The 72,089-nt window shown below is 39.0% G+C and overlaps 2 protein-coding genes across 2 annotated transcripts; both read left to right on the top strand.

Annotated features, from left to right (window-relative positions):
• Positions 1-6,440: 6,440 nt before the first annotated feature.
• Positions 6,441-8,876, top strand: LOC109190182. Its single transcript, XM_019340633.1, has 6 exons — positions 6,441-6,725; positions 6,810-7,137; positions 7,220-7,363; positions 7,521-7,969; positions 8,031-8,097; positions 8,248-8,876. The coding sequence occupies exons 1-6, from the start codon at positions 6,441-6,443 to the stop codon at positions 8,874-8,876; spliced, it is 1,902 nt and encodes a 633-aa protein (XP_019196178.1).
• A 39,614-nt stretch (positions 8,877-48,490) lies between these two features.
• On the top strand, positions 48,491-53,384 carry LOC109190175 (zinc finger protein VAR3, chloroplastic). Its single transcript, XM_019340626.1, has 7 exons — positions 48,491-48,955; positions 49,611-49,728; positions 49,891-50,237; positions 50,723-50,791; positions 51,388-51,504; positions 52,946-53,044; positions 53,136-53,384. The coding sequence occupies exons 1-7, from the start codon at positions 48,579-48,581 to the stop codon at positions 53,251-53,253; spliced, it is 1,245 nt and encodes a 414-aa protein (XP_019196171.1). The 5' UTR covers positions 48,491-48,578; the 3' UTR covers positions 53,254-53,384.
• The last annotated feature ends 18,705 nt before the right edge of the window (positions 53,385-72,089 follow it).

Raw genomic sequence — 72,089 nt, 5'->3', positions numbered from 1 at the left:
AGGAAAAAGAAAAGGAAAAGAGATGGAAAAAAGAAAAGAAAAGGCTGAGGGATAGAAAAGAATCGAGTGGAAAAAATGAGTGAAAGAAAAGAATAGAGTGAAAAGAATTGGAGTGAGAAAAAGGAGAGTTGGGAGGAAAAGAAAGAGTGGATGGGAGTAAAAAAACAGTGAGTGTGTGAGGTTCTCTAGGGACCGGGAAGCCCTGCTTCGCAGTGCTGAGTCTCAATGTAAGGTGCTGGCGGTACAACAGGGCACCCTAGTCCGGGCTGAACGGTGTGCCGGGCAGGATTATCAAATCCGTTGACCTGGTCAGGCTTGCTGCTGGCCAATAGTAGCTGAGTTCCTTCTGGACTCCGGGGGGACGGGCTATTATTTGGGGGGTTGCTTTTGTTCGCGTCAGCCTGGTATAAACTTAAACACTCACCCGAGATAGATGTGATAGTTGGGTTATGGGAACACGATGCGAGCTTGTTCTATCTTGTTTCTATTTTTTCAGGTGCTGCTTCTTTGACCTCGGAGGCATGAACTGGTCTTGGGCTCGTTTTGGTTTCGCCTTTGCAGGCATCTTTGGAAAAGACCAGGTCTCAACGCCGATGCAAGCGGTAAAAAATTACATCGTAGCCCGGGCTGAACGGTGGCCGGGTAGGTGTTTTTCAAATCCGTTGGCGGTAGTCCAGGCTTGCTGCTGGCCCATAGTAGCTAATCCCGTTAGGGTTGGTTCTGGTTCGTGCTGGTGCTGATCGGGAGTTCTGCTATTGGTTGCCTTGTGCCGTGTTGATGATTTATTGGCTCGGGATCTACCGTCTCAGGACTGCGTGCCATTACTGGACTTAAGCCTGCGTGCCATTGTTAGCCGTACATCTTTGTCGTGTGTGCTATTGCTATCTTTTTACAGGGCAGTCGATAGCTGTCCTTCAGATTACATGGTGGGCGGAGATGCAGTTTACTGGTTGACATACTCCTGCCTACGATTAGTTAGTGATAGCTAGCATAGGGCTTGGGGCATGCATGTTAGAGCCCCGGGGGCCACTTTATGTTATCTTGTCTTATCTTACTTTTCCTTACTTAGCTTATTAGTAGGATTTAGGCCATGTGGGGCCTAAGTCCATCCGGACCTTGTACTGGCCTTGGCCTTCCTTTTTTAATAAACTTCTTTAAAAAAAAAAAAAAAAAAAAAACCCTAGAGAAGGTGGTTCTGTGCATGGAAGGAGGCCTGGGAAAGAGCCTGCTATGCCTGGAAGGAGGCCTCCTTAGGAAGGATGGTTCTGTGCCTAGAAGGAGGCCTGGGAAATAGCCTGCCCAGCCCATAGTTCTGTGCCTGGAAGGAGGCCTGGGAAAGAGTCTGCTATGCCTGGAAGGAGGTCTCTTTGGGGATGCCTGGAAGGAGGCTTCTTGGGGAGTGTGCCTGGACGGAGGCCTGGGAAAGAACCTGCCCAGCCCACCTTCCCAGCCCTGTGGAGGGTGGTTCTGTGCCTGGAAGCCTGCCCAGCCCAACCCATGGGGTGTGGTTCTGTGCTTGGAAGGAGGCATGGGAAAGAGCATGCTGTGCTTGGAAGGAGGCATGGGAAAGAGCATGCTGTGCTTGGAAGGAGGTGGTTCTGTACCTGGAAGGAGGCCTGAGAAAGAGCTATGCCTGGAAGGATTGGGAAAGAGCCTGCTATGCTTGAGATATTGGCTCCAGGAGGCCTGAGAAATAGCTATGCCTGGAAGGACTGGGAAAGACTGTAACACCCCATTTTCTAACACTAGAGCCTAGATAAATTACAAGCTTACATAGCGAAATAAGAACTAAATGGGGAATGTTACCGCCGTAGCCACCCATTCTCGGATGACTACCAGGCTAAATGACTAAGATAAAAACTTAATCAATATCAAACAATAGGGTTAGGCAGGCCCAAACATGTATTCATCATGCAACCCACAACATAACAACGGACTACCTCAGGAATTTGCAATCATTCTTCCAAGGCTGAACCCCAACCCTAAGGAATTTGCAATCATTATACTATATTAAGCAATCTAAAAGGTTAACTTCAATAATATCTATTCAAGTCTACAACCACAAGATTAAAAGAGTCACATCATTATCAACATAACACTGGTCTCAAAGGGTTACTAACTAAAGTCAAAGTAAAACAATAAAGCCTCTAAACGTGATCTCGTCATGCATCAATCCAAACCTGAAAGAGGTTATCGAAAAAACATGGAAAAGTAACCCGTTAGCATAAAATGCTAAGTATAACTCACTCAACCCTGTAAAATAATATAGGTTTGGAAAATAGTAGTTTTGATATTTATACATATCAACACACGTAGGATTAAATAGGATCACGCAAGTATAGGTATATATAAGCCACAATTACATAACTAAGTATATAAAATAACGATAGAATTCAACTCGCACTCATGCTTCGACAGATCATAAGTATCCACTGAACACCACTGATGCCAAGATGCAATCATAAGAGGATGAGTAAATAAGGGTAGGTATACTTAAAAAGCAATAAGAGTGGAAATAGATGCAATACTGTTTTTAAATCTTCAACGTGTGTAAAACTGAAGGGTTAGATAATAATAGTGTTTCAATGCTAATCATGAGTAAAGGAGTTATCAAGATAATATAGCCTTTAAAGATATAAGTAGAAATCATTTCATATAGATAATCTCACACTCAAGAAAATAACACTTTCATTAATAATACTACGTGAGGTAACTAAATCAATCACATGGATCATAACGGTATCAACAATCATATCAGAATCATCAACATAATGGTGGGGAGGTAGGACTTCACCATACGTGAACGAACCTATCCTGGCACGGTTATGCATAACCGACCTAACCTCAATCTCACCCACAAAATATATACATAATGGAATCAGGATCATATCTTAAGTGTGCACACCCCTTAACTGGGATTCTAAGCCCAACGAGTAGTATCTAAGCCCTAGCAGCCCAGGATTTTTCGACCAAGCTACTTCACACTGTCCGGGATTTTTCGGTCGGACCAACTTCTAATTTCTTCCGAGGGAGCAAGGCTCCAACGGGACCTCCAAAATATATAATTCCTCACACATTTGAAAATACAAGTAGTGTAGCACTTTAAAACGTTATTTCTAAAAATGGGTTCTATACTTGATGCTTAATCGTAAATAGGATATAGATATATCTTTTGAAAATAGGGAAAGGGATAGACAATGAAAATATAAGTTGCATTTTGCAAAAGATGGCAATCATGCATGTATGCAATACCATAGCTAAATAGGCATATATATATATATATATATATATATATATATATATATATATATATATATATATTTGAAAAGAGAATACTTATATAAGGGTAGGTTTTCAAACAATAGATATTTATTGGTATGAAAATCATAGGTTTGGAAATAGAGAAATCATTTACCATTTATTGTCATTCTTTTGTGGATTCTACAAAGATAAGTAAAACAATATAACCCGACCCGACCCGCCGGAGAAAAACCGCCGCCGATCACTATTCCGGCGACTGATCGTCGATCCATGACCGGTGTTGGAAAGTTAAGACCAAGGCGAAGGTCCTGAGGGACCTCCGCCAGTGTAAATGTCACTGGAGGTTCCTTCGATGGGACTAAATCCATCAGAGACAAAAATCGCAACTGCGATTCTGGATAGAGACCGAGAGGCGATCTCGACTGTAGGTGCATCTACGGACTTAGAGGTAGCAAGGTTGATGGAAGATAGTCACAAGGAGGATATTCGCTATGTTAGAACATCTCACCAAGCAACAATGGCTGGGATTAAATCGGAGAGGGCTTCGGAGAGAATCGTGAACCCGAGATTTCTCGCAGAGGAGAAATTGGATGCTGGAACAAATGAGAAGCCTATAGAATTGGAAAATGAAGACAAGGGAGTCCTAATCCCACCTGAAACAATGATAACTAGCAAGGAAGGAGCCTCGACATCAACATTGAAGAAGATAGAGGAGGTTGAACCCCAGACTATCAAACAGAGAACAGGTAACACTTCAAACCCACCACTTGTTCGAGAAAATGCCCCAATGGGCAAGGCTAATGCTAGAACGGAGAATAGACCCACAGTGCCTCCAAAAGGGGGGAATGCTTGGCCTGGGAATGTAAAGGGGGCAGGGCCATCTAATTTGGGAAAACCAGTATCAGGTCCCATGAATTTTGCCACAGCAGTGACTGGGGAAAAAAGGGGGTGAATCTGGGAATGTTTTGAGTACTAAGGCACAAGTTGAGATAGCAGATAAGTTGTTGGGATCTCATAGGGGATTCCCATCTATTAGATTTGGTAAATCAGAGGTAAAGCAATTGAATGTAATTGAGAAATATTTGTTGGTTGGCAAATTCTCATGGGGAAAACCAACTATGGAGGATTTAAGGAAATTCTTTGATAAAAAATTTCTGTTGAAAGGAACAATGAGTCTAGGTTGGTTGGATCCTAGGCATGTCACTTTGTCATTCTCACATGAATGTGACTGCCTGAATATGCTTTTGAAAGAACAGATAACAGTTGAGGGAGGTTTTCCAATGAGATTATTTAGGTGGAGACTTGGATTTAGCACTGAGAAGGAGTCAAGCTTAGCCCCAGTTTGGATTAGATTTCCAATGTTGAGTGCAAACCTGTTTAATATTGCTGCCCTGAAACAAATATGTAAGTCAGTTGGAACATACCTGACTGCTGACTATGGAACTTTGCACTACACAAGGCTAAGTTATGCAAGATTGAAGGTATAGATGGATTTATTGAAGCCACTGGTCCATGAGATGTTTATAGGCTTCTCAGAAGACCCTGAGGAGGAAGATGAAGGATACTTTCAAAAAATTGTATATGAATGAATCCCACAATATTGTACAAGGTGTTTTAAGTAAGGGCATTCTGTAGAAGTTTGTAGATTGGCTAAGTATGACAAGATCTTTGAAGCAGAAAAGTCTCAAGGGAGGGGGGAAGGGGGGAACATTAAGGCTAGGAATGCAGCTAAGGAAAATACAAATATGGGGAGGGAGAAAAACACATGGCAGCAGCTGAGATCTGAGTGGAAAAATGGGAAGCAACCTGGGAAGGGGCCTAAACAGAATAAGGAGCAGAACTTAAATAAAGGGAAAGAGAGCTTACAAAATAGAAAGGAAGTGGGAAGAAAGGGGAAGGAGATTTTAGTAGAAGGGTAAGAAAAAGGGAGTCAGGGGCAGACTGAGCTTAGACAGACCAGATTTCAGGATCCTCTGGAGAATTGGGAAAAGGATCCCTGGGCTGCTAAAACACCCTTGAACTTTAGTTTTGAGAGGGGAGGTAGAGGGGGGAGAGGGGGAGCATATGGACATAGAGGAGGGAGAAGGGGACCTGGTATTCAGATCTATGAGAGGGGGGAAAGGAGCTATGAAAGTGAGGGAGGTGGTAATGGGAATGAGGGAGGAAAACAGACAGTAGAAAGGGGATCATTAGTTGACAAAGGAAATGAGCATCAGAGTCTAGGGGGGGGGGGGGGGGGAGATGGAAAAGGTTATGAAGGGGAGACAGAAATAATGTATGAGAATGATAAAGGGACAGAGGGGAGGGCTGATGATAAGATGACAGAGGCTGAAATGGAGGAGAGGGCAAGAAAGCCAGAAGCAGAAATGGATTTTGATAAGAGCATGAAGGAGGCACACAACTCCCCATTAAAGAAACCAGTGAGGGAGACTATTAATGCAAAAACCAGGGCCCAAAAATCAAAAGCTGCAAGAACCAGGGGGTGGGGCCTCCATGTCTGACTTTTAATGAAGGTAATTTGTTGGAATGTGAGGGGAGTGGTTTCCCAAGGCTCCCTTCACAGAATTAGAAACTTGGTGAGACAGTTTAAGCCTAAGATTCTGTGTCTACTTGAACCATTCAAGGACTTGTCTAAATTGGAACAGTTTGCTGTAACAATTGGCTTTGAGAATAGGTGTTGTGGCACAGAAAAAATCTGGATATTCTGGGATAGAGATGTCCTAGTTGATCCATGGGATAAAGGGCAACAAATGGTGAGTGTGAGGGTGATTCTGCCTGTTCTAGGTAGCATGAACTTATCCTTTATTTATGCTAGTTGTAACAAGGCAACAAGGCAGGAGCTATGGGACCTAATAGACGCTATAGCTGAGGGAGAAATAGGGGATGGAATGTGGTCTGTCCTTGGTGACTTTAACTGCATCCTTATGTGTGAGGAAAAAAAGGGAGGCCAGCCTTATAGGATGGCAAAAAGTAGAGAGTTTCGAAATTGCATAGATAATGCAGCTCTGAGATAGGTGGCCTTTTATGGGAATGAGTTTACTTGGTGGAATGGTAGGAGAGGGAGCAATGCAGTGTGGGAAAGATTAGATAGAGTGCTTGTGAATGACTGTTGGGAGGAAAAAATAAAATCCTATGTACACCATTTGTCCAAGGCCACATCAGACCATTCCCCCTTAGTCATGGATCTACAGTCCCAGGTGAAACTGGGAAAAAGGCCTTTCATATTCTTGAATGCATGGGGGGATCATGAGCAGCTTAAGGGAGTTGTACAGAGAGTCTGGGAGGAGAGAGTGGAGGGAAATGAGATGTATTCTTTTATAACAAAACACAAAAAAGTGAAAAGAGTTCTAAAAAACTGGAATTGGGAAGTGTTTGGTAATATTTTTGAAAAACTGAGTGAGCTGGAGGAAAAAGTGAGTAATTCAGAGAGTGCTATGCAGACTGATCCTTCTGAGGAGAAGCTAGTAGAGTACAAGCTGAGCCAAGCCAATCTCCAGAAGTAAATTAGAATAGAAGAGAAGTTTTGGCAACAAAAGTCCCACTCACAGTGGGTGGTGGAAGGGGAGAGAAACTCAAAGTATTTCCATGGGCTAGTTAAGGAGAGAAGGGCAAAACAAGTAATTCATAAGATCAAGAACAATGAGGGGGAGTGGGTTGAGGAGCAAAGTCAGATAGCTGACTTGGCTGTTGAATTTTTCCAAAAACTTTACACTGCTGAGCCCCTAAATAGGGACAACTCAGTTTTTGAATGTTTGCAAGTTAGTGTCACTGAGGAGGAGAACCAGAAGCTGATTGCTGAACCTACATTGGAGGAGATCAGGGCCACAGTTTATAGCATGAACCCTAACAGTGCTTGTGGTCCTGATGGCTTTGGAGGTAGGTGGCTTCTATCAAATCTGTTGGGAAATCATAAAACATGATCTACACAATCTGGTAAGTTCTTTCTTTTATGGGAAAGGCCTGACAAGGGCCATAACTAGCACCTCTATTGTTCTTATTCCCAAAGTTACAAATCCTGCCAGTTTTAATGAGTTCAGACCAATAAGTCTGAGTAATTTCTGTAGCAAAGTGATAACCAAAATCATGGTTCAGAGGCTGGCAGGTGTTCTAGCAAGAATAATATCCCCAACCCAATCTTGTTTTGTTAAAGAAAGGAGTATAATAGATTATATACTGTTAGCACAAGAAATCTGTCATGGAATGACAACCTCAAATGAGGATGTTGTTTTGAAACTTGACATGAATAAAGCTTATGACAGAATGGATTGGGGGGTGTATTCAGCTAGTTCTGGAAAAACTGGGCTTTTGCAAAAAATGGATTGATTTGGTGAATGGTTCTATAAATAATATTTGGTACTCTGCGATTGTGAATGGGGAGGCAAAGGGGTTCTTTCATTCCTCTAGAGGGCTGAGACAAGGAGACCATTTGTCTCCCAGTCTTTTCATTTTGGCTTCTGAGTTGTTGTCCAGGTTAATAAACCAAAAGCAAGCTAAGATCACACAACCAGTGCAGAGACCCCAAGTTACACATTTGGCATTTGCAGATGACATGGTGGTGTTTACTTTAGGGAAGAATGGAGGGATTAAAGGAGTGATGGAAGCCTTGGAAAAATATGAAGGCCAGTCTGGGCAGTTGATCAACAAAAATAAAAGTGCATTTTATATGCACAGAAGAGTCTCCCAGGAGGCTGTTGAGAAAATGAAGGAGGTGACAGGGTGCCAACATAAGGAATTCCCATTCACTTATTTGGGATGTCCTGTCTACCAAGGGAGAAAAAAGTGAGACTGTTTACTGGTTTGGTGGAGAAAGTGGCTACCAGATGCAAGGGGTGGCAGGTCAGGTTGCTATCACAGGGAGGGAAAGCTGTTCTAATTAAGTTAGTGTTACAAGCAATGCCAACACATATGTTCTATGCAATCAACCCCCAAAGGCAGTTGTGAAACAAATTGAAAGTGTGATTGCTGACTTCTTTTGGGGGAAAATAGAGGGGAAAAAGAAGCATTATTGGAGTTCTTGGAAGACTTTAGCTAGGCCAGCAGCTGAAGGGGGAGTAGGGTTCACTGGATTTAAGGAGATGATTGATGCAGCTGGAGCAAAGTTGTGGTGGAATCTTAGGAAAGGGGAATCAATTTGGAGTCAGTTCATGCTAGCAAAGTATTGTAATGGAATACACCCAGTGGTTAGGGGATGGAATTATAGGGACTCACACATTTGGAGAAGGATGGTGGATGTAAGAGAGAGAGTAGAACCTAGGATTGAATGGGAGATAAGAAGAGGAAATTTAAATGTTTGGTGGGATAATTGGTCAGGGAAGGGGGCACTGGCAATATGGTTAAATAGAAGGGGAAAAGGGGGATCTAGGGAGATGTTGAAGGATGGCAATGTAAATGGGGCTGTGGATCTAAGGAAGTTTGGTATTCAGGATCAAACTCTGGCTCAGAACATTAGAACCAGGGAGGGACCAGACATGCCAATATGGCAGCCAACTAGAGCTAACTTTAACTTCAAGATAGCAAAGGCATTGATGAGAGAGCATGGAGGTGAGAATGCTGGCCTATGGTGCAAGAAGATTTGGGCTAAGGGAATATCATGGAAGATGTCTTTTTTGGCCTAGAGGGGTTTTAAAAAGAAATTGCCGGTGGATGATGTGTTAAGAAAAATGGGTTATCAAACTGTTTCCAAGTGTCCATGCTGTGTTCAGTCTGGTTGTGATGACATGCAACAAATATTTGGGAAAGGGGAAACAGCACAGCAAGTGTGGAACTATTTCTCAAGGGCCATGGGTACAAGAATTGTGGTAAGAAGTGAGAGGCATGTATGCTATGAATGGTGGCTATTAGGTTTCAAGAATAGGATGTTCAAATTTATGGCAGAAAGGCTACCTGTTCTGATCTTATGGGAGCTTTGGGTGAACTATACACACTGTAAGTATGGCCAGGGGAGGCCTTCTATGGCAAGAGTGATATTCAGGGTGACAAAAGACCTTACTGAGTGTATTCAGAGAAAATGGCCAGGTTGGGACCCCTTTCCCCCAAATTTGGGATTTATAATGAGAAAGGCAGAAGGCTTTGGTTGTGGAAGGGTTGTGCAGAGATCAAATTGGTGTAGGCCAAGAATGGGTGGGGTGAAGGTTAATTGGGCTATGGAGAATCAGAGCTGTGGTTTTCTGATAAGGAATTCTAGGGGCAGTTTTTGTGCAGCTGGGGTCTATACTGCTCAGAATGGTGAGGATGTTTATAGCATAGCTAAGGAAATGTTACAGGACTGCTGGAGCTGGGGGTCAGAAATAAGATAAGGGATATGTCTTTTGAATCTGATGCTAGAATGGATTGGGACCAAGGTGGACAGATTGTATCTGCTAGAGTCGGGACAAGGGTGAATGCTTTTGTAAAATGTTTAACCAGGAGATGTGTTGGGATGCATGTTTGGTTCTAGAAAGTGGGGGGCTTCCCTAATGGCTTGGAGAGAATCTTAGCCCTGGAGGGTGTTCCTCATTTTGTTCTTCTCCCTGGGGTGGATGCCATAAGAGCCTGAGATCTGGAGTGGCTTCTGGTACTAGGGTGTCAGAAGCCTTGGTAGTGGTATGGCCTGATGCTGCTTCTGTGGGGGTTTTTGAGGTGTTCTCTGTAAAGCCCAAGCACATCAGTTCCAAAGGGGGACTGGTGTCTTGGCCTTTTAGTCATGGTGGAGGGAGAATAAGGAGGTGAGGAGGAAAAACAACAACAAAGCAATAAGAACATCATTGAAAAATCATGAGGTAAAATGAGAAGTGGTGATTGAGGGGGTTATAAGGAAGGGCTTGAGGAAAATTTGAATTCCCTAAGTGGAAATGAAGCCTATGGCTAATCTGCTTAGGAGCCAACCTAGGGTGCAAGGGCAGGCTGCTTGCAGCTGGCTGCTTGCAGCTTGCTGCTTGCATCTGTTATGATGAGAGCAATTCCAAGGGAATAGGCCAGTGAGGCTGGGAGCTGAGGTCTGTTCTGTTTGAGGACCCAATGATTGGTTGCTTAGCTGGGCAACCTATGAGGGTTGACAGCCTGTGATGGTACTGACAGCAGAAATGATGCTTTAATTAGCTGATCTGCTGGGCAGATTTTTGTTGAAGCTGATCTGTGGATTGTCACAGAGATGAAGCTTTATTTTGCAGGAAAGCAGGGCTGATTTGGAGGAATGGCAGATGGGGATTGCTGGGAGGGAAGCAGCTGGAAGAGATGGACTAGGAGCTGATTTTGGAAAAAGATAGAGTGAGAGGGGACTGGTCTACACAATTTAGACAAGCTAGCTGGGTCTTTAGTTGTGAATATGTGGGCTGGGGGGCTTGCTCATTAAAAGTTTAGCTCTCTTTGAAGTGAATAAATTTGATCTCCCCATTGGTTTTGTGTTTGAATGGATGAGTTGAGATTGAGCTCCAAGTACAGCACACACCTCGAGATGGGAGTGCTTGAAGAGATGAATCCTTTAAGACTGGAAAAGTATAAAAAAGAAGAAGGAATATGGTGAAGAAGGAAAGATGATTTTAGGGGAGGTGCTGAAAAAAAAAAAAAAAGAAATGAGAAAAAGAGAAAGGAATATGAAGAAAGTAAAGGGGGTTAAATGGAGTGAGTTTGGAGCTTCATTGCTTAGGTTAGGATCTCAAAGCCCTCCGGACCAAAACATAGTACGCTATGCCGAGGGGGTTGATCCTTGGCCTAAGGGTGATAGGGGAGGGAGCCATTGCTCATATCGGGACTCTACAAAGCCCCCCGGGACAAAACATAGTACGCTATGCCACGGGGGGTGAGGCTTGGGTATGAGGGTGGATGGGGGTGAGAGTCTTTGCTTAGGTCGGGTCCCTTAAGTTCTCTCGGATAAGACACAGTACGCTGTGCCGGTGGGAATGGGGCTTTGGCCTAAGGGAGACTAAGGTAGAAAGGATTCTCTTGGACAAGCATCGGTCCCACCCTTGGTGTGGGACGGGGAGCTTGATATTTGGCTATGGCTTTGAGAATGTATGGTGGGGAGGAGATCATTTAGAAACATCTTGGAGAGCTTCTCTTTAATAAGTTTGAGCCTTTTAAGGCCTTGGCATGGCATGACTAGCTTCGTGGCTAGCTTGGCTTAGAATGGTCACCTCTTGACCTTTTGTGTAGGCCGAATGACCATAAATAGGATAGGCCGAATGGCCGATGCTTAGAGCTGTGTGAGAGGCTCTAAGTTTGTACATATGCTTTTTGAGGGGTGATCACTTTAGGGCCACCATGTACAGACTTACATTTTTGATATCAATATACGCCGGTACTTTAAAAAAAAAAAAAGAAATAGAGAAATAATAAATCAAGGATGACCTAATGCAAAGAATGTATGCTCATATATTTCAATACGTAGCATACGGGCAAAATACGATCATAATTTTCACAAGACAACGTAAATCACCACATATCAATAATGGACTCATCAAATAATTGCTTACTCCCATATAATCATACCCAACCCATTTTAGCAATCACACTTGAGCAACTTGTAAAATAATGTACTAAACTTTATTTTGAAAATGATTTTACAAATAGTCATGTTTAATATTTTTGGCCCGAACACATCAAGTCCTGAGCCGCACGAGTCATCCTGACTCGTGAAAACGAACCATGACCGAACCCAAGAAGGCTAAAGTTTATTTTGCCCGAGCCCTATACCACGTAGGACTAGGCTGCAGGGCTTGCAAGCCCCGCCGCAAGCCTTGCGCCGTATTGTGCGTGACTGGCAGGGCACAAGGCCATGCCCTTCATGCCCTGCCACAGTACTCGCAAGACTTCCCCACATACCTCCCAGGTATGCGGGCTAGTCCCGCTAGAGCAAAAGGGAGGATGAGGCATGATAAGCTTAATTTTTATGCATTATTTAGAGTAATTTTAGTGAGTGATTTGCATTAATAAATTAAGTTTTAGGGTTTATTTTATTATAGATATTACATTTATTTATATGTTACTAGTTTAGATTGGTTTTAATAAGTATTAGACTAATGTTGAATTTTTATTAATATAAATAGTATTTTATTTTAACTATAGTATTTTATTACTTGGTTTAATTAAATTCTGTCATTAGGTTAAAATAATGGTTCTGCTTTTAACTTAATATAGTTTTTGTTTTCTTTACAGATTTGCGTAACAAGAGAAATAAAGAAAGAAAATGGGAATTAGTTTTGGCTTCTTGCGCAGCCAAAGAAAAAAGAAAATAAAAATAAGGGAAAAGGAACCCTTTTAAATGGTTTTAGGTTTTGGGTCACGCCAGAACAGAAAAAAAAAAAAAAAAGACGAAGAAAAGAATAGAGTACGAAGCTTGGGAGCGGCAGTAACATCTTCTGGGCGTGGGATCATCAACGAGGAATTTGAGACTTCATCGCAGGGGATTCCCGAGTTTCGATTGCAGCTATCATATTCTTAGGCTTGAATTATCTCCCTTTATCCCTACTTTATTTCTTGTTTAAATTTTTAGAATGATGTTTCTTGAACATTCCATACATTTAATTATGATTCTTGGCTAGAACTTTTAATTAGGAATTTGGATTAGCCTAGATTAGATTAATTGACTATTTTTTATGTGTTGATTCTTCCAATTTTAGTTTAATGATTGAACTTGATTATATTTATTTTATGTATTTTATTTGTGGATTGTGTGACTGGCCATTGCATAATTCTAATATCAGGGTTTATAAGAAGAACTGGCAGGTGAGTTATGAACCTAAAACTCGTAAGATAAATACAATTAACCTAAACTAGACATAGCTTTAGGTATTTGTGGTGATATTTGATTGTTGCTTAATGGGTTTAATTAATGTTGGTGAGATATCGATGGATGATTATAGTTAATTGAATACAACATAGTAATTCGACGGAGTATTAGGATATATTTGATGCAACCATCACTATAGTCATCAGAATCAATACTTAGGAGAGTTAGTTAATTATCTAATAGGTGAACCCCGAATCCCTAGTCTTCTCTTAATCGGAATTTTCTCTACTTTAGATTCATAAATATTCTTTTTAATTACATAAATTCTATTTATTTGCGTTTTTTCCCTTATCAACAAATTGATTAATCAAGATAACAGTTAGTAGTGTTCTTCGTGGGATCAACCATGGAATACTCTAGGAATTTATACTGTGATTGACTCTGTGTGCTTGCAGATTATAGCAATCAAGATTTTGGTGCCGTTGCTGGGGGACACTTTATTAAACTGTTTTCTTAAGTTTTTTTCTTTTTAAATTTATTTTTGTGGTTAGGTTCGTTATCATTTTATTTTTATTTATTTGTCTATTTACATTATTATTTTTCTTATTTTTTTATGAACTTAAGGCGATCAAAAAGGCATAAGAACGTTGAATTATTTCCTATTGATCTTGAAATTGAGCGTACTTGCAAAAAAAAAAACAGGGTACGAAGGCGGCTTGAAATGACTGAAAACAATAGAGTGGGTCAACAAGATGAACAAATACCACCAATAGTTCCACCTCTTCACAATCAAGCAGCTCAACCACATCTCCGAAACATCCAAAGATTGGTAATAGCTGTTAATCCCTCTTGCATTCAATTATCTGTTGCAGCTAGGAATTATGAGCTCAAGACTTTCCATCTGAATATGCTCCCTACCTTTAACGGTTTGGGAAATGAAGATGCTTTGGGTTTCATGCGAGAGCTCTATAGTACGGTACAAACTTTACATTTGAATACTTTATCTGAAGAAGAGCTTAGAATGAAATGTTTTCCATATTGCATGAGGGGTGATGCTAGGCAGTGGTTGTTAAATTTACCAGAGGGTTCTTTAATTAAGAACTTGGGATGATGTTTACAATGCTTTCATGTTTAAATATTATTCATCTCAAAAGACAATGGGCTATAGGAGTAGGATATGCACTTTCACTCAAAGAGAGGGTGAATTATTTCATGAAGCATGTGACACAATGTCCACACCATCAATTCCCATTGTTATTGTTGACACAATTCTTTTATGATGGTTTAGCTCCTAGTCAGTCTCTTGTAGATACTGCTGCAGGTGGATACACAGGTGATAAAAATAGTGATGAGTTAGAAGTTATCTTTGAGAGTCTAGCTAGTAATTCTCGACAAAAGGCAGTGAGAGGTCGAAGAGATGTTGTGCATGAAATTAGCGCACAATCTAAGTTGATAACACAAGTGGCTGAATTGACTAAACAGATTAACTTGTTGATGACTCGTGATAGTTCGAATAGAGAATTTTGTGCTTATTGCAATCATGGTTGCAAAAATCGCGCCTAGGCGCTAGGCGCCCGGCCGCCGCCGCGAGGAAGGCCGGAATCGGCCTCCTCCGCGGCTGGCCGGCTAGGCGGCTGCCTAGACCGCCTAGCCGGCTGAACTGGCATCGAATTTATTTTTTTTTATTTTTTTATTTTTTTGTTTTTTGTTTTGTTTTGTTTTGTTTTGTTTTCTTTTTTTTTTTTTTGTTTTTTTTTTTTTTTTTTGCGTTGTAAAGTGGGAAAAGTTCGGGAAGGCATAACTTTTGACTCGGTTATCCACTGCAAACTGTCAAAGGCGGTTTGGTCCACTAATTTCTCAAAAAAAATGCTTCTTTTGCTCTTAATTTTAGTTTTTTTTTTTATTTTTATATATTTAGATGGTTTAAACAATCTTTTGAACACTTTTACAACCACTTACGTAAATACTTTGTAAGAAATAACTATGGAAACCTTATGTTTTATTACTAAATTTTGAAAATTTTTAATTTTTAATTTTAATTTTAATTTTAATAAAAATAAATAAATAAAATAAAAAATGGGCGCCTAGGGGGGCGTCTAACGTTTTTTGCAACATTGATTGCAATACATATCATCATAATTCTTCTGTTTGTATGGATGCAGAGTCATCGCAACCATCTTATGAAGATGCCAATTACATGGAATCCAATATGGGAAGGCAACCACTAAGAAATGATCCATTTTCTAATACATATAATCCCGGTTGGCGAAATCACCCTAACTTCTCATGCAGAGATCAAGGTAATACAAGACCAATGGGACCACCCGGATTCCAGCAACAAGGACCATCAAGATTTCAGCAGCAATACAGACCTTTCCAGCAGCCACCTATACCACAATAGCCTCAACTTCCTGCTCAAGAGAATAAGCCTCAACTAGAAGAGATGTTCATGCAATACATGGCTAGCTAGGACACTATGATGAAGAAAATGGATGCAAAAATTGATAAGGTTGCTTAGTCTAGCCAAGCATCCATTCATAATTTAGAGCCGCAAGTAGGTCAGTTGGCTAAATTAGTTGCAGAAAAAGATCGAGGTAAGTTTCCTAGTACCACTTAAATAAACCTTAGGGAAAGAGCTATGGCTGTCAGATTGAGAAGTTGTAAGATATTGAATGAAGTTTTGAAAGAAAAAGAACCTATGAGGGTTGAAAAAGAGAGTGATAAAGAAGAGCAAGTGCCTAAAGAGAGTTCTAGTGATCAAAACCTCACTTCCTCTACAGTAAAACCTTATGTACCCCTCATTCCATATCCACAAAGGTTACAAATGAGGAACGAGGACAGTAACTTTAAAATATTTTTGAAGGTTTTTAAAAAATTGCATATTAATATTCCTTTTGCAGAAACACTTACCAATATGCCATCTTATGCGAAGTACATTAAGGAAATTGCGTCTAATAAAAAGAAACTGGAAGAGTTTGCTACTATGCACCTAAATGAGGAGTGTAGTGCTATTCTACAAAGCAAATTACCTCCTAAGCTAATGGATCCAGGAAGTTTTCTATTCCTTGCATTATTGGTAATACTATCATTGATAAATGCTTATGTGATCTAGGTGCCAGTATTAACCTTATGCATTTAACTTTTTTCAATAAGTTGGAAATAGCTGAAATGAAGTCCACAACAATCTCTCTTCAACTTGCTGATAGATCATTCAAGTACCCTCTTGGAGTAGTGGAGGATATCTTGTTAAAAGTTGGTAAATTTTATTTTCCTGCTGATTTTCTTATTCTTGATATGGGTAGTGATACAGATACATCCCTTATACTTGGTAGGCCATTTTTTTTTAACATGAGGAGTATTAATTGATATGCCTTTGGGGAAATTGATTTTAAGAGTAGGAACAGAAAAAGAAGAATTCACTATCTCTAAAGCTGTAAAGTTCCCATCTTTTGATGAATCATGTCTTGTTGTTGATGTTATTGATGATCTTTCTAAAGACACATTTGTCAAGCATTGACCTAGTGATCCATTGGAAGCATGTCCTATAGAAAAGGAGGAACCAGAATTCGTTAAGTCTATGATGAGATTAGAGGGTCAATGTCATTTTCCTACACATCTTAATAGGAAGTATGAGGATTTAGATGGAGGCAACTCTTTTTCATTACCTTTTAATGAAACACCACATCAATTTGAACTTAAACCACTTCCATTGCAGTTCAAATACGATTTTTGAGTGACAATAATCCTTTTCTTATGCTTCCTTATGCTCGTTTACTTTGTGCAAAAGAAGAGAGATTGTGGAGAACATTGACTAAAGCTTGGCATGACAAAAATAATTTTTTGAGAGAATTCAAAGTATGGCAATAAGTTTTGTTGTATAATTCTTGTCTTAAGCTTTTTCTAGGGAAATTGAAGTCTAGACGGTTTTGTCCTTTCATGGTCACTAAAGTTCGTTCCTATGAGGCCATTGAGATTGAAGGAGATAAAAAGAGATCATTCATGGTTACTTCACCAAAAGGTAGTCCCGGAAGAAATTGACAACTAACAGGGAAGTTTCCTATTTATTTCATTTTCTCATACCTACTTTCTTATTTAACATTGAGGACAATGTTGAGTTTGAGTGTGGGGAAGGGAAAGTTTATGGGATGTTTTCTGCAAGTTTTATACAAATAAGACAAAATATCAAAAAAAATTCTGCATTTCTCTATTTTTTTCTGCATTTTGCTGCAATTATTTTCTGCACTTTCCTGCAATTTTCTGCAAAAAAATTTAGGATTTTTCTGCATTTTTTTTATTTTCAGCATCATTTCCTTCACTTTTCTGCAATTTCTTGGCAAAATGAAGTAGAAAAAAATGTCATCTAATGACTATGTTGATTGGGAGATAAGTTCTAGTGTTTTGGGAGTGCATAATATCAATGAATGTGTTTGGTTATATGTATGTTTGCGTAGAGTTGGTAGTCAAATTCTGTCACACCGTGAGCTTTTGAGCCTAGAGGTTGCCCACTGCAACTTATTTTCATTTTTGAGTGTTTATTTTCCCTCTTTGATTGTGTTACTTCTAGAATTTGCTTCATACCATTTCAGAGCTACATGTTATATGATGACACGAGAATGATTTAGGCATTAGGATTTAGCCTTATAACCTTAAAAATGATCACATCCTTATACATGTTATCTTTTCCTTAGTGAACTGTTTTGAGCTTTATAATAAATATAAGACCTTTTTCTTCATTAGTCAGTTCCAAAGAACCTTAGCTCATAAAAAGAAGCATCTTTACACGTCCTTGAGTCAGTGGATGTCATTATTTCATTTATCTGTGCAAAATGACCAAAAGTGATGAGTATGGGTAAGATTGGAGTTGAAAGGTGATTCTACAATTGATTTTCTTTGGGTGAGGAATTGTTGTGATCAAAGGGGATGAACAACGAGAAAAAAAGAACAAAATGATATGTTCTAATTTGTGGGTTGAAAATCTTGATAGCCCAAACTTTTGTGCTCATTTTATTATTAAAATGATTTATGAGTAATGAAGGCATGATAGAAATTTGATGATTATGGGAAGAGTACCATTGAGGGTGATGTGGAAATGAGGAGCTATCTATTCGGTTTTACCAGAAAACAAAAAAAAAATGAAAAAAACAGAAAAAAAAAGAGATGAAAATGAGATTTTGAAAGTTGTTTTGAGAGTTATACAGTGAAAAGGATGAGGGAGAAATAAGCAGTGATGACTTGTTTTGATAGAGTTCATTGTATTGGTAGAATACAAGTTCTTGCTCTTGATATGGTGAAATTATGGCTCTACTGATTCCTTGGACTTTATTTGTATTTCCTTATATCCTGTCTTTCTTAAACCACATACCCTTGGCCCCATTACAACCAAGAAATAAAGACCTTTTGACTCGTGTTCTTCATATAATTTTGGAAGTGGAGTTTTGGTGGACAAGCAAGCCTATAGCAAGTGCACTCTCAATAGAGGATGGTGTGTACCTTTCTTATACATATATATTTGAGAGATTGAGTGAATAACGATGAGTATTACTATTCTCTATTGTCTTGTGTGCATATGACTTTGAACTCTCATGAAGTATTATGTGTTCACCAATTCCCTTGAATTGAATGCCTAGTTGACATGGTTATGGTTGGTAGTTTGATTTCATTGCGTAAGTTTGCTTGGGGACAAACAAAATCTTGAGTGTGAGGAAGTTTGATAAGCTTAATTTCTAGGCATTATTTAGAGTAATTTTAGTGAGTGATTTGCATTAATAAATTAAGTTTTAGGGTTTATTTTATTATAGATATTACAATTATTTATATGTTACTAGTTTATATTGGTTTTAATAAGTATTAGTCTAATGTTGCATTTTTATTAATATAAATAGTATTTTAACTAAAGTATTTTATTACTTGGTTTAATTAAATTCTATCATTAGGCTATAATAATGGTTTTGCTTTTAACTTAATATTGTTTTTGTTTTCTTTACAGATTTGCGTAACAAGAGAAATAAAGAAAGAAAAGGGGAATTAGTTTTGGCTTCTTGCGCAGCCAAAGAAAAAGCAAAATAAAAATAAGGGAAAAAGAACCCTTTTAAATGGTTTTAGGTTTTGGGTCACGCAGAACAGAAAATAAAGACGAAGAAAAGAATAGAGTACGAAGCTTGGGAGCGGCAACAACATCTTTTGGGCGTGGGATCATCAACGAGGAATTTGAGACTTCATCGCAGGGGATTCCCGAGCTTTGATCGCAGCTATCATATTCTTAGGCTTGAATTATCTCCCTTTATCCCTACTTTATTTCTTGTTTAAATTTTCAGAATGATGTTTCTTGAACATTCATACATTTAATTATGATTCTTGGCTAGAACTTTTAATTAGGGATTTGGATTAGCCTAGATTAGATTAATTGACTATTTTTCATGTGTTGATTCTTCCAATTTCAGTTTAATGATTGAACTTGATTATATTTATTTTATGTATTTTATTTGTGGATTGTGTGACTGACCATTGCATAATTCTAATATCAGGGTTTATAAAAAGAATTGACAGGTGAATTATGAACCTAGAACTCGTAAGATAAACACAATTGACCTAAACTAGACATAACTTTAGGTATTTGTGGTGATGTTTGATTGTTGCTTAATGGGTTTAATTAATGTTGGTGAGATATCGACGGATGATCACAGTTAATTGGATACAACCTAGTAACTCGACGGAGTATTAGGATATATTTGAAGCAATCATCACTATAGTCATAAGAATCAATACTTAGGAGAGTTAGTTAATTATCTAATAGGTGAACCCCAAATCCCCAGTCTTCTCTTAATCGAAATTTTCTCTACTTTAGATTCATAAATATTCTTTTTAATTACATAAATTCTATTTATTTGCGTTTTTTTCCCTTATCAACAAATTGATTAATCAAGATAACAGTTAGTAGTGTTCTTCGTGGGATCAACCCTGGAATACTCCAGGAACTTATATTGTGATTGACTCTATGCGCTTGAAGATTATAGCAATCAAGGCAGTAGCCCATCCTCCTCTGTTTTCTCTCGACAACAACACACAGTGCACTAAATCATCAACAAAGCATTCCAATCACACCAATGTCATATACCCACTATTAAAACACTAACATAGCATCAATATACACCACATTCATCACCCACAAAGACAACATCTACCAACATCATTACACAAAATAAATAATATCAACACTTAGGGTAAAAATGAGAGTTTGTGTTTCCATGGGTTATACCTCAAGCTCTTTTATCTTCTAGCTTGTGTTCCCCCTCTTCTTCAACCAAGATCACTTCCTCCTTCACCTCCTAGTACCCCAACAAAATCATACAACACATATATATCATACACATACACAATAATCACTCATACAAACATAAGAAAGATGAAAGAGATGGAAAGGGAAAGATGAGAAGTTAAAGATTGAGCTAGGAAGGAGAAGCTGGTCTCACACTTGGTGATCTTCCTTGTGTTTTTCTTCCTCTGATTAATGCAAGAGTGGAATGAAGAGTGGCAAAATAGGGGAACAAGTCTTTCAACAGGAAAGTGGCCTTTAAATAGGCACAAAACCCTAGGTCTAGGAGTGTTTTACGGCTAGGAGGGGGTAATTGGGTCTTGATAAACCTCAAAACATGCTAAGTTTCTAAGAGCTTTTCTAAGGTTTTGCATGTGTATTTTAGTCTAAAAGTCCTATTTATAGAGCAAATTATCTTAAATGCATGAAAGTATAAGGAAAGACCTTCCTAATTATATTTTATGTGTTTTTGGACATTTTAGGACATAAAACGTGGTAGAAAGGTCAAAAGAAGCTAAGCTGAGACAAACACGCGAACAAGGACCGAACACGCCAAGGCTACGCACGTAAAGAGAGACGGAATGGGAATTATTTCCCATTCACGCCCCTCCTCACGCCGTGAGAGCTGCGCGAACGGGAGCTTAAAGAGGCCGAGAAGAGCTTCAAAGGCAGAAGGATTATTCCCCATTCACGCCGGCGCCACGGTGTGACGCCGTGCGTAAATGGGAGGCCGAATAGCTGAAGACTATTTAAAGCTAAAATTTCATTTTGTGAGGGGATTCCAACTTTTGCTAGAGAGATTTTCACTAGTTCAATTAGATTTTAGAGAGAGGTTAGTAGGGTTAGAATAGGTTTCTAGAGAGAGATTTAGATCTGCATTAGAAAACACCTTGTATTGCTAGATTTTGCAAAAGAACATTGAAGATTGAAAACAAGTGGCTAGTAGATCTTCATCAACGATTTGTATTTGGTGGATCTAAACAATTTGGGGTAAAATCTATTTTGTGCTTTCTTGTTATATCTCTTTTTGCCTTTTGATTGTTGAGATCTTAATCATGCTTGGCTAAATCTAGTGGCTAGGGTTGAGGTGTAGATTTTTGTTGTGATGATGCTTTGATTTGCTTATCTTGTGGTATTTGATTGATTGTTGACTATGTGGATGTCTTGTTGTTGAGGATGGTCTTTGTGACATTCTTGGAATGGGGCCCAACTCCTTGGATGGTGTTGGAAACCTAGATCTAGGCAAGAGATTTCTCGATCCAGGTAGCCTTGATCCTCTTCATTTCTCCGTCTTCGATCCGAGAGGGCAAGACTCGGAAAGAAGTGGGGGCAAAGTGTTTGTTTAAATGCCCCGTAGAGAGAAAGAGTTCCTACGTGCGGCGTTAGACCGTTTCGGATAACGCACTAGCCATCCACTTTTCTTGACCAGTAGGGCACAATCAAATCACCACAAGCATCCCCTTGCGAGATTGACCAATCGCACAACACAATCGAAACCCAATCTTACCCGCCTTTCTCTCACTGAGTAAATTCATATTTCCCGATCTACCTTTCTTAGTTTCAAGTTCTTTTCCAATTCCCTTTCAAATTAACAACGTCAATCCACCTTCCCGAATTGAGCCTTCAAGTGTCTAGCCTGCCTTACCGTTTTTTAAGCCCAACTTCGAAGTTGTCATTCGTCGAGAGAGCGACACTCGAGGTGGTTCTAACTCCCCGTTTTACCATCTATCCATAACAATCCCAATCACACACAACTTTAATCTTTTGACCATGCTTTCATAAACCACAACCATAAGTGGAGAGATCACGGTAAAAAATTGGCGACGTTGTCGGGGAATGGCAAACGGTAGCTTGAGCTTGTGAGGAGTAAGGAAGTACAACCTTGAAGCTTGATTCAAAACCTTTTTCTCTTTTCTTTCACTTTTACCCAACAGTGTAGCTATTTTTAGCTACATTGCTTTCAAAATCAAATAAGAAGTTGATGCACACCAGATCACATGGAATAGAAGGTTTGTTCCCCTTAAATTCAGAGATTCAAAGAACTTCGAAGAGAAAGCTAATACCGAAACAAATTAGGAAATACCAAGAAATATGGCATCCACAAGTACGGATACCAACCAACCACCTCAGCCAGGAGTGAACATCTTTGAAGGTTCTCCACCGAGAGAACATTAGAACAAAAACATAAGAGTTGATTAAGAAGCACCAGGATATGTGGACGGCCGGAATAGAGCTGAGCAAACAGGAGAAAGACATATGAGAACAATCGCGAAGTATATGACTCCCGAGTTCTCTATGCACAATTCAATCTATATCCAGCCCATGGAAGGGATTAATTTCACCATCCATCCGTCTGTTATCAACATGATCCAAAGCAATACATTCAGTGGATTACCATCGGAAGATCCACATACCCACATGACAAGATTTGTAAGAGCCTATAGTATGTTTAGACCCAATGGAGTTCCAGAGGGGGGTAATCCGCCTAACTTTATTTCCAAGGCCGTTCCAATAAAAAATGGGGTCCTGTGCAATATCTTAAATTGGGCCCCTTTTTTCAAATAATATATATATATATATATATATATATATATATATATATATATATATATATATATATATATATATATATATATATATATATATATATATATATATATATATATATATATATATATATATATATATATATAATAGTTGTTCAAAAATTGTGTAAAAATGAAAAATATAAATATTGTATAAAAATACATTTAAAATGCTGACGAAAATCTTCTAGAGAATTTATCTTTAGGACCTTTATTTATTGATAAATCTATTTTAGGACCATCTTTCACAAGAATATCTATTAATTTAGAATCAAGGGCATCCCAATTTTTTGGATTATATGTCAGATAAAAGCGAATCATTTAGTTTATCATTGTGACCAACATCATCTAAACAACTATCAACATTCTTATTATTTTCATTGTTACAGTGATACCTATCATCGTTGTGCACACTATCATTTAAATTTTTTTCAATCTCATAATCATCTTGACATTCTATATGAAGATTAACATCTAACAATTTTTTCTTGGCAACATCTTTTTGCATATTTGTTTGAGTTTCTTTTGTAATGAATTTTTCAAGAGCTCTATTTTGAGATTGAGTTAGTTGCTCGATTCTTCTTTTCTTTTACGCTTCTCAAACTCAGATGAATATTTTACAAAAGACATAATTATAAAACCTTAAAGAAAAAATAAAAATTTATTTAGAAAACTAACAAATAATTAATCAAAAAACAAATTTTTGAATATATTATTCTGAAATAAGAATTATTAAGTCATGTAAATAAAATAATAAACAGGAATTGTGAAATATTTAATAATTTTAATTACCTGTTAAGAGAACTGAAGAACTTGAAAATTTGTGACTTTGTGTGATCAAGAAGAATTCTTCAATTTTATCAAATTGTGTCTGTCGTTTGTGATCTATCTAAAGTTGTTTGTGAGATTTGGGCAAATATTAAATAAATATGATTTCGGTAATGAACTCAAGGTCTCAAGCTAATATACTGACATAATGTATACATAATAATGCATTAGGGGCATAGGGGATTTAATTAGGATTAGGGGTAATAGGCCGATAGTGAGATAGGGGACATAGGGTTGTGTACTTGCGCCAAAGGACAAAGGGTTGAACGGTTGCGTATTATGGAATTTATGGCGGTAATGCCGCTTAAGGCTCTTATATGATGTATATATACATCATAATTTTTTTTTTTAAGTATGAGGCCCCAATTTTTGGGGCCCTGTGCAAAGGCCCTGTTTGTTTCCCTTCTCTGTTATTGGAGAAGTCGAAACCTGGTTGGATTCACAAGATAATAAACACTTTACCTCTTGGGGATAGTTACATCAAGAGTTCATGAACGAATTCTTCCCCTCACCAAAACAATGAATGTGCGCAAACAAGTACAAGATTTTAAACCCTATTTGTTTCCCTTCTCTGTTATTGGAGAAGCCGAAACCTGGTTGAATTCACAAGATAATGAACACTTTACCTCTTGGGGACAGTTACATCGAGAGTTCATAAACGAATTCTTCCCCCTCACCAAAACAATGAATGTGCGCAAACAAGTGCAAGATTTTAAACAGGGAGCCTTTGAATCATTGGGTGAGACGTGGAGAAGATTTAAGACTTTAAGAAGGCAATGCCCTCTCGACCTACTGCACCCCTGGGACGTGGTTAGTTCTTTTTATGGAGGTCGAAACGATGAGAGTAAAATGCTTTTGGACTCATCCTTAAGTGGAGCATTTGTGTCGTCATCGCCCGCCAACGCTGAAGCCTTAATCAAGAAAATTTCCTCTAATACCACATTTTGGTATAATAGAAGAAACACCAAGTCAGGAATGTATGAAGTTGTGACACCCCGTGTTACGACCCCTAAAACCAATTAATCATTTAACCAATTATCCAAAGAAAGAATTAAATTACAATAATTAAATTGGAAAAGGCCCACCATAGTCCGTGGGCCCTCTTCTCAAAACCCAACCCCTAGTCCTAAAAGGAATAGAGTTAGCAAGCCTATAGTATTTGGGCCCTAATTAGGACTCTTAGATATATAAATAGGGGACATAGGAGGCACCTAGAACCCCCACCACAATAATCCCTCACCACACAAGGAGCTCCAAGAATTCCCCTAGGAGAAATCAAGAAAGAAGAAAGACTTAAAGAAAGATCCTTCATAGCCAAGGAAATTAATTAAGGCTAAGAGGTAACCCATGTCTCAACAAAACCTATTTTCATAGCTATGATTCCCCTCTTAGTATTTCCCCATATTCTTGTGTATTGATGATTCGTATATTGTTCTTGACGATTGGTGTTATAATTCCATGGGCGATCTTGATAATCTTGTTGATGAAAAAAGGATTCTTGATGATTGTGTGATTCTTGATGGAACCTAGTTTCTTGATGATTGTGTGCCATTCTTGATTGTTCTTGACGTTTAAAGAGGAATCGTGTCCTTGTTAAATTGAATGTGTCTAGAGCCCTAGGTTGTATCGTGAAATTCGTATGGTGTTATTCTTGATGTATTGGGTGGGAATTCGCATGTTCGGGTATTAATTATGTTTAGAAAAGCATGATAGGATATGTGCCGTATGTTTTCCGCTTTTAATCCGTTAATTGTCTACGTGTTGTTATCAATTGCGTTTAAAAGTGTCTAAGTATGGTTCCGGGTTCCACTAAGGTTCCCGGGGCGTTTTTTGTGATGAAAGAGTCAGTGGGGGGTAGGTGGGGGTAGGGGACCCGCGACCAACCTTGAAGTCGCCGGCAGCGGGCAGCCGGCGGGTAGGCGACTGCCCGCCGGGCACCCGCTGCCCGGAACCATGACGCCGGCCGGCACCCGGCGGGTGACCCCTCACCCACCGGCTACCCGCTGGATTTTACCCCACTTTGGGATTACGACTTCCCCGTTTGATGTTCCCCCGACCCCCGTGGTGTCCCAACGGACTCTGTCTATCGTGCCTAAAATCTAGTTTGATGTTTCGGGTACCATTCGTAGGATAAACGAGTCTTTTATATATATATATATATATATATATATATGTTGCATGCTAGTGGAATTGGTGTCCCGTTGGCCTAGGTGAAAGAAGCATGAACCCCTTAGGAATATTCTTAGTATGTGAATGATCACGCATAGGTTTCGTTATACGATTTCTTCCCCTCCCCAATGTGCCTATGTGGGTTGCATGTGTTTGCTAAGTGTTATGTGTGCATGATACCCCAATTCGGTTCCGATCGAATTGGTTATTCCTGAGCTGCGGTTCAGAAGTTGGCTGCGGTCAGATTTACACTCTCGGGCTGCGGTCCACCGTTTGGTTGCGATCAAACGTTTTACATGAGTTGCGGTTCATATTCCTGGCTGCGGTCAGATGACTACTCTTGGGCTGCGGTCCACTGTTTGGTTGCGATCAAACATTATGATGAGCTGCGGTTCATTGGTCGGTTGCGATCGACCCCTCCGTGTTGCGATACGGGGCAGGGTGCTGCGGGGCCGTGTCAGAGCTATATGCGCTGACCCTCATGTATGGGCATGCTATTGGTCCTGTGGCGCCAACAAAGTGTGCTATGTGATGAGATATGGATGACTGGATTGTTACGAGAGCGTGACCATAGGATACATGCTAGTAACTGTATATGCTTGTTTATGACTTTTGGCTGTGCTTATCTCTATCTGTCATATCTGTTCCCTACACCTGTGAATTGTGCATGCTTGGTTATGACTGTTGGTTGTGCTTATCCCTATTTGTCGAGTCTATTCCCTGTTTTGAAAGCTAGAGTCTCTTAGGATATATCTTCATGCTTCGAAATGGTTTTCGTATATCTATGTATATATCTATATGTATTGTATTTCAACGCGTTGGAGTGGGTTACCAGCATCTCTCGCTGAACAGATATATTTGGCTTTCAGGCACAGAAGAGTAGACATTGGAGCGCGCTAGAACCGTGGAGCGTAGAAGTAGATAGTTTCCCCTTTCGGCCTGCGTGCCATGCTTATGCTTTTATCTTGTTGGGGATACTAGTTAGTTAGCCTGTGCACCGGAGTTCTCCAGCTCCGGTGTGGCATAGCACCCTGCACTATTTACATTATGTTTTGGGATTTAATGAGAACTTACCTTTATTATATAAGTTTCAAAAGTTTAAAAATTTCGGGGTGTTACAGTTGGTATCAGAGCCTAAGTTTGACCCTAGGATAAAGACTCTTAAGACAAGACTTTAAGACATTATGCTTGAACTCTAGGTACTTAGGGACTTTGGGCTCAGGAATCTTAGGACGCGCGATGAGACTGTGGAACCTACACATAAACCGCCCCTCACTTCATCCCTCCCCTATTTAAAGAAAAACTTTCCCTGCTTAACACGTCAAAGTAAGGGCACCAGACTCTCAACTTAACATTCCTATAAACGTTGACCCAGAAGGACGACAGCATGGCACCAAACAGAAGACAATCAAGGACGCCAGAACCCGCCACACACGACCCCCTGACCCAAACTCTGCAACAACTAACACAAGTAGCCCAGGCACTAAGCGACGTGGCTCTTCGCAACAACAGGCCCCCACCACCTCCGTCAAACGCAAACTCAGACGTCGCCCGACAAGTTTCAAATCATCGACCACCCACGTTCTCAGGGGAAGAAGATCCCGTAATCCTGGAGGAATGGATCCAGACCCTCGACAAAATTCTAGGGTTAGTAGAATGCCCAGAGGAACGTCGCGTAGAGATAGCCTCGTTCTACTTTGGACACGAGGAAGACCTTTGGTGGATCCACGAAGGGCCCACTTACCAACAAGAACCGGGGTTCGACTGGGAAAGCCTCAAAACACGACTACGAGAGCGGTTCTATCCAACACACGTAAAAGCGTCCATGTACGAAGAGTTCCTCCATTTGAAACAAGGAAAGACTACCGTCATGGAGTACCATAAGCGATTCCTCGAACTAGCACGCTTCGCGCCAGAACTAGTCCCCACTGAGGTAACTAAGATAGAGAGATTCGTATCAAGCCTCAACTTCGAAGCCCGAAAGGCACTAGTGGTAAGCACACCTCGGACCCTCAACGAGGCTTACTCCAGTGTCGCAAATCTCTATCGAATCCAACTACTCCAACGTGGGGTTCAAGAACATATACGAAAGAGAAACACCGGGGGTGGAACACCACCCGTAAAAAGAACCAGAAACGACATCAGCACAAGACCAAGTAACCTGGTCAGCCAAAGACCACCCCTAGGGAACAATGAAGCTAGCACAAGGAGCTTCCCTTGCCCGAAATGCAACAAAAGCCATAGAGGCAAGGATTGCATGGGCAATCCCTGGCGATGCTTCAACTGCGGAGAGGAAGGACACAAGGCCTTCCAGTGCACTCAACCCCAAAAGCCACGCACCACTCACCAAGGAAACTACGTCACTCCCGGAAAGATATTCGTCATGAGCCGCACCCAGGCCGAACTCGGGAATGGGGACAACCGCGAAGAAGGAAACCTAACCCCAGAAAACGAGGACCACACAAACCCCGCCGAGGAGAACCAAGAAGACGAATTCTGTCTAGGATAGACCGGCAATTTCCTTGTAATCACCTTCGTAGTAGCACTACTTACTTAGCTTAATTACTTCGGAATTATTATAAATAAAAGATTAGATCGAAATTCGATCCTACTTACGGGGGCGAAACTAAAATTATACAAACAAACCAAGCCTCCCACCACTAGAAGACAAAAGAAGGAAAAAGACAAAAGCCACACCATTAAAACAAAGGTGTGCCTAGTGTTGCCAATAGGAATTGAACCCTTAACCTCTCACTTACATGACCAAGGTCTTGACTACTAAGCTAAGAGTGTTTCTTGAAACCTCAAGGGGACACTCCCTTCTTAAAACGCCCACAAGTCCCTAAAACCCACAAAATCCCCAAATCAAAAACCCTTCTTCTTCTCCTTCTTCCTCCCCACTCCCTCTCCCTCTCTCCTCATTTCTCCCACTCACCTCGCCGCCCCCAACACCGGACCCACAAGACCGCTGCCACCAGCAGCAGAACCACCACCGACCGCCCAGGCCGCACCCTGCCACACGTCGCCGTCACCACCGAAGAGGACCCGCTACACCGGCACCGCCCGCCACCCACCTGGACACCACCCGCTGCCAACACACGCCGCTGCCAACCCCGGCGCCGCCCAGGACCACCGCTGCCTCGACGAGCCACGCCACCCCGCCGCCCCTCGCTGCCATCGGAAAACCCACGTCGCCGGAGAAGTCGCATCGCCGAAACCCTCGCCAGACGTCCGCCGGAAAACGCCACCTAGGAGAAAAGTTAGAGAAAATGCCGAAAAAGCCCCTCGGAATCCGCACCCCGGATTGGAGCAACGCCAGCTACACCGTTATCGGAGGTAAAGCCCTCGAACCCGATCAATTCTCTCCGGAATTGGTCGACATGCTCAACCACCAAGGGCTTTTGGATACTTATCTCACCATTAAGGGGGATACGTACCCCAAATTGGTGAAGGAGTTCTATCAACACCTGGTGGCCATCAAACGAGGTGATAAACTAGAAATCACCACTAAGGTCCGAGGCAAGGAAATCATACTTTCCGAAGGCCGTTTGGCCAAACTCTTGAGACTAACCACCACGGGTGTGTTGGACTATGACCGTAAAGGGTGGATTTGTACCCAAAATACGGGGTACAAGGATTACCTCGGGTACCTACTCGAAAAAGAGGAAGGTTTCACCTCGGCCACGCGACCAAATAGGAAGTGGCTAACGGCAGAGCAAAAGATACTGGTTATGATTGTAACTGACAGCCTCTTGCCCACAAACAATAAGAGTAAAGACGTGGGGAGTTTAGAATGCACTTTTGCCTACCTCTTGAAACACAAAATCAAGTTCAACCTACCGGCCCTCATGCTAAAACACATGGAATTTTGCATGACGAGCAACCGACTTAGCCTGCCCTACGGGATGATCCTAAGTTGGATCATGGAGAAAAAGGGGGTAGACCTAAGCCACACTGAGGTCAAGACTGCAAACGGCATGATCTTTAACGCCCAGAACCTCTGCCGCATTGATATCTACTACACTTGAGGGGGACAATATCTCACCCTCGAAGAAATCTGCCTAAAACCCGAGGAGGAGCGAAGAGAATTGGTCGACCAATTGGACATCTCCAACAAAAAGCTCAAACGGGCAATGCAAGATTGTGGGGGTCTGGAGGGAAGTGAGGATCAAGAGGAGGATGACGAGCCTAACCCATCGACGCACCCACGATCAGGAGGGAACCCAAGGGAACAAGGCGAGGGCTCGGTCAATAAACGCATCCTAACACAACTCAACCGGCAAAACCAAATCATGGAGGAAGGGTTATCGTCCTTGATCCATACGACACGCGCATTAGATCAGAGGGTGGCAGCAATTGAGGCCACCTTGGGCACTCGCAGGGCATCCAGCTCCGAAGCAGGAAACCAAGGTAGACCCGCACTTCCTGATCACCACGACACCAGAAGTCCAGTCTACCCCAGCAAAGACAAAATGTGGGGCCACGTTCCTAATCAGGAGGCCAAAATACGGGATGTCCGGGGGTGAAAGATTGGATTAACACACCGGGCTTCGGGGACGAAGCCCCCTGTAAGGGGGGGGGGGAGAGTGTGACACCCCGTGTTACGACCCCTAAAACCAATTAATCATTTAACTAATTATCCAAAGAAAGAATTAAATTACAATAATTAAATTGGAAAAGGCCCACCATAGTCCGTAGGCCCTCTTCTCAAAACCCAACCCCTAGTCCTAAAAGGAATAGAGTTAGCAAGCCTATAGTATTTGGGCCCTAATTAGGACTCTTAGATATATAAATAGGGGACATAGGAGGCACCTAGAACCCCCACCACAATAATCCCTCACCACACAAGGAGCTCCAAGAATTCCCCTAGGAGAAATCAAGAAAGAAGAAAGACTTAAAGAAAGATCCTTCATAGCCAAGGAAATTAATTAAGGCTAAGAGGTAACCCATGTCTCAACAAAACCTATTTTCATAGCTATGATTCCCCTCTTAGGATTTCCCCATATTCTTGTGTATTGATGATTCGTATATTGTTCTTGACGATTGGTGTTATAATTCCATGAGCGATCTTGATAATCTTGTTGATGAAAAAAGGATTCTTGATGATTGTGTGATTCTTGATGGAACCTAGTTTCTTGATGATTGTGTGCCATTCTTGATTGTTCTTGACGTTTAAAGAGGAAACGTGTCCTTGTTAAATTGAATGTGTCTAGAGCCCTAGGTTGTATCGTGAAATTCGTATGGTGTTATTCTTGATGTATTGGGTGGGAATTCGCATGTTCGGGTATTAATTATGTTTAGAAAAGCATGATAGGATATGTGCCGTATGTTTCCCGCTTTTGATCCGTTAATTGTCTACGTGTTGTTATCAATTGCGTTTAAAAGTGTCTAAGCATGGTTCCGAGTTCCACTAAGGTTCCCGGGGCATTTTTTGTGATGAAAGAGTCAGTGGGGGGTAGGGGACCCGCCACCTACCCGCGGCCAACCTTGAAGTCGCCGACTGCCCGCCGGGCACCCGCTGCCCGGAACCATGACGATGGCGGGCAGCCGGCGGGTGACCCCTCACCCACTGGCTACCCGCTGGATTTTACCCCACTTTGGAATTTCGGCTTCCCCGTTCGATGTTCCCCCGACCCTCGTGGTGTCCCAACGGACTCCGTCTATCGTGCCTAAAGTCTAGTTTGATGTTTCGGGTACCATTCGTAGGATAAACGAGTCTTATATATATCTATATATATATATATATATATATATATATATATATATATATATATATATATATATAATATATATATATATATATATATATATATATATATATATGTTGCATGCTAGTGGAATTGGTATCCCGTTGGCCTAGGTGAAAGAAGCATGAACCCCTTAGGAATATTCTTAGTATGTGAATGATCACGCATAGGTTTCGTTATACGATTTCTTCCCCTCCCCAATGTGCCTATGTGGGTTGCATGTGTTTGCTAAGTGTTATGTGTGCATGATACCCCAATTCGGTTGCGATCGAATTGGTTATTCCTGAGCTGCGGTTCAGAAGCTGGCTGCGGTCAGATTTACACTCTCGGGCTGTGGTCCAACGTTTGGTTGCGATCAAACGTTTTACATGAGTTGTGGTTCATATTCCTGGCTGCGGTCAGATGACTACTCTTGGGCTGTGGTCCACTGTTTGGTTGCGATCAAACATTATGATGAGCTGCGGTTCATCGGTCGGTTGCGATCGACCCCTCCGTGTTGCGATACGGGGCAGGGTGCTGCGGGGCCGTGTCAGAGCTATATGCGCTGACCCTCATGTATGTGCATGCTATTGGTCCTGTGGCGCCAACAAAGTGTGCTATGTGATGAGATATGGATGACTGGATTGTTACGAGAGCGTGACCATAGGATACATGCTAGTAACTGTATATGCTTGTTTATGACTTTTGGCTGTGCTTATCTCTATCTGTCATATCTGTTCCCTACACCTGTGAATTGTTCATGCTTGGTTATGACTGTTGGTTGTGCTTATCCCTATCTGTCGAGTCTATTCCCTGTTTTGAAAGCTAGAGTCTCTTAGGATATATCTTCATGCTTCGAAATGGTTTTCGTATATCTATGTATATATCTATATGTATTGTATTTCAACGCGTTGGAGTGGGTTACCAGCATCTCTCGCTGAATAGATATATTTGGCTTTCAGGCACAGAAGAGTAGACACTGGAGCGCGCTAGAACCGTGAAGCGTAGAAGTAGACAGTTTCCCCTTTCGGCCTGCGTGCCATGCTTATGCTTTTATCTTGTTGGGGATACTAGTTAGTTAGCCTGTGCACCGGAGTTCTCCAGCTCCGGTGTGGCATAGCACCCTGCACTATTTACATTATGTTTTGGGATTTAATGAGAACTTACCTTTATTATATAAGTTTCAAAAGTTTAAAAATTTCGGGGTGTTACAGAAGTATCTGGGAATGTAGCCCAAGATGCAAAAGTGGAGGCTATGAACCATGAGATCAAAAAACTACAGGAAATGACTCAAAAGATGGAAACTAAAGGAAAACCATGCATGGCCCTTGCGTTGTATTGCAATGTTTGCGGGGGTCCACATGACACAGCAATATGCACTTCATCGACTGAATCAGGAAATACGGATGAAATCGCATATGTTCAAGGGCAACAAGGCAATAACTATCAGAATAATCTTGGGGGAGGGAGTTACGGTTGGAAACCCGCGTAGGGATGGAACCAAGGAGGACAATCGTCAGGGAGACCACAGAATGCACAAGGCAGCAAACCTACCTATGGTCAGAATAGAGATAGGGGCTCAATCACCTATAGCCCACAACCAGGAGTAAACAACAATGCTCTCTATCGACCACCTCATGTCTCCCAAAACGATTTGAGACCTTACCAACCAGATTTGAAGAGATGGATGAAAAATTAAACCAGACAATTCAAGAAATTAAAAGTGATAGGATTCAGCTGAAACAAGAAATCACACAGGAATACCGACAATACATGGCAACTATCAGACAAGAAACACAAACTTCTTTCAAGAATATGGAGATTCAGATTGCCCAACTGGTTAAACTGGTAACTGAAAGACCCTCGGGGTCGTTACCAAGTACGACGGGGAATAACCCGAAGGAGCGAGTGAATGCTATATCAGTTCGTCAAGAATTTGAACCTGATATGGTTGTCGTGGAAACACAAAGAACAATGCGAGGACACAAAGGAAAAAAAAACTCATGAAATCTGATGTCACGACGGACACAAAAACCAATGCAAGGACGGTGACGTCTTGTTACCGCTCGCAAGCCTTAAAACAGACGGTAAATAGGGCTGAACTTGAGCAATGAGGTAAATTTAACGCTTTGCTTAGGAAATTGTATGTTAACATGCCTCTACTAAACACACTGAAAGACCTACCTAGATCGACTTGCCAAAAGAAAGAACATGTTCTACAAAAGAAAGAGATTCATGATGAATCTCATGCCCACCTCAGTGTGGCATGGTCTGATGTTCTGGAAAAGGGGTGTCACAGAAAGGATGGTAACCCCGGCGCGTTTGTAGTGCCATGTGCAATCAATGATAAATTTGTTGGAGATGCACTAGCCGATCTAGGAGCCTCTGTTAATGTTATGCCTTCGTGTATATCCGAGAAGTTGAATGTACCTTTGACACCGACCCGTATGACCATCCAACTTGCCGATGGTACCACACGGTATCCATTGGGCATACTGGAGGACGTACTGGTTAAAGTTAAAAACTCGGTTATTCCTGTAGACTTTGTAGTGTTGAATGTAGGACCGGAATTGAAAAATGTGCCATTAATATTCGGAAGACCGTTCTTGGCCGCACAACAAGCCGTTATTGACGTGAGCGCCGGTAATCTTACCTTGCGCTTCAATGATGAAGAAACCAAGTTCGGCAGGGACATAAAAAAAAAAAAAAGAAAAAAAAAAAAAAAAAAAAAAAAAAAAAAAAAAGGTAAACGAAAGAAAATGGCGAAATCAAAAGGCAAGACCGGTTGTGCAGGTAAATTAGGAAAATTCGTTTGGAGAAAAAAAGAAAGTGGTGTGCAGGCAACCAATATTGGTTGAAAGACAGGGTGCGTCGGGTTGAGACGTTAAAAGAAGCGCTGTTTGGGAGGCAACCCAAGGTTTTATTTACATTGTGTTATTATCTTTGAGCATTTAATTTTTGGATAAAGTTGTTCGTTTTTTAGAACTAACAATACAGGGATCGCAAGTTTATTCTGAAAAGAATTCAAGAAGAAAAAAATTGGACAAGAAGGTTGAACCAAAGAAGACCCGTGGCCACACGTGAAACAAGGTGCGAATGGATGTTTAAAACCCCATTCACGCGCCTGTTCACGCCGTGACCACGACGTGAATAAGGAATGATGACGAAATGGTAAAATCCCATTCACGCCCTCTGTCACGCCGTGACAGTGGCGTGAATGGGGGTGCGAAGCAGCTGTAGCCCTAGTAAGTTTCGACCTCCCCTTTTCATCAAAATGCCTTCTTCATTCTAGTCTCTCATGTCTTGGTCCCTACTCTCTAAAAATCAGAATTTTTCCATGCAAATTTAACTCTTCTTCTCATTTCTACTTTGTGAGCACTACTTCAAAGATACTCTAGCTACACTTGAGGTAACATTTCTCCTTCCTTCTTTTTTATCATTTATATTTTTAAGCTTTCCTTATTTCAAATGTGGTATGAAAAGATTGTATCTTTAGATATGTTTGCATATACAAGTGCTAGAACACTCTTACTACTCTTTGATGGACACTTTGTTGATAAATGTTCTATCTTTGCCACTTTACATTGTTGAAACCTTTATGAAAAGCTTTTCTACGCTAGCATGTATGCTATGAAATCTGGGTTTGCTTGAATTTATATTGAATGTTAGAATTGTTTATTGAATTATGCAATTGGATGATAAATTGATGTTTATATGATTTTTATTTGATTTTTGAACATCCGTTTTGCGTAGTTCTAAATTCATGTATGCATGAATGTAGGATATGTCTTATTGCCCATTTATTTGGAAATAATTTGCCTATGATTTTTGTATTAGATCCATGATTATTAAAAGTTTTTTCATATGTGCTTTGTCAAACAATGTGTGGTTGATTTATAAAGTGTGGAAAGCTAAAATATGAAAAAGTGCCTATTTGCTAGAACTCGCTTAACAAAGAGGATGTTTTGAATGCATATGATAAATGATTTTAATGTGTTAGGAAAAGCAAGAATTAGTAGTTTGAAATGTATTTGCTCGAGACTTGAAGAGTTTGCATGAATGGTATGTTAATAAATGTTGATTTATCATTTGACAAACTTGAGCTAAGTAGGGACAATAAACTGTGTACATGTGGAACAACTACTTAAAATGAAAAATATCTTTGACTTTTGATGAAAACATCTACTTTTGAATTAAACTGCAATTGATTCTATAGGAAGCAACAAGATGGTTCTACCAAACAATGAAGGAAAGGAAGTCGAGGAAACATAAAAAAGACAGCCGACACCGAGTGCATCAGATTCAGAAAGTGATCCCTCGGAGGATATAAAAGAAGAGTTCATCTTTGGTGGATATAGCTTAGATCTAGACATAGTTTAGCATTTTGGTTGTGAAAGGTCCGTCGAGAGGTTAATGAGTCACCCCAAGTAGGCTGAAGTGTTCAGCTGGAGGGGGGTGACAGGGTCGCCAATTGTGTATGAGTTCATTTCTTCCCTCGAGTTCATCGAGAAGGTGGAAAATGACAATAGGATATCCATTAGCTTCTCGTTGTTCGGACAGACCTATCACCTTTCAACAAACCAACTAGCTAGATGTCTAGGATTATCGGGCCTGGAGGGGTTGCTGGATGATTTCCCGTCGGACTTAGAGGCGTTGTGCTTCTTGAATTCGCAGAATAGGTCGCAAGGATTTCAGAGACTAAGGAATGTCTTCTGTCATCATCTGGCAAGAAATCGGAAGCTGAAAGGGAAACAGGTGTCAAGATAAACATGGGAAAAATTTGCAAGAAGTGGCTACAAGAACAGCAGAAGCGCCAAGAAGATATAGTTTTCATAGGGCTGCTATTGGCTTGATTGTGCTGGGGTCTGAAGGTGGAGAAGACATACTTAGAAGAGGATGTCGTGGCCAGAGTCAGCTCGTTCCCCAAGTTTGAGATCGAGGCCATGGGCATTAGGTCGACGCCTAGGATTAGGCTAGATGCTAGGCCCATGCCACATAGACCTGCCCCCATTGATCTCCATAGTAGCATGCAAGCAGCATCAGGAAGCAACCCAGGCCTTCCGGAAGTCCCAGAGCGTTTGCCTCAAGTGACAGATTGGGTGTCTCTAAGATCTTTTATCTATCAGATGCACACAGAGACAGCGAGCGCGGTGTTAGCAGCCATCCGGGGTCAGCAGGACCCGGGTGATGCCATTCCTTCCAATCATGATCTAGATGACCTCAGTTCGACTCAGTCGAACTAACCATTATCAAAAGAAGGAATTTTACCACCATGCATTCTCCAGAGCTTGAATTGACTTGTGATTTCTACTGATTACTTGGTTCTCGTTGACAAACTCTAGGTACCCTATGCGTGGGATGCCGCCTTTACTTTCTTGAATTGCTTTATTTTCGCAACTGCTTTACTTTACTTGTTCTGAATTTTTCATGCAAGTCTTTACCTCTCTTTTCGTATTTCGTGAATAAGCTTGTGAACTCTCTTATCTTTTTAAGCCCATCTATCTGCATGCTTAACTCTGTGCTTAAACAGGAAGAGTAAGGATGTTGCGTCATCTTTACACACGTTTATTAGCAATTTTGAACCTTTGCCACTAATGCTTAATTGCACATTTATGTTGTCTGTAGACTGGGGGAACAGGTTCTTCATTAAAGATTGAGGAAATTCTCCTACAATGAAGGGGGTTTTTCTTTTCCCTAAACCTTTACCTTTCCCTTGTTTTTGCTTTTAAAGTGTGGAAAGGTACTTTCCTGTGCTTATAGCTAGACTTTATTCTTTGCATGCGTTGTTGTCCCTTAAGTCCAATTGCCTATTCTAAAAGTGTGGAAAGGGACAACTTCCTTAGATTAAGTTTCTGGTGGATTTGAACAATAAGGGGCATCCCACACTGCACTTCTAAAGTGTGGAAAGGGAAACAATGTTTCACTTTCCTGGTCTTTTTCACACACGTGCGTCCATAGTAAAGAACATCGAGGACGATGTTGTTCTAAAGAGTGGAAAGGGTCGCACTCTTTTGGCACGTTTGGTTCGTGGAATGAATTTTGAGGGAATAGGAATGTTATTTCATAAGGAATAGAATAGGTAAGGAATATAATAGAAATTGTATTCTATTGTTTGGTTCAAGGGAGGAATAGAGTTTAAGAATGTTATTCTAGTGTTTGGTTGGTTTGAGAATAAAAATGGAATGTATGTGTAAAAGACCTAATTACCCTTATAATAATAATAATAATAATAATAATAATAATAATAATAATAATAATAATAATAATATTATTATTATTATTATTATTATTATTATTATTATTATTATTATTATTATTATTATTATTATTATTATTATTATTATTAGATAAATGCATGCCGTATGGAGAACTAACAAATACCGGCGACGGCGGCGGAGAGGTAGGAGCTGAGATCGGACATGTCGAACTGATCCACTTCAAAATTACTCATATTTTTCAGATATGAGATTATGTAGAATAAGAAAACAGAGGAAGCACAGCCGCGACACCGCCAGAGCCTCCGCCATCATCAATTCCTTTCTCGATCTCCCCTGATCGCCGGAGACCTACCGACGGCATAGCAGACTCCGGAAATTACGAGGATCGCCGATCAACGATTTGATCACAGGGCCTTGATCGCGACGCCTCCCCACTCCATCGCCACCCTCCGATTGCCCATGCATGGACTCCATCGCCGGAACCTTATAACACCCAGAACTATAATTTAATTGTAGTTTTTTAAGTGACAAAGAAATCATATCATAGTTATGCCTTGGAGATGGTTGCTGGGTAGAAACTCTCTATCCACCTTGTGATCTATGGTTGGAAGTTGTAGTTTTTCTTTGAGATTCATGGATTTTTGTTTGATAAATGCAGGTTGCGCACCCATTCGTCCATGGAACCTTTCATGATATCTGCACATAGACAATTAAGTGTGATGCATCCAATCTACAAGCTTCTTGATCCGCACATGAGATGCACATTGGAAATCAATGCTTTAGCTCGCCAGACTTTGATCAATAAGGAGGGCGTTGTTGAATCTTGCTTCACTCCTGGGCGTCATGCAATGTAGATATGCAGATTAGAAGTGAAGGCTTGCGGGTGATCCAGTAATGGCGTCGGGTGGTCTATACTTCGTGCTGGGGCCTTACATGGTTTGGAGACTCCGGCCAATGCAATGGTGGTGCCGGGGAGTCAACAACTACGACCACTATTCGTAATCTTTGCGTCGAAAGAGATGAAAGCCGGAGAGAAAGAGAGAAAGGGAAAAATAGGAAATACAATATAAAATCTATTCCTGAGAACTCAGGAATAGGTTAATACTAGGGGGGTCCCTAGTAATAGTTATTCCCTCTGTTGGGTAATAGGCCATTCTCAGGAACAATGTTCCTGGGAATAAAAGTTTTACCAAACAAAGGAATAGGCCTATTACTGGGAGTGCTATGCCATTCCAGGCCTATTCCGCGAACCAAACGTACCATTTGTGATTTAGTCTTTCAAAAGGGAAATTTTTGGCATGCCTATGTGTAATCATTAGACAACGCATGTGACTAAGGAAAAGAATGGAATTTGTTGCATCGTTTTGAAAATGTGTTTTATGACGATGAGTTGGCTCAATTTTTGGAATAACTTTTAAAATTTTTCCTCTTACACACTTAGGATTGTATAGGGCCCAAGTAGGGTTATTTTTATTGCATGTTTGTATGATAATTCACCTCTTATTTTACCTAGCCCTTAGTAAACGATCCCTCGAAGTGGGAGTGTGCACTTTCCAATCTTAGAAAGATAAAACAAAGCAAGGTCGGAAATGAACAAATCTCTTGGTTAGGTATGGAGCAAAAGGTGAGTCTTGTGGATAAAAAGAAAAATTCCCAAATAAAAAATTTTTGAGTGATAGAAAGAAGGGGATTACAAAAGAAAAAGGCAAAGACCGAAAACGGTTGCCTAATGAAAAATTGAGCGAAAGAGGGAGCCATTGCTTTTGACGGGATCACAAAAGGTTCCTCTAGGATAAAACATAGAGATCTATACCGAGGGGAATCGATCTTTGGCATAAGGGTGGAGGAAGGTGAGAACCAGCGCTTAAGTCGGGACCATATTAAAGTCTCCCTGGATTAAAACTCAGAGCTTTGTGCCGGAGGAGACTGGACCTTGGCTTAAGGCTGGTGAGCGGTCCATACCAAACCTTTCACTTACTTTTTGTAGAGGGCCTTGGTGCTATAAGGTTGGATGTCGGTTGGTTCGTGCACATCGTTCCCACTAGTGTGGCTCGACTATAGGCCTTACTAAAATAAAAGGTCAATTCCCAATTTTGGATTGCATGCATGAAAAGTGGTGTTTAGAGTGAGTCGCCCTATTTTGCTTAAACGTTTTTCCTTCTTAAGGGGATGGTTTTCTTAATTATTTCATGAGTTGTTGACTGGTGCATGATTTACACATTTTCAAAACAATTCAAGGAGTTCCATTCTATGTTGGTCTAGTGCTCGTTCTTGTTCAAGGAATATTTGGCATATAAAAAGTTTTTGTTTAAAAACATCTTTTGAGCTTATCAGGTCTTAATTGTAAAAATTGTTTGGGGATAAGTAAACTAAAGTGTGGAAACTTGTGATAAGCCTCAAAACATGCTAAGTTTCTAAGAGCTTTTTTAAGGTTTTGCATGTGTGTTTTAGTCTAAAAGTCTTATTTATAGAGCAAATTATCTTAAATGCATGAAAGTATAAGGAAAGACCTTCCTAATTATATTTTATGTATTTGGACATTGTAGGACATAAAACATGGTAGAAAGGACAAAAGAAGCTAAGCCGAGGCAAACACGCGAACAATGACCGAACACGCCAAGGCTACGCACGTAAAGAGGGACGATATGAGAATTATTTCCCATTCACGCCCCTCCTCACGCTGTGAGAGCTGCGCGAATGGGAGCTTAAAGAGGCCGAGAAGAGCTTCAAAGGCAGAAAGATTATTCCCCATTCACGCCGGCGTCACGACGTGATGCCGTGCGTGAATGGGAGGCCGAATAGCTGAAGACTATTTAAAGCTAAAATTTCATTTTGTGAGGGGATTCCAACTTTTGCTAGAGAGATTTTCACTAGTTCAATCAGATTTTAGAGAGAGGTTAGTAGGGTTAGAATAGGTTTCTAGAGAGATTTAGATCTGCATTAGAAAACACCTTGTATTGCTAGATTTTGCAAAAGAGCATTGAAGATTGAAAGCAAGTGGCTAGTATATCTTCATCAACGATTTGTATTTGGTGGATCTAAACAATTTGGGGTAAAATCTATTTTGTGCTTTCTTGTTATATCTCTTTTTGCCCTTTGATTGTTGAGATCTTAATCATGCTTGGCTAAATCTAGTGGCTAGGGTTGAGGTGTAGATTGTTGTTGTGATGATGCTTTGATTTGCTTATCTTGTGGTGTTTGATTGATTGTTGACTATGTGGATGTCTTGTTGTTGAGGATGGTCTTTATGACATTCTTGGAGTGGGGCCCAACTCCTTGGATGGTGTTGGAAACCTAGATCTAGGCAAGAGATTGCTAGATTCGGGTACCTCGATCCTCTTCATTTCCCTGTCTTCGATTCGAGAGGGCAACACTCGGAAAGAAGTGAGGGCAAAGTGTTTGTTTAAATGTCTCGTAGAGAGCGAGAGTTCCAACGAGCGGCGTTAGATCGTTTCGGATAACGCACTAGCCATCCACTTCTCTTGACTAGTAGCGCACAATCAAATCACCACAAGCCTCCTGTAACACCCCCGATTTTACCAACATTTTTCAAGCTTAAAAGATAAGATAAGCAAACTAAACATTCATTAAACTATAAGCGGAAGCAAGTCTAAAACGGGGATATTATGCCACATCTAAAGTACTAAAGATGCACAGGCAAAACATAACGTAACAACTTATCCAACATTTAGAGTCTACGGCTCACAGACCAAACATCAACTAATGAAAGGTAAAGCTACACTAGCGCGCTCGTCATCTACTCAAAACCTGTATATGATAAGGGATAACACCCAGTCAGCGAATAAAGCTGGTAACCCATCAATACGCGTTAAATAGGATGATATATAGATAGATATAATCAAAAGCGTTTGAGACTGAGGAATATCATATATAGTCATTTTAAAACCAGAAGAAGATCAACATCAAAGACTCATCACACTCTCAACAAAACTGAGGATCATCAACCTCTACAAGACAACAAAACCACAAACAACAAAGGACAACACAACTCTAGATGCAACCTACCATTCACAAGGTAGAGTTCATCATAGACATGCTCATAAGCAAGGAAATGCATCAATCACACAATGACAAGTTTATGTTCCAACCTTATACCTTATTACCACCCTTATGGCTACCCCCAGCCTTATCACAGTTCCAACCTGTACCTCCGAGTGCCACCCTGTACTTCTGAGTCTAACCTTTTACCGGTCTGGGACCGTCGTCCCCCACCAATCTACACCACCAATCAGAATACCACCGATCTCAAGTACACAAGGGTACTTTTCAATTCATAGGCACATACCACCGATCTCATGAGCAAAGCTCGAGTAACAAAACCACCAATCTCATTCATAGTCACACACAGTCATCATCATCAAGATGACTAAGGCCCATCAATAGCCCCAATCGAGTATCAACAAAGGGTACAACGATTTGTACAAGATAACACCACAAGAATCAATCAAGAGATTTCAACAAAGTCATGAGACAATACTCAACAACAAGGACTACAATCCAACATCAAAATGATTGGCAACACGAGTTGCCAATCCTCAACAAGAAGGAACAAACCATACATACTAGCATATCAACATCAAACTAGCATGCTCATCAAACGGATAAACCAAAATGGTTCCAACGAACCTTCAAGACTCACATTAGCCCAACGAATCACAAGGTTGGACCCTTAGCACGATTCAAGACACCAAATCCTAACATGGATTCCTAACACATCGTTCTAGACATACGAAACATCAAGAAGACTTACAAAAGCTCAATAATCCAACAACGGGAGGTCAAAACATCAAATACCAAGAAGAAAAGGATCACGTGGAACAAATTCGCGCAACCCACATATGTTCCCCGCGGGTGGAGCCACGGGTAAGCCCCCACCCGTGGGCCTGCCCGCGGGATACAAGCCACAAGCCACCTCGTTCCCGCGGGTGGGGCGGCGGGTAGGCCACTGCCCACCGTTCCGCCCGCGGGGTACACCTGTACTCCACAATTTCCGTTCGGGGAAAATCATCAACAAAGCCAAGTTCAAGTCCAAAACACCCAAAATCTCACACATAACAAAGATATGACTTGAACCTAAGAATAAGACAAGCAATGGCATTCAAGAAACCTAAAATACAAGCTCTAAACATGTATCATCACAGGATCATGCATCAAATCTCACAAATCACATCAAGAACATTAATAAAAGCCAAGAAATATCAATAGCAAGCATAAAATAGGTTTTGTATAGCATGGGTTACCTTTGTAGACTACAGCTTCTTCCTTTTCACTCTCTTAAGCCCCCTCTTGCAGTTCTTCTTCTCCACCAACTTCACACAAGCCAAAACACAAGAAAGATTCTACTTAGATAAAGACACCCAAAAGATGACTAAAAACACTAAATAGCTATGAATCTTACCCTTTCCTATGCTTGGGAAGTAGAAAGTAGGAATCTTGGGTTGGAATCTTGCAAAGCTAGAATGTTTTCCTTTTTGCTTGAAGAATAAGCAAGGTTTCTTTTTAGAGAGATGATGGAGTGTTTGGAACTTTAGCTAACATGAGAAATGAATGGAATGTCTTGTTAGGGATAGCTTGAACAACAAAACATGGGTGAAAGGTCAATTTTACCCTTACTAAGGTTGGAAAGGCAAAAAGGGTTGAGGTACAAAACATAAGGCAAAAGGTACACTTGGTTTACTAAAGAGGCTAGTCAAATTCTAGTCCCTCGACTATTAAATTTCAAGATTTTTAGAAAGAAATTACCAAGGAAGACTAGGATTAATTTCTTAATTAATCCCAATTAGCATTTAGATTTACGGGGTGTCATACCTCCCCTTGCGGGATTGACTAATCGGCAATCACAAACACAATCGAAACCCAATCCTACCCGCCTTTCTCTCTTTGAGTAAATTCCTATTTCCCGATCTACCTTTCTTAGTTTCAAGTTCTTTTCCAATTCCCTTTCAAACCAACAACGTCAGTCCACCTTCCCGAATTGAGCCTTCAAGTGTCTAGTCTACCTTACCTTTTCTTAGGTCCAACTTCCAAGTTGTCATTCGTCGAGTGAGCGACACTCGGGGTGGTTCTAACTTCCCGTTTTACCATCTATCCATAACAATCCCAATCACACACAACTTCAATCTTTTGACCACGCTTTCGAGAACCACAACCATAAGCGGAGAGATCACGGTCAGGTCTTTTCGCGAATTAAAATCTCAGGTAATAATTTTGGGTCAAAAGTTGGATCAAGTTTGGGATAAATATAATATAAAAATCATAGAATTAGGCCCGGTACATTTTAAAAACATTTTTTGGTTGAAAACAATTCAATCAGATTCACAGGTTCCTCTCAGATAGACTTTTAAGTAAGATTTTTGGCCAAATAAATATATCTCTCATGTAGGGCTTCCAAAACCATAATTAATTACATAAATAATGTATATTAAAACTTTAGAAGATATGATTTAAAATATTAAATTTGAATTCGTAGGAAAAATCGGCGTAGGAGTAGAAATAGAAATTTTGATTTTGAAACATTTGAATATAATAGGAGTTTAGGTAAAATGAATTTTTTGGAGTCTCACAAAGAGTGTGCTATGCCTGAGATATTGGTTGATGAGGGAAAGAGCTATGTCTGGAAGGACTGGAAAAAGCCTTCTATGCCTGAGAAAGAGCCTACTATGCCTGAGATATTGGTTGATGAGAAGGCAGGACTGGGAAAGGGCCTGCTGAGGAGAAAGGCATGGGAAAGGGCCTGCTGAGGAGGAAGGCCCCAAAAAGTGCTATGCCTGAGATACTTTTTTTTTTTTTTTTTTTTTTTTATTTTGGTGTAAACCACGAGGTGGTCTGGGTCTTTCTCTGTCCGTTTAACGGTCCAAGTCCACCCGACTAATCCTCGTTCGCTCCGGGAGGCACGGGAGCTGGCCCAAAAGGAATCATCACTTGTGGGATCGAACCCAGGTTATCCCGAAATTCTCCCCCATTAAGAAAGCTCATTTGCCACTTGAGCTACCCTATTAGGTTCTATGCTTGAGATACTAGTTGATGAGAAGGAAAGCCCCAAAAATTATGTGTATGAGATTGAAACCTTATACCTCATGACTCATACTTCAACTAGTCTCATTCCAACTCTGCTAGATTAACCTTTATTACTTATAGTGCTCCAAAATAATTTAAGCTAAATTCCCGCTCAATACTTCTTACCAAATTAATTCTTCAAGACTTGGTAATTTTTGCTTGCATATACGGACTAATCCTAGATTCAAATAAAATAAAATTGGGGATTTCTAATTTTTCAAAATACAATTTTGGCTCATCAAAATCTTACAATTATTCCTAACAAAACTTACGAGTGAAGTTTAGAATCGTATAATGTTTACTTATTTTTTATTATTTATTTTGTTTTTGTTAATTTTTCTTAAGTTTTGAGTTTTAACAGGAAGAAGAAGAACAATAGGAACTTGGAACTAGGAAATTAGTTGGAATGTTGGATACTTGGATGAGGATCAGTTGGATCACTGGATGACTTATTGAAGTCTGAAGATGAATACTTGGATGCAAATTGTAATCAGTTTTGTAAATTGTACTCCGTATGTACTAAGTAACTTGAAGTCTTGAACAGTTGAACTCTTCTTGTCTTGTAGTATGCCAGTATGTTTTGTATAATTGCAGTAACTTAGTGGAAATGTAGAAATGTGGAATAGTAGTTTTTTTTTTTTAATGTACATAGTATTTTAATAACTCTAATTCACTTAAGGGTTTATTTGGAAACCCGGAAAATAATTTCTGAAAAATGTTTTCTGAAATTGACTAATGTTTTCTGGAAATAAGTCATTTTCAGAAAATATTTTCCTTTCTCGTGTTTAGTTACATTCTAAAAAACTGTATTAATTTGTTTGGTTCATTTTTTTAAAAAATGGATAGAATTGTATAATTAAACATTTTAAATATTTTATTTAAAATATATAAATATTTTATAATAATTATCAAATTAGCCAGAAAAAGATTCATAATACAGACTGTTTCTCAAAGTGGAAAAATCAACAAATCAAAAAAAAAAAAAAAAAAAAAAAAAAAAAAAAAAAAGAAGAAGATGCCCATGAGTATGGTTTCCGCCGAAAATCAGCGAAAACATGCTTTCACTTGTCGTTTGGTTGGAAGGAAGAAATTAAGCGGGAAAGGAATTGTACTTCGGTGGGAAAAGAATAAGGTGGGAATAAAGTAGGAATTACAATTACATTGTTTGGTAGGGAGAAATAATGGAAATGAGAGAAGTGATATAAAAACCAAAATACCCTTATGTAATAATGTTCAAAGGGCAAGTATGTCATTTCCTTCCTTTTCCCTTTTCATTGTATGGATGAATTCATTGAATTGCAATTTATAGGGGACCTATGAATTGCAATTCAATGAATTGAGAAAATTGCAATTCCATGGAATTGCAATTCCCACTAACCAAACAATGTAGTTTATCATTTCATTGAATTACAATTCAATGTCAATGCAATTCATGCCAACCAAACACCCCATCACTGTTGGTGAAAGTTTCTCCCCAGTCAACGGAATATGTTTTCCGTTGACTGAACTTTCCTTGTGCATCTAATCTAGGGATGACAATTCTACCCGCACTCAATGGGTTCCCCGCATCCCCGCCCCTACGGGTTTTAAAATACCCGCACAATTTGAGTAATGGGTGCAGGTATGAGGAGAGTTTTGTATACCCGCGCGGTAGGGGTGTAAACGAGCAGAGCCGAGCCGAGCTCGAACTTGGGTAGGCTCGAGCTCGAGCTCGAGTTCGATCGAGCTCAAGAACTGATGCTCGAGCTCGAGCTCGAACTCGATCTTGAACTTTTTAATTGTTATTTTTATATATTATAATTAAATTATGTTATATTATATATTATAAATATTATATATTATACGGCTCGCGAGCTGCTCGACGAGCCACGAGCCTAGAATATCTAGGCTGGGCTCGAGCTCGATTATCAAACGAGTTGCTCGAGCTTGGCTCGAGCTCGATTTTGACCGAGCTCGTGCCGAGCTTTGACCAAGTCGCTCACGAGTGGCTCGTGAGCGGCTTGGCTCATTTACACCCCTACTGCGCGAGTATGGGGACGGATGCGGAGAGAGGTATCCCTGCCATGCACCCGCACCTATATATATTGTTATTAGTATTCATTTACATATATAAGTTTATGTATATTTTATAATTAAAAATGCATAATGAATTAAATTCTTAGTTTTTTGTTAATGAAAATTGAATAGAAACAACACAAATAATATAATGAGTAAACACTTAATACAATTTATACTACCAACACAATTTTAGTTCCAATTAAAGATTAACTTCATTGACTGTTATTAAATTTTAGAGTTATGTTCAAACTTATAAACAAAATCCATGTAATAAACTGATAATTATAATTGTAGTATAACATTTTTATTAGATTTAAGTGTAATATTAATAATCAGAGTTGCGAGTTGGGAGTTGGGTATTACCCGCATTCGTAAAATCTCAGCGGGGACGGGTATGGGGTAGGAATTTCATTACCCGTGCGGGTGCGAGTGCGGGGAGTGGGTTGGGAATGCGGGTGCGAGGACGGAGGATATATCCCCCCACCCACTCTGCCCCATTGCCATTCCTAATCTAAACACAAAGAATTCGAAAAACATTTTTTAGAAGTCATTTTACGAGTTTCTAAACGGATCCTTAATTCTATTTTGTAATGCAACAGTAGACGGTAATTTGTTAACTTATTTTGTAATTTTTTTAACTTTTAAATTTTTAAGTATTTTGTTCAATAATTTAATTTTTTTTTTTTTTAATTTGCCTGTCCGAATTGATTTCAAATATCCGACCAATCCGACCACATTCGAATTATGATAAAACCAAAGTGATATTTCATATCATAAAATGAAATTGAATTTTAAAATTACAAACTGAAATCCGATTGGATTGACCCTCCGAACATCCGATCTGATTTGATCCGATCCGACGATATTCAGGCCTAAAATGTTATAACATATTATAATTTTAAAATTTCAAATCTTTAATTGGGAATGGCATACTCCTGTATTTTTTGCACTTTTAGTCTCACTACTATGATGTCACTAACAATTTTGATCTACGACTTTTAAAATTTGTAGAATTGTCACGATTATGACTTTCTTAGCAAATTTGGTCCTTCCGATGCATTTTTCGTTTAATTTTTCAGAAAAATTTACTCCCCATTTTAACATGGATAATATTGTCTAATTATTGCAGTATTGTGAAATTTTAGGCTAAAAATTATTGAGAAATTGCAGGCTTAGTTAAAAAAAATTGACGTTTAGCGATGAAGGTGAAACTGAAAGTTTCATTAAATTGAAATTGGGTGACTTTTAATTCAATCAGCGTACCATTGGCTGTGTTTATTTATTTATTTATGTCATTAGTTTGTGAGATGGAAAAAACAATATTACTCATGTTAAAATTGAGAGTAAAATTTTTTGGCAAAAATTGAACGAAAAATGCACTGAAATGACCAAATTTACTAAGAAAGTCACAGTCGTAGATCAATTTTACAAGTATTAAAAATCGTAGATCAAAATTGTTAATAACACTATAGTCGTGGGACCAAGAGTGCAAAAAACTAATATTTATACGGAGTATATAACATACAAAGTACAAACTAGGACTGTTTGACAATTATCTCTTTCCCAAACTATCGACGAATTCCAAATACCCTATCATAAAACCAACCCTACGAAGTCCACCAGCTATCTTCTGTGAAAATGTCAGCTTCGAGATTTTTTGGTTCCTTCGGAGCATCAATTTTCCGGAGCCGCCACCACTCCTGGGCAGCTCCTCGGCCTCCCATCCGCTTCGCCAACCCCCACCGCTATTGCTCGTCCGCGGTAGCTTCCGACTTTGCTCATGCAGTTCCGGTTAGCTCTGAGAATCCCGCCAATGCTCGGAACCACCCTTGGCCGGAATGGACTAGCTTTGTTGACTGTTTGAAAACCAAAGGGTACTTAACGGAAAGTAGAACTGCTTCATCTCCGGGTGATATCGCGAGCGAAGGAAATGGGAACGAGTTAGCTTATGCGGATATGAATATACTGAAAAATGCTTGTCTCAACTTCAGTCGTGACCGTTTCGACATTCTAAAGTAAGCTTTCTTCAACTCTATCATGTTTGCTCTACCTTTTTGTTATGCACTTGTGCCTTAAATATATCGGTTCTCAAGAAACTGCTCAGCATTATTATAAAAGAAACAGGGAAATTCAAAATTCTAATTCGGAGAGGATGGTTTCAATCTCAAACTGTAACATGCTACCTAAAAGATTTAAACTTTTTTAAAATTCGTATGAATTTTCCATCCTTGGGGCAATATGCATATTTGTTTGGTGCCAATTTGAGTATTTTGTAATTGGTTTTACCCAAGCAAGTAAACTTTCGAAAATAAACAGGAGTGCTTATAATGTAGTAGTCAAAATATCAGAGTTGTGAGATTAAAGATAAATTGCAAGCCGGCAAAAGGTAAAAAAGAATTGCTTGATTTATGAGAATTAATAACCAAAAAAGAAAGAAAAATGCAATATTATAGAACTTCATAAATAACTCTTCAGTTTGCTTATATCTGGTTCATAAATAACTCTTCAGTTTGCTTATATCTGGTGGGCTGAGTAAAATTTAACTGTTGTAGTTGTTAAATAATGACTCAAAGTTGGAAAATTTTAATTTCCTAATTATTCTTCACCAAACTTTCTAAATAAGTGTGTTTGACTGCTCTTCACAAGTGAAATCTTTTGGTTTTCTTGAAGAATGTTGTCTACCGAAGATATGCAAGCAGTTGTAGAAAAGGGATGTCCTAATCTATTTCGGAAGGCTGTTAATTCAGCAAAAAGATTGAGAGTCTATCTACAGCTCGATGAAGGACATGTATGTCGCCTGTTATATTTCCTTTGTTTTTATTTATTTATTTTTTACTTTTATAAATCGTCAGCTTTGTTTGAGGAAAATTTATGTAGTGCAAATCTAGAGTCTTATGAGTTTATTAGTAAAATAGTTCTTTTGTAGCTTAAGAAAAGCATGTATGTGCAGGCATGTGGTGCATGCAATTTGCGGGGTTCATGTGATAGGGCCTATGTGTTATTAAAAGAACTTGAAGGAGATGCACGTACAGTGGATATTGTACGCATCCTGTTGTTGTATGCGCTGGATCCACTGGTGATTTCAGGGGGAGAGAAGCCTCCTGGTAGAGAGCTTATTGATGCATCTGTAAGAAAATTGCTGTTGGAGTTGATTGAGCTAAGCGAAACACCTATAGATCCGAAAATAACAAAACCTACTCCCAAAGCTTTTTTGGAAAAGAAGCGCACTTCTGATTCCATAGTAGATGAAGGCTTGGAAAGCAATGAATTGAAAAATGGACATTTGATGAGGCGTGAGTAAGTCTCTCTAAAGCTCTTTCTGTGGACAAAGAAGCAATTTTATCTCTTTTTTTTTTTTTTGTTTTGTTTTTGTTTTTGTTTTTTTTTTTTTTTTTGTTTTTTAAATCAAAGAATGCAATTAAGAAAGAGAAAAATAAAAATGTAGTAATGGCTTAAAATGGACCATGGCTGTCTAAGTGGAAGAGAAAGGACTTCAATTGGGGAGGGGGTAACCTGAAACATGTTGTCATAAAGGCCACGAGAACTAGAATATTTTCGCTCAGAGATGGAGATGGCTTTGTACTAGCGGAACCATTTCTTTTTCTCCTAAAAACGGGTGTGTGCCAGTGCAATATAATCCTGAAAGATTAACAGCGTATGCCTATTTCTTTCACCTTATTTGCTCATCATAATGATCTGCATCATATGAGTTGAACTCTCAAAAGCAGGTGGTTTTGTGTTAATTGTGCAATGCCATTGCATAATGTTTAATGTTTCTGTAGGATAAATACACATAGAAAGGTTGGCAAGGATGATGTTAAAATGAAAAAAGGAGATTGGATATGCTCTGGGTAAGTTCTAGATTACGTTCACTTTATTTATTTATTTATTTATTTTTTTATTTTAAATTGTAATTTTCATATACTTCATAGCTTTCTTTTTCCATATTGTGGTTTTAGTGGTGTTTCTTTAAGATGGCATGTATCAAAATTTATGTTGTATATATCAAAGAGACTAATGGCTAAACATTTCACATGTGATATTACCACTATATTGTATACATTATATACTCACCGTTTCGAGCATAAAATTAAAAGGCAAAAAAAAAAAAAAATAAATAAAGAAAAGAATAAGAAGCTTACTTCTACTGTCATATTTTCCTTACCCCCCACCCCCTCTTTCTTGGTTTTAGAATGTCCTAATTTTCCTTCCATTTTCTCTTCTTGTCACTGTCTTAATTAGATATTTAGATTTATAATATTCCATTAATGTTTGCTTAAATGAAACTTCCATATATAAATGCAGTTAGCTTCTGCTGTTTTTCTCATATACACTTTTATGCTTATACCCTATTTTGCATTCCTATATCTTTTCACTTACTTCCCAAGTAATGCCACAGCAAGATGTGCAAGGCTCACTATACAATGTATTTTACAATTTCCTACAGGTGCAACTTTATAAACTTCTCCAGGAATATGCAATGCTTGAAATGCAGAGCAGAGGCGCCAGAGAGAGTTACTGAAAATGATATTGAAATGAAAAAAGGAGATTGGAAGTGCATAACGTAAGTTCAGTAAGCCTTACCACTATAGTATATTCTTTTAGTAAGCCCATCTCAGGTATTACTAATGAGAAGACACCATCTTCAGCAAGCCTCTTCTTACTTGATTTGCATGTAGTCATCTTTTATCTTACAAGCATTTGAAGTAGGCCATCATATATTCTCAAATCTCAAGTTCTCAACTAGGTCCACTTTTACTTTTCTAATTGACACAAGAGATTACTAGATCCGGGTAGCCTTGATCATCTTCATTTCCCTGTCTTCAATTCAAGAGGGCAGTGTTTGTTTAAATGCCTCGTAGAGAGCGAGAGTTCCTACGGGCGGCGTTAGACCGTTTCGGATAACGCACTAGCCATCCACTTCTCTTGACTAGTAGCGCACAATCAAATCACCACAAGCCTCCCCTTGCGGGATTGACCAATCGCACAACACAATCGAAACCCAATCCTACCTGCCTTTCTCTCTCTGAGTAAATTCCTATTTCCCGATCTACCTTTCTCAGTTTCAAGTTCTTTTCCAATTCCCTTTCAAACCAACAACGTCAATCCACCTTCCCGAATTGAGCCTTCAAGTGTCTAACCTGCCTTACCTTTTCTTAAGCCCAACTTCCAAGTTGTCATTCGTCGAGGGAGCGACACTCGGGGTGTTTCTAACTCCCCGTTTTACCATCTATCCATAACAATCCCAATCACACACAACTTCAATCTTTTGACCACGCTTTCAAGAACCACAACCATAATCGGAGAGATCACGGTCAGGTCTTTTCGCGAATTAAGATCTCAGGTAATAATTTTGGGTCAAAAGTTGGATCAAGTTCGGGATAAATATAATATAAAAATCATAGAATTAGGCCAGGTACAATTTAAAATCATTTTTTGGTTGAAAATAATTCAATCAGATTCACAGGTTCCTCTCAGATAGACTTTTAAGTAAGATTTTTGGCCAAATAAATATATCCCTCATGTAGGGCTTCCAAGTTCTCAACTAGGTCCACTTTTACTTTTCTAATTGACACAATTAAAAAATGAGTGCCATTTTTGGTCTGTAATGTATCCACTTTTCACTGTCTTACCCTCCAGGTCAAAATTGCCTAATCAATGTTGTTGTTTACAAAATTTCCAAAGTTCGTTCATCCATCACTAACTCCATTAACATAATGGAGTTAGTAACAAAGGATAAATGTTGGATAACTTTGTGAAGAATGTGGACATTGATTTGGAAATTTTGAAGAATGGGGGCAAGACTGTCAGAAAAAATTAGGGATAAAAAATGTCAAATCATAACCAAAAAAAATCATGGAAGTTTAGCAGGGTACATAGCATTGAAATAGTTTACTTGAAAAGAAAAACAAATCGAAAGTGCATTCTCTTTCTTTACTGGCGATACTTTATATCTCCCTTTTATGTTTCTTGTTGAAGCGGTTTTCATATTTTGCCTTGCCCAGATGCACGTTTATAAATTTTGCGAGCAGAAGTAGCTGTAAAAGATGTGCAGGGCCACGCCCCAAAAGGCAGCTAAATCCCGGGGAGTGGGAGTGTCCCTCGTGAGTCTATTTCTTCTTTGCCGCCTCAAGTTTGTTTTCTTTATCAGATAATTTAACTCTTAACTCTATCAATTGTGGATACTTTCTGCAGATGTGACTTCTTGAACTATAGAAACAACATGGTCTGCAAGAAATGTAATCACGACCGCCCCAGAGATCTACAGGCTAAGAAACAATATGAAGACCAGTTATGGAAGAAGCCTTATTAAGTAGATACATTTAAGCCAATGCTTTTTCTTGTAATTAACAGACTCTTGAAATTTTTGTTAGCTGAGATGTAACAATTAACAAGTGAGTTTTATATATTTTTCATTTGGTATAAGTCAAGAATCCTTTATAGGTAGTACAACACAGTTATCAGTTATGAGCTATGCCAAAAAGAGTGAAAATTGATTTGTACCTAATGGGTGTATTGCCAACAATTCATTAATGACCATAACAGTTATGTTTGGATAGTTAGGGGTAGGCACCTTAAATGCGAACCGATTACTTACCTAGAGTATATAATTGCAGACGTAATTCTACAATGTAAAATTTGTTACTACTTCCGTCCCATTTTGTGTCTTGGTTCAATTAACGAGACTTGATTGAAGTAATTTTTAATCTAATTTTTTATAATATTAAATTTAATATTAGTATACAAAATTTATATATTTAAAAACTACACTAAGTACTATTAAACACAAAAAATCAAATTTAAAAATAAATAAACAAATAAGAAAGAGTTAGTTTGACCTAATGAATAGTAAGTAGGTAGGACAGATAAAATGGGACAGAGGGAGTATTAATTAGCGTTTAACTTGTCGAGCAGAAATCTTTGTTTAAATCGAGAGGTCAGTTTAGCTCAAATTAATGAAAAAAATTTAAAAAGTTAGTGAGCTAAAACTATCTGATAACAAAATCAGCAATTGTTCTTCCCCAAAAACTATCTGATAACAAAATCAGCAATTGTTATTCCCCAAAAACTAGCTGATAACAAAATCAGCAATTGTTCTTCCCCAACCTGTTGAAAATTTATATAGGCTCTGTTTGACAGAGCTTATTTAAGAGCTTATAGCTTATTTTAAGCTACTAATAAGCTATAAGCACTGTTTGATAATGTTTCCAAAATAAGCTCTAGCTTCCTAACTTTTTTTCAATCTTTATCCTTATTATTTTTGTAAGTGTAAAATTAAAATTACACTATTGGCTATTTTAATTGGTTTTACTAGTTGTAAAAATTAAATCAATGTAATTTGTCTTAATTAGTTACGGACCATGTGAGTATGAAATAAGTGGTCAGAATGCTTTGTATGTTGTGTATCATTAATCTATGAAGAAGCTTTCAAATGGACAAGAATGAGTGGTGGTGATTTATTCGAACAAGTGGCAGCTAAAGAAAAGGCTAAGGCTAAGGATCTAAACTAAAGGTTCAAGAAAGGCTATAAATACACATGGTTCGAAGGAAGCATCTGCCAACTTTGAGAATTATACACTGCCAAGAGCTCTCTTGATTTTACAAAGCTATTTATATTTTGAATGTATTTTCTGATTTAATTCGTAAGAATATTTATTGTACTGCATGATCAGTACGTGGTACTGCTGAAGCATCTTGTGAAGATTGTTCGGGTTTTCGTGTGTCAATCCTAGATAGGTGTTAGAAAGAGTGGTAGTGGTAAAGGCTGGAGGCCGTATTCAATTACCTCTTGTAATACTCCTTTGGTGAACATCTATAGTGGATTGGGCAGACGTGGGTTGCCCCGCAGACGTAGGAGAAGGAGCTCCGAACTGCGTAACAATTTCCTTGTGTTTTTATTTTTTTTTTTGCTTTCTGCAGTTATTATTTCTACTTACTTAAACAAGTTTAATTAATCAACTAAATTGGTGCTTAACTCAATTAACGTATAAAAACACATATCTTTTCTATTTCAAGTATCACGGAACAATTTCAATTTTAAAGAAAGAGTTAATACCGTTTGAGGTCCTCCGAGTATAGTGATTTGGCCACGTTTAGTCTCAAACTTTCAAATCGACTATTCGTGGTCCTTCGACTTTCAAATTTAACCATTCATGGTCCAAGTTAAGCACCCATGATCCTTCAAGTTTCAAAATTTAACCAGTTGTGATCTTCTTGAAAGGACCATGGTTGGTTAAAATTTAATAGTTGAAGGACCATAGACGGTTAACTTGGATCACAAATGGTTAAATTTGAAAGTCGAAGGACCACATATGGTCAATTTGAAAGTTTAGGACTAAATGTGACAAAACCACTATACTCGGAGGACCTCGGATGATATTAACTCTTTAAAGAAATGACATAATTTATCATTCCCAATTAAAACCCTTTTTCTCTTTCACCTTTATCTGCAACTTTCACCGCAAATAATAATAAGGGAAAATGGCACTTTTTCCCCCTGAATTATATACCTATAGCATTTTTCCCCTCTAAGTTATTGAAGTGGCTGTTTTTCCCCCTGAAATATTAAATGGACATATTTACCCTTAAACTAAATATTTAATTTATTTTTTTCTCCAACAAATTATGACCATAATTTGGTTCAAACTAAACAAACACTATAGCAACCAAACCGAAATATTCCAATTACAATTTAGAATCGAAATTCGATATTTAGAGTTTATTAAAATCGTGAACCGGAACGGACGGTTCATGTTCCGAAAAAAAATAAAATACATTTATTGTTGAATTTAGACTATTTTAAAATAAAAAATAAAATTTTAAAATAAAGACGGTTCAAAACCGCGAATCAGATCCGGAACCGCCGGTTCACGGTTCAAGATTCAATTTTTTGATACATAATTTTAATAAATTGACATTTAAATATTGGGTTCTAGATCTGAATTATAACCGTAAACTATTAATTCGATTGCTTTAGTATCCGGTTCAATTCAAATCGAACCGTGGTCATCCCTACGTATACGCAATAATTTGTTGGAGTAGTAAAATAAATAAAATATTTACTTTAAGGGTATAAATGTCAATTTAATATATCAGGGGGGAAAAAGCACCACTTTTAGAATAATTGAGGGGGCTAATGTGCTTACCTAAATAATTGAGGGGGAAAAAGTGCTATAAATATATAACTCAGGGGTAAAAAGTGCCATTTTCCCTAATAATAATAATAATATAATAATAATAATAATAATAATAATAATAATAATAATAATAATAATAATTATTATTATTATTATTATTATTATTATTATTATTATTATTATTATTATTATTATTATTATTATTATTATTATTATTATTATGAGATTTGCAACAATATTGCTACTTCATTATGAGATGTTAGATCATGATTATGCTAATAGTTTTTATTTCAAAATGTTAATTTTTTTAAAAGAAAAAATGTTAAATTTTAATATATAAACAAATTAATTTAAATTTTTTGAAGATGTCCTTTTTAGTCTTTTTACATTTATCAGTTTTATCAAAAAGTTAATTTTACCAGACACTTTTAATCATAATCATAACAGCTAACTTAACAGCTATTCAGTTTTCAGCTCTGAGCTTATAGCTTTTCAGCTGGGTTCGCCAATCAGAGCCATAGTAATGGTGATTAATGTTTAAGATATACTACCATAAGAGCTTAAATAATTGGTATTTTCTCCATATCTTAACTCATTTTGTCCCTAAATTTCTCCCAAAAGAGTGCATACATGAAGCTTATTTGGTGTAATTTGTGTTATTAGGCACATTCAACCTAACATCTTTGGCTAAGGAAGGGAAGATGAGGGAAGATTTCTAGCCGAATTACAATGTTGAAGAACCCATTGGAGAGAATCAAGAGCAGCAGGGAATAGTTGGAATGGAAAAACGCATGAAGAGGAGTCGGAACAATGAGGTTAAGGTCATTGGCAATGCACGGGTAGCTTCACACGCATGCATGGAGGCGGGTATCTCCATTCACGGACTCACGGTCCACTTCATGGGTGTGAGCTTGCCTGTCTCCGCACATTACGGGTGATCGCACGCCCAAGCCGTCACTTGTGCAACCTCCAGGTGCGGAAATTATGTTTGTTTTCGGATCTTTTTGAGAGAACAAACCCAGATAGCGAAGAATAGACTTTTCCTTTCCTCTTGAAGAACAATTATTTTAGGGTAGATTATGTTGGGGAAAATTCGGATAGAATATGTCGTAGACCTGGGGCTGTTGTTTTTTATAGGTTGAGAATGGATGAATCCTGAAGGGATCGGCGACGTGTGCAAGACACTACCTTAAAAGCAAAAATTTCCCAGAGACGGTTGTAGTCTTACCGGTTGTTTTCAACTAGTTAACACCGAAGCTCAGGATTGCAGAAGAGAAGAAGAGAATTGATGAGTGAATAGAACTGAGGAGAAGCAGGGTATTTATAGTATTGAAAATACCCGCCCCTCCCCTCTCAGCCATTCATGCTCCACGATTTTAGGAAGAATTGTGGTGAAAATGCCCACAAGAATAGGAAGACTTGTTCCACCACAACTTAATGTGTGGATGATAGATTTCTACATGAAATCTACCTCTAAAAGGGAAAAAACTCGGAATTAAAATAAAGCCCAAGTAAAACGCCCACCCCACCCCACCCCGACGCGCGTGCGAGCCGAGCCGGGCTGGCGGCGGCGGCACGCGCGTGTGGGGTTCCCTTTCCTTCTCTCTCTACAATAGTTTAAGCCTTCCAAATGGGTTGGTATTAAAAAGGTGGGAACTAGTCCCTTATCCTTCCAATGTGGGACAAGAGTGTCTTCCTTCTACACACTTTAAACCACCATCTTGAATGTAATCTCCAACAATCCCCCACACATTCAAGGTGGCAAGAAGAAGACGGAATTTCTGGCATGAGTGCTGATCTTAATGTCAGTGGTTGTACTTTGAACTGACACGTAGTGACTTGAGTAACTTTCTCCTTTGATAGTGAATTAGATCTTGAACTATCGAAAGAAGAGTTAGTTTTGAACTCAGTTCACACACCAGCAATCACCCTGTAAGAATATATAACTTGGTCTTTCTCGTAAGGTCAACTCTTTGACCTGAGACCTATCTCTGAATAGGTGTGTTTAGCTTCCAGGTTTATATAACCTCGAAGTTTGCTCACTGTATCGCTATTAAGCCCACCTCCCTCGATGTTTCGAGGATGGCTCTTTTGTTTAGCCCCTTCGTGAGAGGATCTGCAATGTTCTTTTCGGATTTCACATATTCTAGTGAAAGTACGCCACTTAGAATTAGTTGTCTCAAAGACTCATGTTTGACTCTTATGTGTCTCCTCTTACCATTATAGGCACTATTTTTTGCTACGCATATCGCAGCTTGCAAGTCACAATGTATGGGCACTGACGGCGTAGAAGACCCCCACAATGGCACGTCTGCCAGTAGGTTTCTAAGCCACTCAGCCTCTTGCCCTGCTAGATCAAGAGCTATAAATTCAGCTTCCATCGTTGATCTGGCTATGCACGCCTGTTTCGTGGATTTCCACGATACTGCTGCTCCTCCCATGGTAAAAACATACCCACTGGTGGAGCTCACCTCATCACTATCATTCACTCAATTCGCATCGCAATGCCCCTCTAGGGACGCTGGGAAGCCAGAAAAGTGCAATCCCCAGTTCATCGTTCCCTTTAGATAGCGTAACACCCTCTTTAGTGCATTCCAATGGGTATCGCTGGGATTATGAGTGTATCGACTTAGTCGATTTACCGCAAGTGCAATATCAGGTCTGGTATAGTTCATTAAGAACATCAGACTCCCGATTATTTTCGCATATTCCTCTTGAGACACACTTGCCTCTGTGTTTTTCGAGAGTTTTGCACTTGGGTCATATGGAGTTTGAGCAGGGTTCACTTCAAAACTGTTAAACTTCTTTAGCAGTTTCTCTGTGTAGTGACCCTGTGATAACTTGTAGCCATCTTTCTCTTTGATGACTTTCACTCCAAGTATCACATCAGCTTCGCCCATATCTTTCATATCAAACTTGTCACACAGAGACCTCTTTGTCTCTTTTATTGCATTTATATTTGAGCTAAAGATTAGCATATCATCTACATAAATGCAAATCAAGACAATGCTAGACTCAATCTCTTTTGAGTACAAACAAGCATCTGATCGGTTTACCGTGTATCCCAGATCTAACAGTGTTTTGTGGAACTTCTCGTACCACTGTTTGGGAGCTTGCTTTAACCCATATAGGGATTTTACTAGTCTACATACCTTCCCTTCTTGCCCGGGGTTAGCGCATCCAGGAGGTTGAGACATGTAAATTTCTTCTTCTAGGTCTCCATTTAGGAAAGCTGTTTTTACATCCATTTGATGGACCAGCCACTTGTGAGAAGACGCTAGAGCAAACAATATGCGTATTGTGGCTATTTTCGTTACAGGAGAATAGGTGCAGAAGTAGTCTTCACCGAACTTCTGTTTATATCCCTTAGCCACAAGTCTTGCTTTGAACCTTTCAATCGACCCGTCGGGTCTCATCTTCTTTTTGAAGATCCACTTACAGCCAATAGGTTTGGCTCCCTTCGGTAGGTCTACAACCTCCCAAGTGTGATTAGATTTGATTGAATCTAGCTCACTTTGTATTGCTTCTTTCCAGAAGACCGCATCGACTGAGCGCATAGCTGCCTCAAAGGATTTTGGTTCCTCTTCTAGAATTAACTGACACACAAACTGATCAGAAATTTCATTAATGTCATTTAGTTCAGAAATGTACGTAATGAAATCAGGCCCAAAACTTGTCTCGGTCCTTTTTCTCTTACTCCTTCTAGGTTCTTCTGACTCAAGTTCTGTTTCAGAAGTTGAAGGTAGTAAGGACGAGACTTTTTCATAGGTATTTGATCCACGTTTTAGTGGGAATATGTGTTCGAAGAACTCGGACTCTCGTGCCTCGCACATAGAGTGGCCGTCTAGATACATAAATCTATATGCAGCGCTATTTTCTACATACCCCACAAATATTGCATTTGAGGTTTTAGGGCCAAGATTAGGTTTCTTGAAGTAAGGAAGACCTACCTTGGCCAGGCACCCCCACACTTTGAAGTATTTTAGATTGGGTGCGTAACCTTTCCATAGCTCATATGGAGTTTTTTCATAACCTTTGTGAGGTATCCTGTTGAGGACGTGGTTAGCTGTTAATGCAGCTTCCCCCCACATAGAGTTAGAAGCGCCTGTGCTTATTAGAAAAGCATTTATCATTTCCTTTAGGGTTCTATTTTTCCTTTCAGCCACACCATTTTGTTGTGGTGTATAGGGTGCTGTCACCTCATGGATGATTCCTTGTTTTTCACAAAAGGTTTTGAGGGAGGTAGACTCATACTCTCCACCTCTGTCAGACCTAAGTCTTTTTATCTTTTTGTCTAACTGATTTTCTACTTCAGTTTTAAAGCTTACAAATTTTTGTTCTGCCTCATCTTTAGTTCTAAGCAGATATATCTTTGAAAAACGAGTGAAATCATCTATAAAGGATATATAATATCGCTTTCCCCCTTTTGTCTCAGTATTTTTAAAATCAGCTATGTCTGAGTGTATTAACTCTAGAGCACAAGTTGTATGATGCTTTGCAGTAATGAAAGGTTTTCTAGCTAGTTTAGCTTCAGCACATACTTCACATTGAGAAAGCGAATCATCTTGCACGTTTGAGAGCATATTCATAGTTTTTAATCTACTCATGCATTTGAGATCAACGTGTCCTAATCTAGCATGCCATACATCAAAAGAAACAGCAATATACGCAGAACCGCCATTACGTGTGGCAAGATTATTCATGAAAGTTTCAAAGTTTGCAGAAGTGAATGCAATGAGGGGCAAAACAAACAGCCCCCCCACGTAAATAAGTCTTCCCTAGGTACTCCCCTCTACGAGTCATGATCATTCTCTTGGATTCAAACACAAGTTTGATCCCGGCCCTAACCAACAAGGGCCCTGAGACCAAGTTCCTCCGCATAGTGGGGACATACAACACATTAGACAGAAACAGATACTTTGTGGAATTGAGTTTTATCTCTACTGTTCCTACTCCTCTTACCTCAGCAGTACTGTTGTTTCCCATATAGACTTGATCTCCTTGTCCTTGAGTGAAGGCACGAAACTCCTTAAACATGATCCTACTCGCACAGAAGTGCCGAGTTGCTCCAGTGTCTATGATCCATTCTTCCATGCCAGTCACCACATTTGCTTCCAGCGTCACAACCGCTGCTATGACTTCAGTCTCTTCCACCACGTTTTCTTGATGCTTGTTCTCTTGTTGGACATTCTTTTGGTCGTTTGCGCCCCATCGGCGATAGCACTGCGCCACGCGATGACCGTTCTTCCCACAGACGTAACAAGGTCCTCCTTTCCCTTTCTTCTGGTTGTTTTTGAACTTGTTGTTATTGTTGGCTTTGACTCCTCTTTTCCAGCCTTTATTTTGTCCACCACTCCCAGTTCTGGACCTATCACCTTTAACATCACTGGATTCAACCATGTTAGCTTTTAACGTACCAGAATTAGAAACAGACCTTTGTCGATAGGCGTCTTCTATGTTGATGTGATTGACCATCTCTTCCCAGGAGTAATCCTTGGACTCATGTTTTACTTTATTTTGAAACTCTCCCCAGGATTCTGGCAACTTCTCAAGTAAGGCATAGGTTTGTAGCATTTCACTTACCGGAATGAGTTCAGCTTCAAGGTCGGACACCAAATTCTCATATTCGTGCACTTGCTCGATCACTGGTTTCGTATCCACCATACGATAGTTGAGCCACCTCCCAACCGTATACTTCCTCCGACCAGCATCATCAGCGCCATACTTCCTTTTGAGCATGTCCCAGATCTCCTTTGCAGATTTGTATTTAGCATAGATGTCTAACAGGTTGTCAGACATGTGATGCAGCAGAAGACCGCGAACCGTTTTGTTGTCCCGCTCGAACTTAGCCCGGATGTCTTGAGACTTGTCAGTTGTGACAGGTTCAGGTGTTACAGACGCAGGGGTTGAAGTGGAGCCGTCCTCTGTTTGAGGATTAGTGGAGTCAGCAGCTTTCGCTTGAGCAGGTTCAGGAACATACGTGAGAACGTATTCCAATTCAGCAGATTCGATGTGTATGAGCATCTTGACTGCCCAACGACGATAGTTTAGGCCGTCAAGAGGTTGAAGCTTGGCAAGGTCAGATGCAGGCTTAGGTACGAAGCTCGACATGGTATCCGAAAATAAAAATAAATTTTTGCTTTTAACTGTTGGGGAAAATTTGGATAGAATATGTCGTAGACCTGGGGCTGCTGTTTTTTATAGGCTGAGAATGGATGAATCCTGAAGGGATCGGCGACGTGTGCAAGACACTACCTTAAAAGCAAAAATTTCCCGGAGACGGTTGTAGTCTTACTGGTTGCTTTCGACTAGTTAACACCGAAGCTCAGGATTGCAGAAGAGAAGAAGAGAATTTGATGAGTGAATAGAACTGAGGAGAAGCAGGGTATTTATAGTATTGAAAATACCCGCCCCTCCCCTCTCAGCCATTCATGCTCCACGATTTTAGGAAGAATTGTGGTGAAAATGCCCACAAGAATAGGAAGACTTGTTCCACCACAACTTAATGTGTGGATGGTAGATTTCTACATGAAATCTACCTCTAAAAGGGAAAAAACTCGGAATTAATATTTAGCCCGAGTAAAATGCTGACCCCACCGCGCCAACCGAGTCGGGCGGCGGCGGCGGCGGCGCGCGCGTGTGGGGTTCCCTTTCCTTCTCTCGCTACAATAGTTTAAGCTTTCCAAATGGGTTGGTATTAAAAAGGTGGGAACTAGTCCCTTATCCTTCAAATGTGGGACAAGAGTGTCTTCCTTCTACACACTTTAAACCACCGTCTTGAATGTAATCTCCAACAGATTAGATAGATCACATTTGGGGAACTTGTTTTTGCAAGCTTTTATAGCGGTTTGACGTGGATCTCGTTCCATTTTTGGCACACCTTCAATAGAGAACTGACAAAGCTTGTAGTATACGTGGAATGGAAAGTAGGTTGACGATGTGAAGTCCCCGGTGTATTATTCTCAAAAGGATGACAAATTTGGAGTGGTTGACGTGTGGTTGATCACAAGAGAGTCATGAACCTACAAAGAGCTAGATCCAAGTTTGTGCAAACAACATTCTATCTAGAAGTAACAAGTGTGCAAGGAAGTAATCAACAACTAGAGAGCAAACTAAATCAAAATCACTTAAAGTCAAGTAGAATGGAATGAGCCTTGGTACCTTTCCTTGCTTTGATGCCTTATCGTGTCCTATGTAGGAAATACATAATGTGCTAATAGGAATTCATGGGGGATGTTTGCTATTGTCAATGTCGTTTCGGTCTCCTTGGCCTATCATGGAGTAGAATTACACCCAAGTGTCAATGTTACTACCATGAGACATTTCATCAAACACCTTGCCTAGATCCCCTTCCAAGCTTTCTCTTCTCGGAGCAAAGGTGGGAAATGCAAGCAGATTTAGGCTTTAGTATAGTCCCAATCTCTTGGCAATTATACTAATTCCTAGGTCTTCTATGAAGTTGGGCCCTAACCACATGGAAGTCAATCGTTATGCCATATATGGAACCGTGTTCACCATCCAGTTGACGGTCCCAATGGTAACAGTGCACCGTTATCTTTTTTTTTTCTTCTTCTTTTCTTAATTAACTGCGCGACTTTTCTTCTTCATTTTCACATTTTGCGGTTTCACTTCCTCTTCGCAAGTTTCTTCAACATTCATAAATTATGAATGTGCAGGCATGGATTTATGAATGTGCAGTTATGAAATTATGAATTTTCTTTTATGAGATTATGAATTTTCTGTTATGAGATTATGAATTTTTTGTTATGAGATTATGAATTTTCCATTATGAAATTATAAATTTTCTGTTATGAGATCATAACTGTAAATTCATAATCTCATAACAGAAAATTCATAATTTAATAAATGTTTTTCTTTTATGCGATTATGAATTTTCTGTTATGAGATTATGAATGTACAGTACATTCATAATCTCATAACAGAAAATTCATAATTTGAACAAACGCGCGCCGTTAACAGCACATTAACTATTTTTTTTTCGTAAAAACGACACCGTTTGGACCCGTGTTCACCATGTTTCCAGGGCATAATTTGCGCATGGAAGTCAACACAAAACTCCACTTCCATCAAGAATCTAAGCAATCAATAGAAATATATCTCCTAATTGCAATTATAATCACACTAGCACTGTAACACCCCCGTTTTCTAACACTAGAGCCTAGATAGATTTACAAACTTACACAAAGGAATAAACACTAAACGGGGAATGCTACCCTCGTAGCCATCCATTCTAGGATGACTACCAGGCTAAACTACTAAGATCACAACTTATTCAATATCAAACGAAGGGTTAGGCAGGCCCAAACATCTTATTCCAAAAACAACCCATAACTCAATAAAAGATTAATTCTTGAATCTATAATCATGCTATGGTATTAAGAAAGGTTAACTTTACTAGCATTTATTCAAGTCTATAACAAAAGACTTAAGGGTCACCTCATTATTAAAATACACTAGTCTCAAAGGATTACTATTGGTCAAACTAAAATAATAAAAATATAAAGATAAAGTCTGTATTCATGCTCTCATCATGCACCAATCCAAACCTGAAACGGGTTATCGAGAAACAAGGAAAAGTAATCCGTTAGCATAAAATGCTAAGTGTAACTCACTCAACCTTGTAAAATAATATAGGCTTGAAAAATAGTAGTTTGGGCACATACACATATCAACACACGTAGGATCAAAGAGGATCACGTAAGTATAGATATAGATATGGTTACATATTTACATATTCAAGTATATACAACAAGGATATATATATATATATATATATATATATATATATATATATATATATATATATATATATATATATACATATATATATATATATATATATGTATATATATATAACTCAACTCACACTCATGCTTAGACATGTAATAAGTACTCACTAAACACAACTTATGCAAAGATGCGATTTAAAGAGGATGAATAAATAAGAGTAAGATACTTGTAAAACAATAAGAGTGGAAATAGATGCAATACTGTCATTAAATCTCCAACGTGTGTAAAATTGAGGGGTTAGATAATAATAATAGCATTTCAATGGTAATCATAAGTAAAGGAATTATCAAGATAAGATAACCTTTAAAGATATAAGTAGAAATCATTTCATATAGATAATCTCACACTCAAGAAAAAAATAACATTTTCTTTAATAATACTACAGGAGGTAACTAAATCGATCACATGGATCATAACTGTAACAATAATCATATTTGAATCATCATCATAATGGTGGGGAGGTAGGACTTCACCATACGTGAACGAGCCTATCCGCACACGGTTACACATAACCGGCTTAATCTCAATCTCACCTACAAAACATATACATAATGGAATCAGGACCGTACCTTAAGTGTGCACACCCCCTAACTGGGATTCCAAGCCCAACGAGTAGTATCTATGCCCTAGCAGACCGAGATTTTTCGATCAGACCAACTTCTATTTACTTCCGAGGGAGCAATGCTCCAACGGGACCTCCAAAAATATATATTTCCTCACACATTTGAAAATGCAAGTAGTGTAGCACTTTAAAATCGATGTTTCTAAAAATGGTTTCCATACTTGGGGCTTGTTTGGCAAACATCAATTAGCGATTAGCGGAAGCGGAATGTATTAGCGGTTAACAAATAGCAGATTGTGTTAGCATGTTTGACCAGCGGATTGTATCAGCGGTTATATAAAAAGATGTTTGGTAAAATTAGTTGTTTAGATTAGCGGTTAACATGTAAAATGACCAAAAGGGTATACATATAATAATAATAATAATAATAATAATAATAATAATAATAATAATAATAATAAGCAAACTATAATAATAATAATAATGGTATACATAATACATAATAATAATATAATAACATAATGCAATAAATTGAATACATAATAATAATAATAATAATAATAATAATAATAATAATAATAATAATAATAATAATAATAATTGATAGGAATATTTTTGTAAGTTTTGATGAGCCAAATGTATCTTTAGATCCCCTTAGTTTTTAAGTCTTTAGTACAAGCATCATAAATCAGAATATTGAAATCAGAAGGAATCTACCATAGGAAGAACAAAATTAATTTGAGAAATTAATTTTGGTCCTACGAGTATTCATCCGTGAAAAAAGCATAAAGAAATGGCGTTGCAAGGAATGACCGGATGAGCCTAATGGCGAAATGGTAGAGGTCCTTACTCTAAACGATCACACCTGAGATCAATTCCCCCCAAGGACCTATGCCTTTTATAAGGCAGATTTTGAAGGAGCTCGATGTTGTCTAAGAAGCACAATGCTGTCAGAAGAGCACAATGTTCAAAGTCAAGGAGCACGATGTTCAAGTCAAAGGAGCACAATGTGGCAAAAGAGCAAGATGATCAGAAATTGGATAAATTCGAAGGAATTTACTCCAAGTCCACCCACATGCCACAAGACTCCAAAATTGCCTGAAAGACATTTGATCAGAACGGAAAAATATTTATGAAGGCATGAATATAAAAACTTATCCTAGAAATAAATTCTATCAGATGAATTTATTTCAAAGATTCGTTGGATATTCAAATTGACAATTAAAGTAATATTTTTAGAAACAACTAGAAAATCAAAGTTGTGCTAAAGAATTACTTTGTCAGGCAAGTTGACAAATCAAATCAAAATTGAAGATCTACTACTGTCAACAATATCAGGCTATGAAGATTCAAATTTCAAAATATCAAATTATCCTACTCCAACGGATATATTTGATTATCTATAAAAAGCCATGAAGACTTGAAGACAAAAGTAGAGATAGAGGTGAACGAGATAGAAGTGCAATACAAGTGTAAAATTCAAAAGTGCTAGTGCTCAAAATATTCTAAGAGACTTAGTCTGAATAGTCTCAAATCTAGTTGGAGAGAGAAATACAAATCCTTGTATTTGTATATTATAGAAAGAGTATAGCTGTGTGCAAAATACTCTAGTGAGTGTAGCTATGTGTAAAACACTCGTAGTTGCTAAGTGTAGCGGTGTGCAAGACACTTAGTTGGCGTTGAGTATAGCTGTGTGCGAAATACTCGGAGTTGAGTGTAGCTGTGTGCGAGACACTCGGAGCAGGGTGTAGCTGTGTGCAAGACATCCGGAAGAAGTGCCTGTGTAGCACTTGTTCACTATTGTAACTGTGTGTGGAAAATAGTGAATTTCTCCTAGACGTGAAAGGAGAAAAGTGGACTAGGAAGATTACGCCACTTCCGAACCACTATAAATTGCCTCTCTCATTTACATACCGCACTTACATTATTTGCTATATCTATCTATCTCATCCGACTAACCCGTTTACTATTCACAGTTAATCTTAATCATCCGGGTTTAGTGTGTTTCTCACGTATGCATGTGACTCAAACTTCTCGAGCTTAAATACTAATTTATTCTAAGCAAGTTTGACATGCTGCATGTAACATTCTCACACGGACGACGTGACACGATATTTATTTACAATCTTGAATATTGTTATTATATATTGAGTGCACCATCTCCTTTATATATTCAAGATATCTCTGTCACTTTACATATCATTTGTACCTATCTTACTTATACTTGCACACTTAATTTACTAGTTGGGCATAACTCTTTACTATTATTCCGTTGTGCAGTACAAACTTGCTCTATTTACTTGTTACTTAGAGTTGAAGTTACAGAAGAGTTATTTAATTTGAAAAAGCTTGAAAGTCTATTCAACCCCCCCCCCCCCCCTTCTAGACTTTCACCACCCTATCGGGACCAACAATTGGTATCAGAGCGGTTGTCTATTTGAGTCAATTTTGACTGCTAGACAGATCTCGAAAAATCAAGATGATGAAAAGAGATAATGCTCTTGCCCAAAATTTATTATTTTCCTTAGAAAAATTTGATGATTGGAAAATTCGCATGCAGGTACATTTATCCGCATTACACGATGAAATGTGGGAAGTAGTTACAAGTGGTCCTATTGAGATTTTACAAGTCAACAGTTCATCCGTACAAACAAGTGACACTCCACAGTACATTCCAAAACCAAAAGTGGAATGGTCTCGTGAAGATAGAACAAGAAATAACTTGGACAATATTGCCAAGGATATTTTGTTTAAATCTATCGATGACACGATATTTCCAAAAGTTCGAAAGTGTCAATCCGCGAAGGAAGTATGGGAAACGCTCATTCAAATTGGTGAAGGAGACGAATAAGAAAAGGATAATAAACTCACGAGAATATTACCGACATGGAAACAAGATTTGCCAAAATCTTAGGAGAGATTACTGATCTTGGAAAAGATATTAATCAAAAAGAAATCTCACTCAAAATTCTATGTGGTCTACCATCTACATGGGACATGAAGGTCACAGCCATGAGAGATCATAGGGATCTAAAAACCCTATCGACCGATAAGCTCTTTAGTGATCTAAAAGCTTATGAATTTGAGATGAAATCAAGATTAGAGGAAGATCATGAAGAAAAGAACAACGCGCTTATAGCCGAGCAACCATCAACCTCAAGGTCAGTACAAAATGTTGAATTATTGCCTAATGATCAATTTGCTCTCTTTGTCAAGAAATTCAGGAAATTCATGAAGAGAAGCAACTACAAGAAAAATCCACAAGGGAAATCATGGAATACAACGAAGAATTCGAAGAAAGAAATTATTGAGGAAGATTCAAATTTGTGTTACAACTGTAGAAAACCGGGACACTTTGCAGCAAGTTGTCCATATCCCAAGGTGAGTAAAAGTCAGTACACAAATGTTACTAACCCTCAACAGGAAGAATTCAAGCCCAAAGATAAAAGATTAAAAGAAAGAAGAAAAGCACTCATCAGTGACCCACTTGAAATAAGTGAGTCAGAAGAATCTTCAAGTGATGAAAGTGATACCTCAAAGGATGACAATGCAATGTTTTGCATGAGCATCTCCAACAACACACCACACGAGGACATGTGTCTTATGGCTAATGGACATGAAGAAAATGAGGTAACATCTAAATCTTATGACTCTGTTAATTCTTCATTTTCTAGAGAGTCCCTCTTTCACTTAATGGAAGAATGTCAAACCGTAATAGACACTCACTCTCAACTCAAAGAGCGCAATAATCATCTGATTCTTGAAAAAGATCAATTAAATGAAAAATTGCAAAATGCTCTACTTGAAGTGAAAGACTTGAAAGATAAAATTATTTGTCTTCAAGAAGAGTGTAAATCAAGGGAAGTGAGAGAACACAACCTCAGAGAGGTTATAGCAACATTTACGCATTCATCCAAAATAATGGACAAAATGGTAAATATGCAAAAACCCTCAAGTGATAAAACCGGACTTGGTTATGATCCATCGTGTTCTCAAGCCTCCGAGAAATTGACCAATTCTACTACTACTTTAAGTAATAAAGTTCAAGTAGTAAAATTTGTAAAAGGTCAAGAAAGCACAGTGAGACAAGGAATTGGTTACCAAACTGATGTCAAAATTAACACTGTTGGACCAAAGCCTCAAAGAAACAATATTTCGTCCAAACAGTACACTAAAAGACAAAAGTTTGTTCCTAAATGGAAATACACCAATGAGTCTAGTGCACAAAGTCCTCATAGGAAAATGGGAAGAAATCCGAGGATTGGGGCAGGGAGATTCTATCCCTCTAAACAAGATTGGTGTGGAAATATTAAACCATGGACTAAGTCCAGATTTAATGCTTATCACAGGCCCAAACAATCTATATCCCACGTGCCAAGAAATCGAGTCAATTTTCAAAAACCGGCACAAAAAATGTTTTCAAAAATTAAATATGATTATAATGTATTTAATGGTTACCAATCACCTAAACTTAGATCAGTGAGTACAAGGTGGATTTGGGTACCAAAAATGACTAACATCTAAGGACCCAAGTCAAGTTGGGTACCTAAAAATGTTTAATTCATTTGCAGGAAGTTTGGTACTTCGATAGTGGATGTTCTAGACACATGACTGGAAATAAATCAAGTCTTGTGAATCTTAAAAATATCGAAGGACCAAAAGTCGTATTCGGTGGAAATGAACGATACAGCATAACAAAAGGAATCGGTACAATATTTCGAAATGGTTTGAAAATCGAAGATGTATCCCTTGTTGAAGGTCTAAAATTCAACTTGTTAAGTACAAGTCAATTTTGTGACAAAGGATATCTAGTAGAGTTCTTCAAAGAGAAGTGCCAAGTGAAAAATAATTCCACAGGAGAAGTTGTTCTCGAAGGAATAAGAAAGAAATATATGTACGTTGTGGATTGGAACACAACAAAAGAATCAGTGTCTCTACTAGCAAACAACTCACATGCAACAAGTTGGGAATGGCACAAGAAGTTGAATCATCTAAACTTCAAGACTATCAACAAGCTAGCAAGAAACAAATTAGTTGAAGGTCTACCCGACATTGTCTATAAGAAAGATCAAATATGTGATGCTTGCCAAAGAGGAAAGCAAGTCAAGTCATCTTTCAAATCCAAAGCTCAAGAATCTACAACAAGACCGCTAAGTCTACTACACATGGATCTATTTGGTCCAGTAGACCCAGCAAGTCTAAGTGGTAAGAAATATACACTAGTTGTTGTTGATGACTTTTCCAGGTACACATGGACAATATTTCTCAAAAAGAAAAATGAAGTGGAGCAAAAGTTGCCAGAGCTACTGAAGCTACTACAAAATGAGAAGGACTTGAAAATTGCAAAAATCCGAATGGATCGTGGAACTGAGTTCGTGAATCAAGTGATTGAAGCCTACTGCAATTCCCAAGGAATTCTACATCAACTATCTGCCGCACGTACACCTCAACAAAACGGTGTAGCCGAAAGAAGAAATAGAACGCTAAAAGAAGCCGCACGAGTGATGATTACGTCAGCCGAGCTACCTAAAAGATATTGGGCTGAAGCAATCAACACCGCTTGCTACACACAAAATCGGAGCTTGATACATAAGTCTTACAATAAGACTCCGTACGAATTATGGAAAGGGAGAAAACCCAAACTCAACTATTTCCATACTTTTGGTATCAAATGTTTTATTCTTAATAATGGAAAAACATATCTAAAGACTTTTGATGAGCGTGCAGATGAAGGAATATTTTTGGGATATTCATCTACCAGTAAAGCATTCAGAGTATTGAACAAGAAATCAATGGTGGTAGAAGAATCAATTCATGTCACATTTGATGAAGCTCATATGAAGGAAACCCAAAGCAACAAAAATGATCAGGAGATTTGTCAAGTTGAAAAATCATTTAATGATGCTGACATATCTTTTAAAGATCAAATTGTACAGGGTATGGAGCAATTGGACATTGATTGCAATAGTGAAGGATACGTGGAAGCCAATGAAGATGCACACGTGGAAAATCAAAACTCTCAAGTCAATATACAAATTGGAGATCAATCTGATGAGCAAAATGTGTCTACCTCCAATTTACCTACTGAACAGGGAAACGTGGAAAGCTCATACAATCTACAACCTGACTTGAGATGGCTCAAAAATCACCCTCCAGAGCTAGTGATTGGAGATCCACGAGAAGGAGTAAAATCAAGGTCCTCAAGTATAAATTCTTTATTCTCTTGTTTTCTTTCTCAGGTGGAGCCCACAAGCATTGAAGAAGCACTAAGTGATCCAGATTGGATCAATGCAATGCAAGAAGAGCTTGAACAGTTTAAGAGAAATGACGTATGGGAATTAGTTCCAAGACCTGAAAATTACAATGTAATTGGAACAAAATGGGTCTTTCGGAATAAAGCTAATGAGGATGGAATCGTCATTCGAAATAAAGCACGTTTAGTGGCAAAAGGATATTCACAAGAAGAAGGCATAGATTTCGATGAAACGTTTGCACCCGTTGCAAGACTAGAAGCCATGAGAATATTTCTAGCTTATGCCGCATACAAGAATTTCACTGTCTATCAATTGGATGTGAAAAGTGCATTTTTAAACGGATTACTTGAAGAGGAAGTCTACGTTGAACAACCTCCCGGTTTCG

This window comes from Ipomoea nil, unplaced genomic scaffold, assembly GCF_001879475.1.
Source record: "Ipomoea nil cultivar Tokyo-kokei standard unplaced genomic scaffold, Asagao_1.1 scaffold1574, whole genome shotgun sequence".
In the NCBI taxonomy this organism is placed as follows: Eukaryota; Viridiplantae; Streptophyta; class Magnoliopsida; order Solanales; family Convolvulaceae; genus Ipomoea; species Ipomoea nil.
Note: the sequence above shows the minus strand (reverse complement) of the source record. Positions and strands in the feature narration are given on the sequence as shown.

Bases quoted from the DNA above. Each gene is read 5' to 3' on its own strand.
- LOC109190182 (XM_019340633.1), top strand. From the start codon at position 6,441: ATGGATCTACAGTCCCAGGTGAAACTGGGAAAAAGGCCTTTCATATTC. The intron at 7,138-7,219 runs GTAGGTGGCTTC...TTTATGGGAAAG, and splicing joins TGGTCCTGATGGCTTTGGAG to GCCTGACAAGGGCCATAACT. The intron at 8,098-8,247 runs GTCAGGTTGCTA...GGGGGAAAATAG, and splicing joins CCAGATGCAAGGGGTGGCAG to AGGGGAAAAAGAAGCATTAT.
- LOC109190175 (XM_019340626.1), top strand. From the start codon at position 48,579: ATGTCAGCTTCGAGATTTTTTGGTTCCTTCGGAGCATCAATTTTCCGG. The intron at 49,729-49,890 runs GTATGTCGCCTG...ATGTATGTGCAG, and splicing joins TACAGCTCGATGAAGGACAT to GCATGTGGTGCATGCAATTT. The intron at 50,792-51,387 runs GTAAGTTCTAGA...AATTTCCTACAG, and splicing joins GGAGATTGGATATGCTCTGG to GTGCAACTTTATAAACTTCT.